Source organism: Plecotus auritus, assembly GCF_963455305.1.
Source record: "Plecotus auritus genome assembly, chromosome: 6".
NCBI classification, from domain to species: Eukaryota; Metazoa; Chordata; class Mammalia; order Chiroptera; family Vespertilionidae; genus Plecotus; species Plecotus auritus.
In genome coordinates this window covers 19969097-20041185 of record NC_137773.1, presented here as the reverse complement: position 1 = coordinate 20041185, position 72089 = coordinate 19969097, and positions in this window count along the sequence as shown.

The window sequence follows — 72089 nt, the reverse complement described above, 5'->3', positions numbered from 1 at the left end:
GTCAACACTCAACCATGGAGCCTTGCCAGTCAGGCTCAGTAAGCTTTAAATGTCTCTTTGGGCTTTCAAAACCTTCAAAATCAATGATTTCTTTAAGTGTTTTTTTGTTTTGTTTTGTTTTGTTTGTATGGTTTTTTTTTAAATTGGGATTAAACACTTTGTCTACCTCTGACTCTGCTGCTATCTCCACCCCTGGTTTTTGTTGTTATTGTTAATCTTCGCATGAGGATATTTTTTCCATTGATTTTCAGAGACAGTGGAAGGGAGGGCCAGAGAGAGAGAGAGAGAGAGAGAGAGATCAACATGAGAGAGACACATTGATTGGTTGCCACCTGAAGTCTCCCCAGTGGGGTTGGGGGGTGGTGGTGGTAGGGGCAAACCTGCAACCTTGGTATGTGCCCTTGACTGAGAATTGAACCCAGGACCCTTTGGTGTACAGGCCAGTGCTCTAACCACTTAGCTACACAAGCTAGGTCCCCATCCCTGGTTTTAAATGATCAGCAAGATGCTGATTAACTCTACACTTAGAATAAAAGAAAAAATAGAAAAAAATATTTTTTTCTAAAATGTCTTCATGCATATATTTAAAAAAATTTAATGCATACTTATCCTCAATTTCCTTATCTGTTTATTGACATCCATAAAGATATAGTTAAATTGACACCTCTCCACAGGATCTTTGATCCCTGTAACCACAAATGTTTCCAACCAGGGCGATTTTACTCCCCAGGGGACAGATGGTAACGTCTGGAAGCATTGTTGGTGTCACAACTATGGGAATGAGAGCTACTGGCATCTGATGGGTAGAGGTCAGGGATCCTGATAAATATCTTACAATGTGCAGAGCATCCCCCATTGACAAAGAATTGTCTTGCACAAAAAATATTAATAGTGCCAAGGTTAACAAACCCTGCTCTAAACTCATGTCATTCATTTGATACTTTATTAATGCCTACAGTCCATGTTGTGCTTGTTTCATAAGGTCTTCAGGTTGAGAAACTTTTCTGTCACTGTCCCCCACACCTCCTGTCCCCACACCTTATAGGAAGCTGGCTTTCGGTGATTGTCAACTGCCTGGCAAGTCTCACTAAGAAAATACCAAATGACAAGGGGATGCCTTGTGTCTTCCTGAATCCACTCCTTATGTTAGTCATCTCAACTTGGCTCCACCATATAATAATCCATGGAGCTTTCAAACCATATCTTAACCTGGGCTCATCCAGACCAATCAATTCAGAAACTAGGAATGGCCTTGGACATGAATACTTTTAAAATCGTCCCAGTGGCTGTAATGTGTACCTAGGGCTGCGAACCTCCATTTGGATTATCTATCAGGGTGTTCTCACCTCTGTTCTCATCTCTAAACATGCATTTAATTCCACCAGTGCTAACGTAATTCGCAGAAAGGTATAAAAGAGAGAAGAGCTACAAGCCTTACTTCTCTCAGATGGATTTGCTTGAAAAACAGGGATCAAAGTCTTAAGCTGCAGCCTCAGGCTTGGATGGAGGGTGGCTAAGGCCTCATTCAGCGAGTAAGGGAGGCATTGTGGGGCTGTTCCTACCATTTTAAAAACTGCATCACACTACCCCTGCTCATGCTCAGCCCTGTCCAACAACTTGATTAATTGTTCAGTTTTGAAGCATAAAGGGCTAAGTCCAAATCCCAGACAGAGTACGTTTCCATTTCTTTGCAGTGTGGTTGTGAAGGTTAAGTTACATCACAAGAGTGAAAATGAGAACATCCAGGACTATGCCTTCCTTGTCCATAATGTGATATTCCCCCACCTTCTCCTTCAACATTTTCTTCTTCTGTCCCTCACTTTCTTCCATTTTTCTATTGACCCAACACATATTCCCTGAGCACCTATGTGAGACATGCATTATTGCTGGGGAGATAAATAAGACAAAGTCCCTGGTGTCATATATCTTGCATTTTAGTGGGGGGAGAACAGGAGGCTGACAATATGCAGGGAGCAAAGGGAAAATATAATGTATGATAATGAGTCATGCTGTTAAGGAAAAAAACTAAAGTGAAGGGGTAGAGGGGGAGTTCTTTAGTTAGTGTGGTCAAGGGCAATCTCACTGATGACCTGAGAACTGAATAAGAATGAGCCTTGAATGCAAAGGTCTGGAGAGAGGACATTTCAGGCCATGCCAATGAGAAGATCAAAGTCCCTGGGGCAGGAACAAGTTTGGAGTTTTCAAGGACCAGAAGAAAGGTTTGTATGGCTGGAACACAGTGAATATGAGATGGGGATACAAATTGGGATTACAGAGGGCAAAAGATCTTATAGGCCACGTGGAAATTTACATTTCATTTTACACATAAGGTCATTGTAAGTAGGTGTGACACTGTCTCATTTATATTACAAAAGATCTCTGGCTGTGCGTGGATAAGGAAATGTTGAAGGAGAGCAGTGGTTCCAAGGTGGCCAGGAGACTGTTACAATCACCCAGGCAGGGAAAAATGGTGCCTTAGATGTCCATTTCCCTCTCTGAAAGGAAATGAAGGCTCCATGCCTGAATAAAGACAGGAAATTATCTGGACCCATGGAAAACAGACAATTGGATTCTGAGATCACTAAATTTGGCCACAAATCTGGTTGTACTGGTATATGAGAAGTGGCAGGTGGAGGTGGTAAGGATGCAAGGGGTGATCTTTGTGAAATTGTGCCCACCGTCCCACCATATGGTCAGGAAAACTGAGTCTCAGATAGAGATTGACTTGCCCAGGGTCATACAGTGAGCTGGTGCCAGATGCCAGTTCTCCAAAGGGCCACCTGAGGACTCCTTTTAGTGTGACCACCTTTCAGTATTACAATGACCTGTTTCAAAGCAAACCTATGATGAGCCAAAGGAAGACAGTTTCTCTGGCCTTTCCCTCATTCACCTTCTCTCTCCCCTTCTCCACAATTCTTAACCAAGCAGCTTTCGGCCTAGGACCTCATTATTGAGGGGATGGGGACACCCCTTCCTCCACTGGGCTTCTGCCTGTGTGCTCAGGTGTTCTTTTAGAAAACATAATCCCTGCCTAGTGCAGATGTAGATTGCATCCTTTCTCCACCCACCTGCTTTTCCTTTTCTGACTCACTGCTTCTGGCCTGTTCAGAGGGAAGAAGCGGTGGAGGGGGGAGGGGGGAAGGCTGCTTTTGCTGCTGCTCTGCCAGCTTCCTGCCTACTGGAGCTTCCAAACAGACCAGGGCCTCAGCCATGGTAGTTAATCTTTCATCAGTGTCAGGCTAACGGGCAGCCACAGGATGGTGAGGCACACAGAAAGCAATCACAGAATGAGATGAAATAGTCAAGATTACTGATCAAAATAATTCCTCTCCATTACCCACAGCTGTGCCTCCCAGGGACAAAGGAATTGTTGAGTGTCCTGTGAGATAAAGAGACTCCCTTTCTGTATGTAACATTTGACAGTTTTCAGCACTCTTCCACATGATCTGTGACTTTCTGACATCTCCACCCTCACCCACTATCCCCAGATAAATCATGCCTTCTCTGTTCTGTGGCATCGTTTTATCTGTATGAAACTTCAGTTTTGTTATTTATCATACTACTGGTATTTTGAAGTGATGTATCTGTCTGGCTTCCCTATTGGGACATGAGTATTTCTAGTGGGAGTAGAAATTGTGTGTTCTTTATCTCGATGTCAACAGAGGTTCCAAATAAATGTGTGTTGATTGCTAAGAGTTGGCCTTAGAAATCCGCTAAGTGTTGGCACTCAAAGTATAGCCCAAGGGTCCAGTGTCAGCATCATTCAAAAGCTTGTTGCAATAAAGACGATCAGTCACTACTCCATATCTATTGATTCAGCATCTGCATTTTTAAAAAAATCCCCAAGGCACTTATATGTACAGTAAAGTTTTAGAAGTACTCCATTTCAAACAGCTGGCAGAAGGGAAAACTGAGGCCCAGAAAGAGGAATGGACATATCCACGTTCATACAGCCTATTGTTGGGAAAGCTGTGGGCAGAACCTAGTTCTTGCATTGATGTCTAATGCTCTTGTCACTTCCCAGTCTGCCCCTCTGTTTTACAATCCCCAGAGTCTGACTCATCTTCATCAGGAAGGGATACAGACTTAAAATGAGAGCTCAATGGCCACAGAATAATTCTTTGTCACTTTAAAGCCTAGTATCCATTATCTCCCATAAATAGAGTCCTACATTGTACAATGTGCGGAGCCCCTGAACACCCTTAGCTTAAATCTTTCATCTCTACCTCATGCAGTGTCTGAAATTTTACCATTAGAAATCAAATATTTGGTCCTTAAAGGTAAATACCCTTGAGCATGACAATGATTGAAAGCCTTGTCAATTACTAGCTTAGTGGGAATTATCTCCTGCTAAGAGGCACCAAGTGCTGTGTCTAAGAGCACACAGCTAGAAACTGGATAGGCCCAGGCACCATCGGATGACTTTGGGAAATATGGTAGTCACCTGTCTGTACACTAAATATTTTAAGTTCTTCTTGGAGCATATTATGAAATGAGATTTTCCTGCCCCCTTTGAAGGAAATGTGGCCTGCGACCTTGTGTCCATTGAAAGGTGAGGAGGACTACATGCCATTTTTGGGTGAAACACAAAAGAACCAACACACAGTTGGCCACACTTTCTCTTTCCCTCTGTCTTATTGACTGCCCACGATTCAGAGTGTCCACTCTGTTGTTCAGGGTGTCAGGCTGAGGACACGTAAACTGGAGCCTCCAAACATCCCAGGATGGACAGGAGCATGTGCAAGAAACACACCTTCATTATTTTAAGTCACTGACATTCAGAGTTCTTTTTGTTTTCATGCCTTTTGTTCATGCCAGAATTCAAGGTATTTAACCTCTCTGAGCTTCAATTTCCTACTCTATAAATGAGAAAATACTATCTACCTGAAAGGCTCTGTGTGAGGATTGCATAATAGGGCATATAAAATGCTCAGGAGAGGGCTGGGTTCAAAGAAGGAGCTCAGTCACTCCTTTACCCCCATCCTTTCATTCGCTGAAATGAAGTCCTACATGAAAGATAAAGTCTAGAAATAGATGGGGAGGGAAGAAGAAGGAACACCAAAGAAGGCTGGGTGCATGGGTCAGGACATTTATGAAGAGCCAAGGATGCCATGTGAAGAGCTTTGCAGTATATTGATCTGGGTGAAATAATATTAAAACTGAATACCATTGACTGCTTTCAGGGAGAAACAGAGTCACAAAGAGGAAACAGGTGATTCATTAGGAGAGAAACAGGGTAAGATGAGTAGAAGGTAGCTGAAGGGTGTGGTATCTACATCACATGTACACCATATTTCATATACCATCACCCTATTCCTTCGGTCCAAAATCTTCCCATCCATCAAGATTCAGATTCAATATCATCTGTTTCATGATATACAGATTTCCAACTTCCCAGGTGAAGTATATGCTTTTTCTGAATTTCCATAATGCTCAACCTGAATGGTATATGTCTCCCTGTAGACCATGGCCTAATCTCATTCAACTTCGTGTCCTCCAGAACATTAAGTAGAGCACATCCTGTAATAATTGCTTCTACTTATTCAAATAGGCCTGCATAGAGCACTTGAAACACCTTACTCACTTCATTTCTTAGTAACCCTATGAAGCGGATACTATTATTATTTCCACTTACACATGAGGGTGCAAAAGTTGGGAGAAGTTAAGAAAGTGGCCCAAGGTCACCCAAACAGTCTTACAGCAGAGCGGATACAGGAACCTGTCTGTCTCTACCCAAAGCACACTTTAAAAAATAATAACACCCTCAATCAGTGTTCGTTGAACGAAAAAAAGAGAAAGAATCATTATCAGCTATTTTTAAACACAGATCAGGCCCAACCTCTGCTTCCCTGCCTGCCTTGATGAGTGTGTGCCCATCCATGTTCAAAGTTGTAGGGGAAGCTCTGAGCACAATTGAGCAAAGAAAGGGTTGCTGAAATGCACTCAAGATAATCGCCTCTTCTTCCATTTTGCCAAATGGAAACCTGCTTTCTTGCCCCTAGTGTATTTTCCCACAAAGCATGAAGGTTTGTAAGGAGCAAAAGGGAAGGGGAGCAATGTTATAGGAAACAGATTTAAAGCAAAGTATGGCTTTAGATAAAGAGAAGACCTCATAAAAATGTTATAAAGACTGGTGGCTTATAAAACAAATAGGGAAATTTCACTGTAGTGGTTTCAAAGTTTCATCTCACCCCCATTTTGGTTTGAATGAACATTTATCAGGTTGTCACAGTACAGGTTCTCTCAAGCTGCTTCTCGGTTGACTGAGATGGCTTTATCGATTTTACCCATAGCAAGGTAGCCTGCAGGTGATTTCAAAGTCCTAACACTGGATTTATCATCTCCATCTTCTGAAAGACCCATTATCAATCTCAGACAGCTCCCTGGCAGCTGAGCCCTAGAGAGAAAGCAGATTGCCAGGCTCCCAACCCAGTGCTGTTTTCCTAAGTGACTTCTGGAGACCAAGATCTATTCTGAATCTGCCTGCTGATTATCCATGGGGATGAAAAACAAGAATAACTACAGAGAACAGCTGTTAGCAAATTCTTTCATCAGAGGCCTGATGATAGTTCCACTATGAATGATCATAATGTATTAGCTAGAATTATATCCCAAGCCTTCCCTAGAACTGTCATTCCCCTCAAATATTGATTGAGGCTGGGTTCCTGCTAAGAAATGTAAGTGAAATTCAGGCACATCATTGCTTCCTGGCAGGCAGTGAAAGTCGTAATAAATTAAGATGAGCTCAGTCCCAGCAGATGATTTTAGACACCAATATAAATGTAAATAAGTTCATCATGTCTAAATGTGCTAAACGTTATCCCTGGTAATGGACATTGGCTGGAGTTTGGTAGACACCCTGGCATAGCTCTAGATATGCATTCAGGCATAGACAACACAGTATATGACACCGATCTGCGTTCCATCTGTGGTTTATTCATTCAATGTTTAACACTGATTACAACAAAACACAGGGCTCAGTGCTGTGCAATTAGAAAACAATGAATCAAAGGTCAACCATACCCTCAAAAAGTACCAAGGTCAGCCCTGGCCAGGTGGCTCAGTTGATTGGAGTATTATCTCATACACCAAAAGGATGTAGGTTCCATTCTTGGTCAGGGTACATACCTAGTTTGGGGGTTCAATCCCTGGTGTAGGTGCATACAGGAGACAACTGATCAATGTTTCTCTCTCACATCAACGTCTCTCTCTCTCCCCCTCCCCATTCCTCTCTCTCTAAAATCAATAAATACATCCATGGATGAGGATTTTTTAAAAAAGCTCCAAGTCTATTTAGAAGTCAGATAAAAATAGATACAGATAACAAAGGACTGTGGTGAAAAGCTTTTTGTTCTTCTGAATTGGGCATGAGTGTGTTCATTTGGGCTAAAAACTGGTGCAATGAAATTGCTCTGAGAGATAAAAGAAGAGTACTTTAGGGTTCCTAGGGATGATTCAATTTCAAGAGCAAATGCCAATAAAATTTGAGTTATTGTTTCTATGTCCCCATCTCCAGCCACAGCATCTCAAATATGAGACTTACATACATAAATATATCTTGAGCTCATTTATCATTCTGTACAAAATTCCTTCAAGACTAGTGTAAAGGCTCATCCAATGAAATATCACTAGACTTCCCTTCTAATCCTCTGATCAGATCACTCAACCTCTGTCAAGGCTTTAAAATGCATTCCTTTGGCTGCCAACACAATAAAACCCACAGGCTTAAACCTGGCATTCTAGGGTTTCCACACCAAATGCCAGCCCCCTTTATCTTCCACCATATCCTGGCTTTGGCCCCTTAGTGCTTCTTCCTCATGCATGACCTGCCCTGTCTTACTGCAGTGCTTTTGCTCAGACTGTGCTCCGGCCTGGAATGCCTTTCCTCCAGTCTCTGCACACTGAGGCCTTAACCCTTCTTCCAGAACTCACACTCTGCCTTCTCCTAAAGGCCTTCCCAATGCTTCCAACATTTTCTAGCAACAGGACCTCACAATTGGTTTACCCTCTTCATTTCTCTGTTTCTCATATACAAAAATGTATAACATTAGTACCTATTTCATATTGATGTGGTGATGATTGAACACAAAAAGATATGTAAAGCACTCAATGCACTACATGGTATCTAAGGAGAATTTAAAAGGGTTAGTTTTAAGAGTAGCAAAAATAAAAGGGTTACTATTAACCCTTGTTATTTTTATTATACTACTACTTTCCTGTTCTCTTATTAAATTTTATACCTCTCATATAGCCTTTGCCTACCCAGTGGGCCTTGGTTCCAACCACAATCTTTCCCTAAGTTGTGAGTGAGCCTATGATGGGCAAAGGCTATGTCATATTTCTTTTCTTCTCCAGCCCTGCCTGGTGCCAAGCACAGCCTTATACGTAGCATAGACTTGATGACTGATCATTAAATCTCACTGAACATGCATATAGGTGTCATTTAAGCTATAACCTATATACAAGAAGAGGCTAATGACAGCATTATTCTGAAGAATTAGATAATGTCCATAGTCTAAATTGCGTCAGACAGAAGAAAATATATTTTCATTGATGGTGAAGAGTTTAATTTGCAAGGTTAACTAAGAAAAATACAACCATATGATGTGTGTGTGTATTTATTTCTTTTTCTTGTATTAGTAGTTTGCCTTCTCTAGAATCCCCATTTTGTGCCAAAGGCTCAGTCAGGACAAAGGTGTAATTTTGCTTAAGAGGAGAAAGAATGCTAATTCATAGGATGTGTAGACTCAAAAACTCCTATACTTTTCTACTGAAAATATAATTTAGTGCCCCTTACAATCAGTGGCATATATTAGAAGTCTTAAATAAGCACAATCTTTGACCCAGCCATTTTGCCACTAGGAATTTATTCTAAGAAAATCCTGAGAAATGTGAACAAGGAAGATGTACAAGAATATTAATTAAATAGGAAATAAACTAAATCTTCAAAATTAAAGAATGTGTTATATATATTATGGTACATCCATGTATTAGAATATTGCACAGCCATTAACATCATGATGTGGTAGGATAACTAACATGGGGAAATATTTTACATAATTGAGAAATTAATGAAGTGGGCTACAAAGCTTTGTATTCCTTAGAGTTAGATAGATAGAAGCCCCAGTAATCAGCAGACACCATGGTGATAATATTGAAACATTACAGGAAAGGACAAATAATTAGGTCCCTAAAACTTTATCCAAATCTACCAAAGGAAGATGCAGAAGTGCTAGCTAACATAATTATTGACTTAAAAATCATACCTCCAAAGGGTACAATTGTGTATGTTGATATGTAAAATGTTTATTCATAGTTATATCAACACATTTTCCATTTATTTCCATGAAAAAAAGTTGGATATTCATTAATTTGAAGGGTGTGACTTAAAAACATTGACTGTGTGGGGCTCTGGTGTCACCCCAGGGAGAAAAATGAAAGCAAGCCTCTTCAAGAGAGGCTAAGGGGGATTCAGTGAGAAGTCAAGTGATTCTTGCTCCCAGGTGGTACATCAAGGTACCATGGACAGAAAAACAAACCTAGGTTTTAAAAAAGGAATCCGAAGTCTAGTCAGAAGAACAGCGGTCCACGTTTGCAGGTTTTATTTGCTGTTGACTTGCTTGTCACAAGATGTGTGGCAGGAATTATTTTATTTAATAATGGTTAATCTCCCAGGCAACAGTGTGTAGTGTGGCTGGTACAATAAATGGGGAGAACATGTGAGTCCTGACTGTCTGATCTCTTTATCTCCATAATAGAGGCAAAGTCAGCATGAAGACCTAGAGATAAATTTGGTTTGTTTTGGGATTTCTGTACCACTAACCCGAAGAAATATGAAAAATGTAGCTGGGTAGCAATATACTCAATGTAAGGAAAAGGCATGCTTTGGTCCAACTTAGGAAGGCCACATTTAGGTCAGAATTCTTGGGAAAACTCTGGTTTTCTTTTTCTTTTCCAATTGTTCCCTATTGGAATGGGCTGCCTCATAGCTCATGTGATTGGATCTCCTAGTAGGCCTTTGCCTACCATCTGTTCTAGAAATAATCATTCTTACATGGGAACTTAGACTGGGCAACACTGGGAGAGCTCTCTTTACTCAATCTTCTTATCCCTACTTCTTCAGAGTTATCAATGAGTATTTTTATCAATTTGTGTCAATGAGTATTTGTACCTATTTGTATCAATGAGTATTTTTTCTAAGTAGTCTTTAACAGAAGTGTCCCAGGGTTCTTATTAAAGGAACATTGTGCACATAATTAAACTCAACAGATGAGACATACAAGACCACAACTAAGAGTATTGGCCTGATGCCCAGGTTCCTTAAGAAACAGTTGCATTGAAAAGAGTTTATTAGGGAAGACTAGGAGTCTTCTAGAAACAGCTATTTGTAATAAGACCTGGTATTTTATCTTTTGAGCAAATCTCAATGGTCATGACTAAGGTACTGTCTAAGCCTTGACTTCCTCCCCCAATACTCACATTGATTAAGTGGAAGTTTCCAACTGAACACTAAAATTTTGATTCTTTCAGACATGTACACCACATGATGTTAAAATACATTATACTGAGAGGTCACAATGAACACCTAAGGATTCAGATAGTGGGTAGGGCATGGATTTTTAGAGTCAGGAATATGTAGGTTCAAATGCCACTTATTTTTTATATGATCTCAGGAAAATTTCTTCATATCTTGATCTCTTCAACTATAAAATTAGGATCATGTTATTTATTCTTTAGGATTATTGCAAATATTACTAAGCACATTTAAGTTTCTCATGACAGTTCCTAAAACATAATAGTCGCAGACTTTTCTCCCTCTTGCTCTGCTTCTCTCAAAGAAACCAGCACCTATGTGGGGAGACAAACCTTAGTCACTTGGAAATTTCAACCAAAAGGGAAGACCATGAGGGAGCTGCAAGAGTGTTGCTGACTTCAAGTCCCACACAACAGAATACTTATGCAGTAACAATCATGATTAGTTTAGCAACTGCTACCCCTTAGGCCTTATTATTTCAATGAATACAAGCCTACTTTCCTACCATGAGTCTGCATCTCTCTGGAAGCAGCTTTGGCTAGCCTCTAGAACCCACCCTCCTCAGGGGGACTAATGCCTCTAGAAGCAATCCTCAACCAATCCTTAATGAGACTTGGTAGATACCAGTGGTTCTCAAATTTTAGTAGGCATCAGAATCACCCAGAAAGGCCTTTGCTAAATCACTGCCAGGCCCACCCCCCAGAGTTTCTAATTCAGTGGGTATGAACCAGACCTGAGAATTTGCATTTCTAACAAGCTCTCAAACAATGCTGATGCTGTAGGTTCTGCGGCTACACTTTAAGAACCACTGGGGTTCACATACCCTATAATTCCTCAGTTCTCAGGTGGCATAACTCTGAGGCACATGTTCCACACTGTCTGTATTAGTCTGCTTGGGCTGCTAGAACAAGTGCCACATACTGGGTTGGCTTAAACAACAGAAATTTATTTTCTCACAGTATTGGAACCTAGAAGTCCAAGATCAAGGTGTCAGCAGTGTGGTTTTCTCCTGAGGCATCTCTCCTTTCCCTTCAGTTGACGCCTACTGTGTCCTCACATGGCCTCTGCTTTGCGCACACTTTTCTGGGATCTCTTCCTCTCCTTATAAGGACAGCAGTCATACTGGATTAGAGTTCCATCCTCATAACCTTATTTAATCTTAATTACCCTGTTAGAGGTCCTATCTCTGAACACAGTCACATGGAGGTGAGCATTTCCACATATAAATTGGGGAGGAGGTAAGGGGTCACAAGTTAGTTCACAACACTGGCTTTCAGAATCCTCCAGGCAATTAAGTTCTAAATATTGAGAGCACACTCTTTGTCTGCCCCTTTCTGTCTCAGCTACTCACTCCCCTACTGGTGTTTCCTAAAATTATGTTCCGAATAAACTAGTTGTCCTTATCTCAGAGCCAGCTTCTTAGACAGCCCAAACTAACACAATCAGTGTTCTTCTACCAGGGGCTTACTTTAAAAAACAAACAATGCTTATATCTACATTGTTAATGTACAGAATTAACAGTCAAGAAACAAATTATAGTTCTAGTTTTCTTAGCTCCTTGTGTAATCTTAGAATGCTGGGTGATTAAATCTCTCTAGGCTTCAATTTTATCTCATATTAAATGTATGCATAAATCTCAGCCTTGACTAACGTCTACAGATCATATGAGGATGTGTATCACTTACAATTCTTTGTCTGTAAGTAGCAGAAAGCTATTCTATCCAGCTAAGCAATGAAAGGGACTTTAATAGAAGGTTATCAGATAACTGATAGAATTAGAAACTGATAGGAACAAGAATTTTTCATGTAAGTAGACATTACTTGACCTTCCTGCTGACATGGCAGGGGGTGGGGGTGTTATATGAACACAAACCCAGGACCATGAACCCCGTTAGAAAAACCACCCAAAGATGTAAATAAACTGAATGTGTTTCAGATGCAGTCTGTTGAATGGATGGACTGTGGAGTTAGATGCTGTCTAATTTGGTAAGTACCCTCATCAATCAGGCCTGGAGGACTCTCACTCTGAAGTATTTGCCTCAGATTTCATAGAGCTCCAATTCAAGAAAGTTGCTGACATTTGAGACCACTTAATGGAGAAAACTAGGGAAACTGGAAATGTGCCATGCACAAGATAGTTGTTGACTATTATTCACTACCTAGGTTCATTTCTGGACCCATATTCTCAAAGACAAGTAAGATGTTAGTTAGCTTTTAATGATAACATGTGTAACATCTGATCATGCTGGTGCAATCTGTCAAAACATCAATTTTATATCTATTATGATACTAATGAATGACCTCTAAATTTTTCCTCATTCTTAAGCCACCATGTTCCAGATTTATAGTTCTTGGAGAGTCTAATTGGAAAAGCTTGAGTCACATGACTTCCCTTTGGCTGTATGAGGCCAGCAAAAGGAAGGAAGAACTATCCTGGTAACATTGTGGTTGCTGTAAGTAGAAAAGCAGGTAACTTGGTTTTAAATCTCACAGAGACATCACCCGATAGAGGAGAAGAAACTTCTCACACCTACCACAAACACATACCATGCTATCAGAAAGAGGAAATGGGTGATTGAGTGATGGATGTTGCAAGATGACCAGTCTCCATTACAGAACCAAATGAAAAAATAAACAAAAGGACTAGTGCTTTTAAAGGCATTATATATATCTTATACTAAGATAAATTATAATTGTCCTCCTGCTATTATATATCATTATTAATTATAGGGTCTGGGAGTCTAGGCAAAGAAGTCTGAGCAGGAAGACTGAAAACAATATTGAACTGGGGGTCTGATAAACCTCCCCTGTAATGAGGTCACCCAAAGAAAGACTTTCATATGTGGTAATCCTATGAAGTGCAGACAATGCTCATTCTCTTCGATATTTTCTAGAGAACTTGACTTGGTGACTATGGTATATAACTTTCTAAGAATGGGATGTGCTGCATCCTCTCTGACTTAGTCGTAACCTTGTTGTGTGACCTGGGCATCTCCCTTCCTCCTCGTAAACCTCCACTTCCTCATTTCTAAAAAGAAGGTTGGGTAAGATCCTTGCATCTTGAATCTCATGATTCACAATTCAAAGTTACTGAACAATAAGCAGTTCTATTGCAGGGTCGGGGAGTCAATATGCTGTAACAGGATCCCATGGAGCTGAGGCTTGAACTGAGGAGCCTAGAAGACTGGAGAGGGAGAGGGAGAGGGAGAGGGAGAGGGAGAGGGAAGGGAGAGGGAGAGGGAGAGGGAGAGGGAGAGGGAGAGGGAGAGAACAACAGGTAGCCACCACTGTTAAAAAACACCATGAACTACTTTGGCTCTGAGAATCAAATTCTGCCTCCACCATAGAAGCCCATTCCACATTTTCATCAAGCTGTAATTTTCCAAGTGGAGGCCTGTACTATAGGTCTGTCCTGAGCCTGTTAGATTAGGAAATGGAATGAAAAATGAACCATAAGGGGAGGTAAATCTCCAGTTCTATATTCACCACCTTCTTAGCCACAATAATCTTGACAGTGCCTTCATTTGTCAGGAAACTGCAGAAACAATTTTGTCTCCATAAAAATGTGTGTGGGTGAGGGAAGTGGGGAATTATTTATCAGATGTTAGCCTTTTTAAACACTCTATTGGTGATTTGTCTGAGATGTGTGTTTCTATGACACTGGATCAGATAAAGGTAATGATGACAATGCCAGCTTGTGAAGACTTACAGCCTGAAAGGAGAGTGACATCATTGAAAAATCCTCTCTCAAGAGCTCAGTGTGGATACGGCCTGATAAGATTCAAGCAGGACAAATGATGGATCCCGAGAGGAAACCCAAATCACTAAAAATTTTCCCTGGGAACAAACAGCTTCCAGGCAGCAGAAAACAGGACACAGGGGTAGAGGGAGACAGATGTGAGCAGGTCATTTCATCTATTCATCTGCATCAGGGAAGGATCACTCAGGAACCATTCCATGAATATGACTTTAAAAGAATAAAATCCAGCCTGGCCAGAGTGGCTCAGTTGGTTGGGCTTCATCCTGTTCACCAAAAGCTTGCCAGTCAGGGCACATACCTGGGTTGTGGGTTCCATCCCCATTTGGATGTATGAAAGGCAACCAATCAATGTTTCTTTCTCATGTCTCTCTCTCTCTCTCTCTCTCTCTCTCTCTCTCTCTCTCTCTCTCTCTCTCTCTCTCTCCCCTCTCCTCTCCTCTTCTCTCCTCTCCTCTCCTCTCCTCTCCTCTCCTCTCCTCTCCTCTCCTCTCCTCTCCTCTCCTCTCCTCTCTTTTCCTCCCTTTCTAAGCATGTCCTAATGAAGAAATAAGACTTCTCTATCTAGATGGAGTAATAGCGACCAAAATTTGTCCTTCATGAAACTACCGAATAGAAATAAACAAAATATATGAAACAATGGTTTGAAGACCCTGGACATCAATGAGATAATATATAAACAAAGTGAGCACTATGATTGTCCCAGGTTACTGTATTGAGAGACATTTCAGGCCCTGGCACGGGGAAGGGGACCTGAGGTGGAGCCTGGAAGACTCCTTGAGTTGAGGAGACAGAACTGAGAATTCAGAAAAAACAAAGCGACTTGAATTCATAGGACTGAGTACCAGAGAGGAGAGAGCTGCATAGAAAGGTCCCTGTATAGGAGAGAGGGGCCCCCTCAGATATTCAGCATAAAGTGAATGTGTGTGTGTATGTGTGTGTGTACAAAGTACCCAAGCCAGAGAAGAAGCCTCTAAAGGGATTAGAGAGGAATAGTTAACTTGGCTGGGAATACGGCTGGTTCTCACAAGTCAGAAAGGAAAACTTCATGGGGTACTGGATTGACTATTAAGGATGGTCGTACCTCCTTACACTGTGGCCTTGAAGTCCCTCCTTCAAGAGGTGGAGTATATTCCCTCCCCTTGAATCTGTGTGGGCTTGTGACTTCAGGGGAAGTGATAAAGCTGGGCTATGAGTTATTAAAGCTTCCAGCTTGTTACCCTCTTGGTATACATACCTTGATAATACTAAGGAGTCTGGCTGCCCTGAAGCTGCCAGGCTGGAGAGATCACATGGTGAGATGACATGTGATAGAGGAGCCCCTAGAATCCTCAGATGCTTACCTCGCCCCAGCCCAGGTACCAGACAGGAGAGGAAGCATACCTTCAGTTCCTTCTCCCTGCCCAGCTATTTCCAAGTGGGAAGATGTGTGATCTTCACTGAGCCCTGCCCACATAGCTTATTTGTGAAAAGATCAATGTTGTTTCAAGCTATTACATTTTGTGGGGGGTTAGGTAACTGGAACACTATACCAACTGCCTCTTGTTTGGTAAGGCAGCTGTGGACAAGCTCATTGATCTCTTGGGCATAAGCATCATGATCAGGATGATGAGATGGCCACTCTGGCATCTTCTATTCACCATTGAAACTAAGAAGTTAACCATGTTGAAAGGTCAGAGTAGCAAAAAGATATGTTATCTGAAATTTTATTAATTAAAAACTTCTGGAAACCAAGACTTCTTGTAGTCCCCAATTCAAAATTTTAAGCTAGTAACTGGCACCAATTTTCACAGCTAATGTAAATAATCAGATGAGTCTCTTAGAATTAGAAATAACCCTGATAAGGTGGTGTTGTGTATTGTTCCTATCATATTTAGGGGCAAAATAAATTAACCTCAGCCTCACAGGCCTTTTGCTATAAATCTCAACTTTTTCACACACTTGGGATAACTTAAAATGGAAATAACATGGCTCAGCATTGAGTAGAAGATGAACTAAAATTCTACAGTTAGAGAATTATGTTTGTGGGTGTGTTTTTTTTACCTTGGAGATGAGCAATGGACCATAACAACTTTCACTATCTGAAAGCTACCTGTGAAAAAGAGAACAGATGTAATCTGTGATGCCATGAGTATAACAACAGATCAAAAAGAGGGACACTACAAGGAATTTTATTTAAGATTAATAATAATAATTAATAATAATAATAAATTTTCTAATGACCACATTTATTCAGCCAAGAAAGGTGTTCCCATTCCTAGGGTATTTGAGCAAAAGCTAAGCAATGGCATGTCAGAATCAAGAAGAAATGAAATGGAAGCTGAATTTCCAAAAAGAATTTAAGTGTCATGAGCCAGGAATCATGTCTTATCCAAAGTCTTAACTCCACTGCCTGGCACAGTGCCAGGTCTATAGTAGGTGCTCAGTAAATACTTTTTTGTATCAGTGAATGAACACATGTTGCAGATTTGTGCTAAATGACCCATCCTAAAGACCAAATACTATTATCACTCTGTCCCTCCCTTTATGAAATCTTGACAGACTCTTTGAGCAAATTATTCAACTTGCTCAACCACATGCAAACAGTTAATGTGACACACACAAGCTGATGAAGCAGAAGTTATTCTTTGGATTAAAACATTTTTGCATGAATTTTAAATCACCAATCTAGCTGTCCAAAATGCCTTTGTACCAATAGAATAATAATAAAAGTTTAGTTCAACAGCTGTGTGCAATGCATATTTTAAAAGAACATTTTTTAAATTACTCCCATTTCTATTTTTCCATGCAGCTCAGTTTTTCAGTGTTGAGGACATTAAAACCAGAGTTGAGAAGAGTGGGAAAGAAGAAGAAAGTAACAAAGTGAATACCCACTAATCTCTCAGGATATGCTGATTAGAAATGATTTTCCTTCATGCTATTAAAAGGATTGTCCTAATTCTAGACGAAGGGTCAGCCAACTTTTACTGGAAAGGTCCAGACAGTAAATCTTTAGGTTTCATAGACCATATAGTTTCTGTTGAAATTCCTCATTTTAGCTACAAAAACAGCCACAGACCACACTTAAATGATTTAACATGGATGTATTCCAATAATATTTTATTTACAAAAACAGGTGGTAGACAGAATTTGGCCTGTGGGCTATAGTTTGACAACCCATTTTAGATCATGTGTTTTGTTTGTATTGTGCTGTATTTTTACATAGGGCTATTCTGTCTCATTTGAGCCTGACTGGCAGTTTGACACAGCAGGTGTTATTCACCCAATTTTAGGAATGAAAGTACTGAGGTTCAGGAAGCTGAAGCTACTTGAACAGGGTCTCAGAGCAAGTTCTTTGTAGGGTCAGAGCTAGAATTCTGGTCCCTGAACATCTATCCTACCAGCTGGAAAATCACAATATCTTATTTTCTTCATATCTATTCATGGACAAGTATTTGGTCACATTGCTATTGGCATTTTAAAAATTGAAATATACTTCCCACACTGACATGAGCCTGTGTGCAGATTTTTAGCAATAGAAATTTCTTTCTCTGCGTAAGAACACAGTGTATCTAAATTTCTATATAATATATGACCTAAATTTCCCTTAGATAGTGTATTATTTAGGGCATTGTCAGTAAAAGGACACAGAAACTCAACTGAAGCTGCCTTAAGCAAAAAGAAAATAATGGGGATTTATTGACTAATGTAAGTGGGAAGTTTAGGGATATATTGGCAAAAATCATGGCTGGATCCAAGGTGTATTTTCTTTTCACATCTGTTTGTTCTGTCATCTTCCATGTTAGGATCGCCTTCAAGAGGGCCATTGCCATGTAGTATCCCCTAATAGTTCCAAGTTTATATTTTCATATTTTCACAGATCCCAGCTCATGAATAAGGAAGCTTCTCTTCCTCAACAGTATCAACAAAGGCTTAGGCTCACCTCCCACTGGCCCAGACTGGCTTACATGCTCACCCCTTTAAAAAATCAATCAACCCAACTAATCCAGGTGAAAGCCTGGATTGGCTTATGTGTAACTCATTGGTCCATGCAGAGATAGGGTCAGCCCCACTCCAACAATATAAATTGTGTGTGTGGTTTGGCTCCTCAAATGAAAATTGGATTTTTTACTGCCAGAGGAAGGGGGTATGGATTCCAGTACCAAAAAGGACACTTGTTCACTCTGGAGAGGTAAACCCTATTATTCTATATTAACCAGTATCTACCTAGTGTAAAATAACCCCACAGAAATCACTCACTCCATTACTTTGCAGACCTTGAGATGAGCTGCATTTAAGTGGCGAGTTGGCAGAATCAATCTAGGAATTAGGCATTGAAAAAATATTATCATCCTTAAATTCACATGCCTCAGTGGTTCTGTACATTAAAAAAATGTGCTATTTTGGTTTTTAAATTGAGATTCCTATGGGGTGCATTGTGAATTGGCTATGCCATAATTTATTTACAACCCACTTCTCTCCTGCTTTTCTATATGTACTACAAAAGATGGAAAGCTAAAATTATTTATTTCCTGCCCTTACTGGCACATATAAATGGCCCCGTTACATAGAGATAGACAATGAGACTTAGAAAATGTTCCCAGGAAGGGCTTTACTTTCTACATAATAAGATAAAGACTTGTGCTCAGCCAGCATTGCTCAGTGGTTGAGTGTCAACCTATGAACCAGGAGGTCATGATTCAATTCCCTGTCAGAGCACATGCCCAGCTTTCGGGGTCAATCCTCAGTGAGGGGAGTGTAGGAGGCAACAGATCAATGATTCTAATCATTGATGTTTCTCTCTCTCTCTCCCTCTCCCTTCCTCTCTGAAATCAATAAAAAATATATTTTTTAAAAAGATAAGACTTGTAAGAAATAGACCTTTTATTCCTTCCTCCTACCTAGAAGGTAGAAACGAGGCCTGGATGAGCAGCAGTCATTTTATAACCACGAAGCAGTATTTGGGAGGACAAAGGATCACAGAACTACTATAGCAGCCCTGGATTGCCTACTCCTGACTTTCTTGTAGCATGAGATAATGAAACTCCTATTTCTTAAAGCCACTGAAGTAGCTGTTTTCTTGCAGCTAAATATATTCCTGCCTAATACAATTCCCAAAAGAATATAATGTTGCTTAGGGATGCTAGAAAACTGGGACCATAGCAGCATCCCCTGCATTCTAGACATGAACAAATTACTCATACTCTTGGACATTTTGGCTTATTGCATTGGAAGAATTTACTGGCAGGTTTTGACTATTTCCCTCTCCACTGTGGAGAGAGACCCCTGGGAACTCTTAGAGCCATATGGACCCAGACCTGAAAAGAGATAAATCAGTTCTCTGTTTATATTTTACTGAGCCATGGTATTTACTCAGCCACTTTCCTTGGCAAGTGATGCTGTAAAATTATAAAACCCTTTCCAAAAGCAATCTGTTGACTTTTCTCCCCACCCCCCTCCCGACAGGACTTTTCCTAAGTGATACTTGAGAGATGCTGAGAGGCATAGGAGATAAACATTTTAATCTTTATTAGATTTACTAAAATATGCAAGGATTTTAGTCCAGAAGACAAAAAGATATACATTTTCAAGACAATGTAGGTAAGGATTTGCAGGGAGAAATTTTCTATAATTTCTTGAATAGGTCTAGAGGACAACAGAAAATATCCCTCTAAATGAAAAGTTAACAAAAGAAGGGATAAGAAGTTCTGACTCTGATTATAACCTACCCTTCATCAAGAAGCAAGAAAAAGATCAAAAGATCTTGCATTTTAACTCTTTTCTGTTGGTATAAATTCTTCCCTTCCTTGGCCTAACCCTTCTCCATAAACTATTCTCTGTTAAAGATCTTGGTTAAAACTTGGTCTAAAATATAACTGATTATTTAAAATAAAATAATCACAAAAGGAAGTTTTGTGTTGAGCTTATTATTTCACGACTTCACACAACAGTAAAGCATTGTCTGTTACATGGTTCAAGTTTTTTTAATCATGTTTTTTTCTTTATTGTTAAGTTATATTTTACATGCATGTCTCCATTCCCGTTCAATACAGAGGAAAGGCTGAACTCTCTGCAGGTCTTTGGGTGCAGTAATTTTCTACCCAAGCCTCAAATGTCTCCTCTGTTAACAAAGGAATTTGAATTGTCAGTAAGTAGATTTTAAATAACTATTTTTAGCTGAGAAAGCTTTGCTTAAAAATATTTCTAGAAAGTCTTATATTCAAAAGAAACAATGCATTGCTGGCCTGATTGAACTTGGTACAACACCTAGGGATCCCTCCCTAACTATCTGAAGTGTTCCTAGGGCACCTCTGCCAACCTCTCCAGTTCTGTAGAAACTGTTTAAAAACCACTGCTTTATGCTATCTGGGAGCCCGTCCAGCTCCATCACTTTTTATTCTATTTTATTGCTTTGACATTCTTACGCTTCTTAATTTTGACAAGTTGCATCACCAACCAATTCATCTCTCAGTTGTGCTTACCTCCCCATTTATTTGGGAAACATTTCCAAGCAGGGATAGTACCTAATTTCTTTATCTCCTACATTCACTTTACAAACGTCTTTTGACACCTCCCCTGTCTGTCCCAAACAATGTACAAGGAATAAATAAGTAAGCTAGGAATGCGGGAGGTGACAAAACCTGGACTGTTTCTGGAGGCCATCATTGGGCGCGCCTCTCATCTCCCATCTCCTAGAACAGGACTCATCAATCTGCTTAAAATGTGCTGCACTAGTTACTTTATCCTGGGTATCTTCTAATAGGAGCACATGAGACAAAGACTTACAAATAAGTTGTTTATTGAGGGACAGGGGAATGAATAGGAAAAGAAGGGGGGAAAAAACAATAAGAGAAGTGTTGTCAAGCAGACTGCCAGTGCCAACCACTGGTTATTGGATCAAATCTTATGAGCAGCTCTCAGAATCATCTACCCTAGAGATAAAAGGGAATTTATATCCATCTATTGCTCCTATTCCCCCCATCAGTCACAGGTGACCCCATATACTTATCAGCATTGCACTCATGGATTGCCCATGGATGAGTGCCAAGCAGGTTCCTGGGGAATAGACAGTGTCAGAGAATCCCCAGGACAGGGAACAAAAGACACAGTGCAACCTTGAGGTCAGGTGCTATCAACAGGAAGTGAGTCAAAGTCTGGGCAGAACTGTGTGTGGTAGCCATGGTTGGAATCAGAAGTAAGTCCAAGAAGAAGGGAGGTTTCCACTGAAAGCACTCAATTCAACAGTCAAACAGCTCTTTCATAGGGCAGCAGCGAGCCAGGGTGCTCAGGGCACTCTCAAGACCATATCATGAGAGATGGAGAAGATAGTATTATAGGAACAGGAACAGCCGGTGTGTATTGAACACTCATTATATGCCACTCACCCATTTAGGTTCCCTGCATTCACCTTCTCTAGAATGCTCCCATCAGCAGAGAGCCTGAGCTTTCAGGGCCTAGCGTTATTAAGGAGATGCTGGAAGTAGATCGTGTCCATAAAGTAGGGATGAAATTTGGGGTTGTAAAACTTGTTGGTTCTCTGGGGCTATTGACTTCTCTGTTATACTTGAGCTGTTTAACATGGAGAAGATTCAGCTCAGACAGTATTGCTCAGTGGTTGAGTGTTGACCTATGAACCAGGAGGTCATGGTTCGATTCCCAGTTAGGTCACACACCTGGGATGTGGGCTAAATCCCCAGTATGTGATGTGCAGGAGGCAGCTGATCAAGGATTCTCTCTCATTATTGATGTTTCTGTCTCTCTCTCTCCCTCTCCCTCCCTCTCTGAAATAATGAAGAACATTCAGAGGCAAATGATCACTCCCTTCCAATGTTTGAAGCATTGTCATATGTTATGAGTATATTTTAATTCATACTTAACAGATGCCCTTGTCTTTGATTAGTTCCATTTTCCAACAAGCCACAGTTTTAAGTCTTATGTATTGATAGCTCTAAGGCAGCTTTTGAGTGCAAAATCTAAACTTTATTCATCAGATGGTAACATTTCAAGAAAATGAAGTCGTCAGTAAAGCCTGTTTTAAGCACATGCTATACATGTGTGAGACACACACACACACACACACACACACACACACACACATCTGCCATTGGCCATTTGGAAAGCCATCTTGCCCTTTATCATAGTTGATTAAGATTCAGGACTATTAAAATTAATCTTTACAAATATTGAGAATATGTTTATTGTATTATATTACCTATACAATTAAACTAAGATTAAAGTTTCATCCAATTTAGTTCTGGAGAATGAAATCATGCTCATATCACACACATGCATTGTTTAATTTTTATGTGTACACATTTTAAGTAACACATTGGCTATAAAAGTAGGAGTCTACTTAAACGTACCAAATATGTATAAAATATTTTGAAGTAGATTACAATAAAAGGTACTGGTGTGAAAGATGTTTATAAAATGGAAAATAAGTTAGCAAACATTGCACATACAAAGCAGAAATTACATTCCAAAAATCTAAATTAATAAAGTAAATTTTCCTTTAACTTCTTCATTTTACAAACCTTATTCTATTTTGGCTCAATCTGGCCCTAGACTAGAAATTATGGGCAAAACAATGAGTTTTGATACTGTTGCACAAGATTGAAAGGGATGTCAATTTGTTATAAAATGAGAAGCATAAAAGGCCGGTATGACCAAACATATCTCTCCTGTAATTGAACTGCAATTACAGTTCAAAATTTCCATAAGTAGGAAGGACTAAGAATGGTATATTTAGGTGGGATTTAAACCAAGTAAACCACCCTATTTGGAGTGTGAATTAGTGCACTAATGTCAAATAGGAGAGCAGTCTCTAGCCTTGCCACACAGCCTTGTCCTCAATCAAGTCCTAGCAAATATTTTTACGTTGGAGTTGGATAAGGACATTGATTGCATTTGATTTGGATTTGCAGATGCTGCAAAGCTAGGAAGAGAAATGAACATTTTATATGATGATTTAGAATCTTAAAGTTTCTCAATGTGTTGCAATAATAAAAAAGAATTTTAAAAATTGAAATTTGTTAAGGATAAATATGGATTCCTTGGGACTTGGCTAGATATTACTTAGGTATCTTTCAAACCCTGAAATACTATTGTTTGACTCTAAAGGGAGATAGGCCTCCATATACAATGAGTTAGATTCCAGGAAGTTTCATTCACAGAGTGGATACTATTCCTCTTTATCCCAAATGTGTAGCACAGCAGCCCTTCAGCATGCCAAGTTCATCCACATGTTTCTGTCTCCTCTGTTACCACCTGGTCCAGGTCACCATCACTTCTCCCTGGGAACATTGCATTAGCCCATAAAGATCTCCCATCTCCAGTACCACCACCCTAAGGTTTATCCTCCACAGATAAACAAGAATAAATTTTTAAAATATAAAATGAACTTTTACAATGTAAATGTAAAAATATTTGTATCATGTTTCTTCTTTAAGCTCTCCCAATGTCAGATTTTTTTTAAAAAAAATCTTGATAATGTCTCTCAAAGCCAGATTATCAGGCGTTGTCTTTGCCTCCATGTCCATCTCAATCATCTCCCTCACACACCCAACGGTCACTGTGCTCCAGCCACACTGGCCTCTGTCCTTTCCTCAAATATGCCAAGCTGGCTTCCAGCTTTGACTTCCTGTCCCACTCACTGCCCAGGGTCTTTGACTTTGCTGATATTTGCCTAGAACAGGGGTGGGCAAACTTTTTGACTCGAGGGCCACAATGGGTTCTTAAACTGGACCTGAGGGCTGGAACAAAAGCATGGATGGAGTGTTTGTGTGAACTAATATAAATTCAAAGTAAACATCATTACATAAAAGGATATGGTCTTTTTTTTTATTTCAATGGTTTTATTCATTTCAAACATTTTAACAAGAAGAATGTAAACACTAATTATTATAATCTGAAACGTCAAAAAATGGAGGAATCATAGCACAATAACATACCTTATATTGAAGATGGCAAAGGCAAAATAAAATTGCCTAACAAAGGAAAGGTACAAAAGCCTTTCAAATTAAACTTAAATATAATAAAATGATTTAAAACTAAAACAAATAGAAAAGAACAAAATGTGTAAACAGTAAATTAAACATTTTCTTCAGTGCAACTTCCAAATTATGCCTGGGACGTAGATGTAGATGGCAATGTAGACTGGGTTGAAAGGTTTTTGGTCTTTAAAACATCAACTTCAGTGGGAACAGTGTTGTGGGTCTCCTTTTTAGCTAATGCTCTGACACTGTGCTCTCCAGGGGCGTGTCTCCCTACATCACCACGATAACATGTCTACGCATTCCCAGGGTGATGTCGGGGGACGCGTCCACGGGCATTACAAGGAGCCTCTGGAAGATTGAGAGGTTGTTCCTTCTATTGAATGGGCGGATTTAGAAGAAGGAGCTGTGGCCATGTTTCCCGACGTTGCCATGTTAACACTGCTGCTGGTGAAGGAGCGGAGGGGAGAGCAAGAGAACCCTCTGCTCTTTCGGCTCCGCGGGCGGGATAGAACAGCCGAACGGGCCGGATACAGCCTGCGGGCCGTAGTTTGCCCACGGCTGGCCTAGAACATCCCTTTCTCAAATATTTACATGAGCAGCTTAACCTCATCATTTATTTATTTTGTATTATTTAGAGCAACTATGCTATTTTTATATTGTATTGTCTTTATTTTCTTCCTCTTTTTAGAATTTCAACTCTATGAGAGCTACTAATTTGTATGTAATGCCCTTCTCAATTTCTGTCTAGATAGAACAATGTATAGTCCAGAGTGAGAATTCAACATGTATTTGTAGAAAGGGGGGAAGGAAGAGAGAGAGAAAGGGAAGAAGGATGGACGGAAGGAAGGAAGAAAAGGAGGGAGGGATGAGGGGAGGGGAAGTGAAGGAAATGGAAGGGAAGGGAGAAGGAAGGAAAGGCAAATGAAAATTGCCTGTAAAAATGGTCTTTAGAACTGGCTACTTGCCTGATTCCGTAAGAACAATAACTATGATAGCAAATTTGTAATCATAAAGGTAAACCCACCCTTCAAAAACAAAGGAGAATAGAGAATTGAACTATTTATTATCCTATATAATAAAGAGCTAATATGCTAATTAGACTGAATGGCAGTATGACCTTTGGGAACTACTAGTGGGTGAGGCCAGAGGCAGCCAGGGCTGCGAGGGCCGAGCCCCTTGCACAAATTTCGTGCATTGGGCCTCTAGCCTTTTATAAAACAGAATATAAGTTGTCTTCAAACAAGGTGTTTTCCAGATGTAATTTGTCATTCAGAGCTAAAATCCAATTAATCAAGTTCCTAGTAATGAGACATAAATTTTCACTTCAAGAGTGAAATTAAATATCATTATAAAAAATTATGCAAAGAAAAAAATCAAACTGTAGTGGGCTATCTCTTGCCTCCCAATAAGTAAATAAACAAATACACAAGTAAATACATTTTCTCCATATCACTTAGGGAATCTGGTGTGTTGGATATCAGTAAATTTCAGATAAGGGTGTTGCTACTTTTGTTTTCTTAGGAGGTAGCAGCTTTAGTCTTGAAATAGGATCTTCCTTCAGAAAGAAGGCTAGGAATTAGTAGCAGCTTTAAAAAAAAAGAGGAGATGGAATTGACATTTTCATAAAGAAAATATGAGAAACACTTGTTCTTTCATTTAAAAAAATGATATTTTAGTGGCTTGTTGCTCTGAGGGAGAATGTTCTATGTCTTGCTGTGTCTTCCCAGGTTGAAAGGAAAGCTGTAATTTTAGCTTAAGGTATGAATAATTGCATGAATTTGTCTTCAGTCTACATGCCTGGAATATTCCTAGTTGGTAAAGAGCCCTTCATTTAACAACCGTTGGTGACCATGCTGAGGGGAAACAAATGGCTTTAATTTTTTGGGATATTATAGCTTTTATTGTCTCTGTGAAGATTTCTGCCATCAGTTATCAGATTCTGTGTGCACATGAATTCCTCATTTGCCTAGTATTCCTTTTTCCTGGATGAGAAACATCTGTGGTTTTGAAATGCAGGAGCACGCAATGACTGGGGATGCTTATCTTTCCTGTCCCATTCAGTGCCCAGGACTGTGCTCATTTATTTGTTAATGCAACAAATATGTATTGAGTTTCTACTAAGTGCTGATGATATGACACGATCCAGACAGAAACAGTCCCCACCACCTACATGAAGTTTATAGTGCAGTAGGGAAGATGGATATTAACCAATTCATCAACCATGTGAGAAACATTATGAAAAAGGAAATATAGGGTGGTATGTCATGATTTAATCCCCTCTTAAGAAGTGATATTTAAGCTGAAATATGAAGGATGAGGAAGTGTTACCCAGATGGAAAGAATAAGAATGAGGGGAGCATTGAGGGCTAAGCTTGCAGGCAAAGAGATAATTGATACAAGGCCCAGATGAAAAGAAGACGGGGATCTTTCAAGGAACTGAAAGAAGAGGGCAGGTCAGAAAGATTCAAGGTGAAAAGATCATGCCAGGCCCCCTAGTTTGAGCAGTGGAAAATCTTTGGTGAGCTTTATGCATTAAGATGCATTGATCAAAAAAAAAAAAAATGCCTTGATCAGATTTACTTTTTGTGAGAATGAATCCAGAGTAAGGCCGGACCAATCAGAATTTATAGCCATACTCTAGGGAGGAGAAGATGATGGTCCATGGAGTGCTGGAGGTGGATCTGGAGATGAATGGAAAGATGAGAGATTTAAACACTCAAAAATATCATTTTGTGGGGAATAATGAGTCCGCTTTGAACAACTAGGTGAAGGGTGATCACTGATGTGAGATGTCAAACGTAGAAGGCCATGTTGACTGTTTCAGTACTGTAGTCAAGAACCCAACATCTAAAGAAACAAGTCCATATTTCTCATTCTGTCTATGCCAACTTTTCTCAGCACTATTGATAATTCTTTGTTGTGGGGATATGTCCTATACATTATAGGGTGATTTGCAGCATCCCTGGCCTTTACCCACTAGAAGCCAGGAGCAATCTAATTCTTCCAGTTATGACAACCAAAGATGTCTCCAGATGTTCCCAAATGTCTCCTGGGGACAATTACCTGTGCTGACTCCACCTTACCTATGCAACTTCCTATTTCCCCAAAATTTTTACCCTGGACCATCACATTTTTCTCCTCACCATTTCCTACATGTGTCTAAAGACAGTAGGGAACTGTGCTAAATAATGTTTTGACATCATACAGATCTGGGTTATCCTAGTTTCATAATTTACTGACTGTATGATCTTAAGTTACTTAGCCACTTTTCGTTCTTCATTTGTAAAACAAGAATAATATAAGTTTCTCCTCATTAGGTCATTCTGAAGATTATCACAGTCAAGTGAGAAACATTTTAGGTTCTCAATTCATTTTAGTTACTATGACACTATGCTGATTCCAATCTTCATGTCTTTTCCCATGACCTGCAATGACACCTCTCTCCACTCATTCATCTGATTCAAATTTGACTTTTAAACCCTCATTGACATTTCCTCCCACAGAAAATTTCTACCAATTATTCCAGTATATAATTATTAGTGCTATTTTCAAAGTCCAGTAGCAATTAGAGCTTATACTACATACTTCAGGACTTTATCACATATTTAAATATTTTCTATTAGTGGCCCAGTGCACAAAATTTGAGCACATTAAGAGGGGATTAATTAGAGGAAATATTTTAATATTGCTATTTGCCCTTTCTCTATAATAGAAGTGTCAAAGATGAAAGAAAATTAGTAAAATATATATGAAAATCTTCCTCCTGTAAAAGTCTGGGGTGTGCCACAGGACCCAGAGTCAAGTCCCCACCTACCCGCAGCACCTCAAAATCACACGAGACCCAGACCCAGCTGGCCCCACCCCCATTGGGCGAGATCCAGATCTGACCACCCCCACCTCTGTCAAGCCCTGCCAGGTGGGGGGTGCAGCCTCAGGGCCCCCGTCAAGCCCAGCCAGGTGGGGGTGTAGCCTGAGGTCACCCATCAAGCCCTGCTGGGCAGGGGTAGTGGCCTGAGGTCCCCTGCCCTGGCACCGGGGTGGGGGGCACAGCCTGCAGTCCCCTGGCTCGGCGCCAGGGCGGGGAGTGCGGCCTGAGGTCTCCCGTCAAGCCCTGCCAGGCAAAGGGCTCGCCTTGAGGTCCCCTGTCAAGCCCCGCCAGGTGGGGGGGCACGGCCTGAGGTCCCCCATCAAGCCCTGCTGGGTGAGGGCACGGCCTGAGGTTTCCTGGCCTGGTGCTGGGGCAGGGGGCGAAGCATCTGGTCCCTGCTGATTGCTTGTTAAGGCTTATTATGGGAACTGGGCCTCCGCTGTGGGTACAGCCATCTTGTGTTATGGAAACCCCACCTCCACTGTGGGTGCTGCCATCTTTTGACAGTGTGACAGTCAATTTGCATATTCCCTCTTTATTAGATAGGAGGATTTGCTTCTTCTGTGAAAGTTTTCAAACGTTCTAACAGCATATAAATTCCATGGTAATATGGAGGGAGATGATATTATCATGTGGGCAACAATAAATGTTGAGTGGATGCCAATGAACTGAAGTCACCCACATCTGTGAGGAAAGTCAATTTCCAATTATAGCTAAGTAGCCATAGGACCATCCTGTTCAGGAGTAGTTGGATAGATATGATCAACTTATTCCTTCTGATCTCTTTTATGCACATGGATGCCAAGCTGGATGAAATATAAATGAATTCCCAGCAAGAGTGAGGTTGTCTAAGAAGCTGACATTTTCTCCTGTATTAGATGAGAGTGAGAGAGTTCCAGGATTCAAGGTGAATAAATGGCAGTGCCACACACCTTCACAGGAGGCTCATACTGTGAGCTAGGCTCTCACCTGGCTTTGAACTCAGCATGAACTCAACTCTCAGATTCACTTTAGAACCTGAGACTTTAAAATTAACCACTTATTCTTTGACCTTGATTTTGCTAAGTTACAGAAATAGATTTAAATGAAATGGAAGTTTTGACCATTGTAATGAGACTGAGAATTAGAAAACGTGGCTTCTATTGCTACCTTTATCAAGAGGTTTGCTATATCTTTGTTATTAGCCTAACTCACTTATAGTAGATGCTCAGTAAGTATTTATTGAACTAGATTCTCTCTATCTGTGTGGCTTGGAACAAGGCACTTAGTCTCTCGAGCTTTAGTTTTTCTATCTGTGATTTAAAAAGTTGAGTCAACATTAAGCATCTAGCATTTCACAGAGGTATCCCAAGATTTGCTTTGGGGACCAGGGACTGTTCAGGAGAGATTAAGTAACCAAAACTCTGAACATGCCATTCTCACTTCAATCAGAACATCAGCTTGTTGTTGTTGTTCCTGTTTTATAGTTTTGTGCTCTGCTTAAGTTTCTGTGGGTCAGGAATCTGGGCATAGCTTTGAATAAAGAAGTCAGCTTCTTAAATAAAAAGTTTGAAATTACTGTCCTAGACAATCTTTAAGTTTCTTCCAACTGTGTTATGTGATCTATGATCTTCATTATGATTAAACAACAGAGGATGGGTGAGGGTGATACTTTAAGAGGAATCTGAAATGAGTTTAACTGGAAAAAATTGAGCTTATGATGGAATAAGAAAATTCGCTAACTCCTTTCCCTAAATAATTGATAGGTTGGCCAGAAACTTTGTAAACAGACATTCCAGGGGAGCAATATCAATTTCACTCAATCAAACATTAGCATTACACTGAGTATAGCCCTGTATTGGACACTTTATAGGAAATAATTGTGACTCCAACAAGGTTCTTGTCCTCCAGGATGTTCACAATCCAATATGGGAGCTAAGGCACCTAAAATAGTTAACTGTGACAAAATTAGGAAATTATAAATGTCATACAAGATAAATGATAAAAGCATAGAGGGGTGTTTTGATATATCTAGGAAGGGAAAAGTAATTTTGATGGAAAAAATCAGAAAATAGATTACTGACAAAGTAGCTTTTGAGATGGACCTTGAACTACAGAAGGAATTTGGAAACAGGAATGTGGAGAAAAGGTCATTCAGTTTGAGAAAATACAATGAACCAATTACATGAGGAGAGAAATCATCAACAATATCCGAACACACGAAGACATTTTGTTGGAGAAGTCAGTCCTCATTTGTGCTCCTCACCAAATATTTCCAGTTCTATGTCTGGGCACTGGGAAAAGGTATCCCTCCTTGACCCCTTAAAATTAGAGGTGGCCATGACACTTGCTTCAAACACAGAGATCTGAGTGAAAGCCAGATTTACAACTTTTCATTTTTCCTATGTTAGCAGTAGTGCAATGCAGAGTTGGAGCCTCCTTCAGCATGACTCCCTGCCAGTGATGCAGAGCTAAGTTTCCTCAGCCAAAAGCACTAAAATTTAGGGGCTGTTTGTTTTCACAGTGAGGTAGGCAGAATTCTAAGAAGGCCTCCTGATTCCTGCACCCTGGTATCCATACTTTTGTGTAATCTCTGCCCCTTGAGTAGTGACCTGTCTCTAATCAATATCGGAAAACTGGAAAAATCACTCCTGTGGTTACTTTATGTAATGTAAGACTTCATTTTTAATATATCTCCATCTGGCTTTGAAAAAGAAAGCTTCCATGGTGTGAGAAGTCCAGGTGTCAAGGAATTGTGGTGGACCTTTAGGGGACATGAGTGACCTCCAGCTGATTACCATAGGAAAGAACAAACTCCTTCACCTACCTACAACTGCAAAGATTTAAATTCTTCCAAGAACCATGTAAGCTTGGAAGATGCCCCCAAGTCTTCTAAAGGGTTAGCAGTCCAGCCTACACCTAAACTGCAGCCTGTGAGACCATGAGCAGAAGACTCAACTCAACTATTCCCAGATTCCTGACCCAAGAAACTGTGAGATAATAAATATACATTTCTTTCAGCTGTAAAGTTTGTGGTAATTTATTACACAACTAGAGGCCAGTGCACAGATTCGTGCACCAGTGGGGTCCCTCGGCCTGGCCTGCAGGGATCAGGCCGAAACCAGCCCAGTACATGGATTCATCCAGGGCATGTCTGGCCTATCTTGCCCAGTCCCAATTGGGGCTGGGTAGGGACTGCTGGAGGTTGGCTAGCCAGGAAGGGACCACGGGAGGGCTCCAGAGTGTGTCCAGCCCATCTCATCCAGTCCCGATTGGCCAGTCCCAAGCAGCAAGCTAACCTTGCTGGTCAGAGTGTCTGCCCTCTGATGGTCAGTGTGTGTCATAGCGACTGGTGGAAAGGTCGGACATTTAGCATATTAGGCTTTTATTTAAGGACAATAGAAAACCAAGGTATACAACATAAACTAGTCTTTCCTGATTAATACAAAAATGATGACAATTAAGTTAAGAAGACTTGAGACTTCCCTTTCAGAAGGCCTTAAATGCCCAGCTTTTGAGGCAGAGCTGTTCTGTGGACAATAAGAACCTTCAAGGGTGTTTGAGCAGAGGGACTGTGTGGTTAGAATGATGCATTTAGAGGAATGATTTGCAGGCATAAGGATGGAAAGATATATTTGAAAAGAGATGGCCATTTATATATATTTTTATATATCTAGGAATCAAGAAAATAAAGACGATTGCATACTCTTATCATATTATTCACATACAGAAAGTAACCTGTTGAAAGAAATAATGCTGGCTTTCTTTCCCATATAAAGAAGGATGCTGTTTCTACCTGGAATTCTACTTTAGCATGATTAAAATGCCTCTAGTCAGCCCCTGGAGTTAAAATGACAAATGTACCCAGTTGCACGCCTCCATATTGTCACCAGGGGCCTGTTCCATTTGTTAACAGGCATTGCTTTTTGCCAGGAATTTCGTTTCAGCCCAAAGTAAATTGCCTTTCATCTACACCAAAATTTGAAGTATGTACAAAGTGGTTTATGTTTTATTTACCACTTATTCTAGAAGGGAGATGGGGTTAGGAGAGCTTCAATTCATTTTCAGGAGTCACGTGGGCTTCAATAAGAAACTGTACCGCTGCCTTTTATTTGCCACACTCTAATGCTCATGGGGACCAAACTATTTGGCTTGTGTGAATTTCAATACAGCAAGTGCTTCAGAGACATAGCCAAACCAGCACAGGAGAATTTTTCTTTTTCTGGTGAAATTCTCTTTCAAAGAAGCATAACTCAGATGATCTTGAGTTTCTCAGTCTGAGTTTCTCAGACTTTAGCTGTCACTTTTCCCTTTAAAAGGTTACAGTGTTGCCAGACTGGTTGGCCAATTCCTGGTCAGGGTCAGGGCACATGCCCAGGTTGCAGGCTTGATCCCCAGTAGGGGGCGTTCTCATCATTGATGTTTCTAGCTCTCTCGCCCTCTCTGAAATAAATAAAAATATATTTAAAGATAAAAAAGGTTAGAGTGGACATACATTCTTCTAAAGCTCACTGTTCGTTCTTTCTAATCCATATTTTTTTCTGGCGAGCCATCCTCAACCCCACCTCTACTCTGTATGGATCATCTTCACTAACTTGAGGGTGACTTGGGTCTAAGCTGGAAAGCATCCCCTTCTCTAGGCCTGCTTAAACTGTCTAAGCCCAGGAAATCTAAGGCCCTAAAAAAAGAAGCACTTCCTCTTCACCTATATGAACATAAAAGGATGTGAACCCAGAGGCACTGCCATGATATTGCCACTGTAAAAATATGCAAAATTTGTTAATGGGAGGAGGTCCCAGTGACAGTGTTTGAGCCTTTACTCCAGCAAAGCCTGAAGTCAGGCATACCCCTTTGTTTTGCTTTATTTATCTGAGCCAACAAGCACTCCTGTTGATCTCTGCCAATCTGAGGAACGCACACTGGGCACTCGCCCCTTCTGCCAATGAACTTTGTTTTTACCCACAGTTGTTTCAGAACTGTGTGTATCAGCTCTTGCCCTCCCTTAATTAAATGTCTACTCACACTTGCTCCCTCTCTCTTCATAACACCATAACCAAAGAGGGTAATCCAGACAATAGGTAATCACAGTGGTTCATGGTGTATTTGTCAGGGTCAGCCTTGGAATGGTTAATTCACAGACTATATATAGATGAGGGCTAGGGGGAGACAGACTGAAGACTTGCATTTTGTACTCTGTTTCACTGAATGGAATTACGATATTATTACCAGATCACTTTGTGCTCTATGAGAAGAACCTTCAGGTAAAAGAAAGCAACAACAATCTGCCTCATTAATTGGAACTTCACTAACAGGGAACTAACCAGTTATAGGGTAGACCTTGTCAGACAAGGGTCATGCTTCAGAGAAGGGAACAGCTGTGAGCTCTTCTCAGCCAATACTCTCAGCTACTAGAGGATGGGTGCATAGGCCAGGATCTGGGAGGAGTACCAGATCCTGACCTATGCACACATTATCTCTAACACATATGATGATGAGAAGAATATGGTGATGACAACAACTTTTCCTCCTCATCATCTCTTACATTTATTTGAATTCACAGTTTACAAAGAGTTTTCACTTATATTTTTCATTTGGTCTTTACACACACACACTATCACCACCACTGCCACCAACAATAATACCAACAACATCAACAAAACAATAGGAGGTAAGGTTGCTGCTATTCTCTCTGTTTTACAAATTAAATACAGTAGGGCCTCGAATACCCTCATTTCATTCGATGTTTTAACACTGATAAGATGCCTTAACTTTTGTTTATATCAATTGACCTATGATAAAATTGATTTTGTTACACGTTGTTTTGCTTAAAGTCGCAGAACCTACAGATGACTTTGAATGAGGACTTACTATAGGTGATTCTAAAGTGGTTATGTGGCTTCTTCAATACCCAAAATAACTGGAAAAAATAAGACTTAATTCCAGATGATCTCATTCCAAATCTAGTTTGTCTATGAATATCCTTGGTTTCTTTCTTCATAGTACTGTGCATTAAATCCTTTTGCCATATGTGTATGTTTCGTCCATAGTTGGCCTAACTTTGTAGATGAACTTTTTTTTTTTCTAAACATAATTTTTTTATTTTGTATTTCAGATTGTTCTCTCAGTCTCCCTGGTAGTTCTGTTCATTTCATCATATCAGCCAGGGCACTTTGAAACCACAGAGAACAAGATATCTAAACATGCTAAACAATAGAGATATTTACTACTTCACATTCAATGTCTAGAGCCACAGTAGTGTCATACCAATCCTGTCCAATCATCAATGCCATGACTAGGCTTCCTCCTTCTCCCTTTGCGTCTTCTGGCTGGTGGCTTTCCCCTTTATGTCAGGCAGGCCAGGATTGCTCAGGAAGCTGCTGCAGTTCCAGGCTTCACATTCTCACTGTGGATCCCAAATGCAGAAAAGGGGCAGTTTCTCTTCAGCTGTCTTCTTTCTTTGAGAGGAGGATGGAAACATGTCTCCGAGCCCCCAATTCTCCTGGGCCCTAGTGACCAGGATTAGCTATATAAGCTGTGCTTTCAGCAAAGGAAGCTGGAAAATAAGGACCTGGCATTTTCAGCTGTGTGTATGTGTACATGTATGTGTCTGTGCATGTATGTGTGTGAGGGGTTCTCTGTCAGCAAGAAAGGATTGAAATGGGAAGGAGAAGCATGCAGGTGGCCTATAGCCAATGACTGACTAATAGGGACATCCAAAGGGTGGCCTTACTCTGTGGCATGATTCACACTCCAGAGCTCCCCATGGGAACAAGCTGAAGCTAGACCCCAACTGAAAACCATATCCTCCCTGACTTCTTTCCCTTCCCCGCACTGCTTCCCTCACTCCTCTGCAGGATTCCTCTGGAAGCACACCCTCCATAAGTCACATGCACAAGATTCCCCATCGTAGGTTCTAGTTTTAGGAACTTTTTCCTAAAACATCTTTTCAATACTTAGAGACAGATTTCAGAAGTTAGGGAGGCATATCCAGAGTTTCTAAAATTAATATAACAGGAAATATATGTGTAATGGTATTATTTAAAACTTATGAAGATAAGCAATGAAAGAAATAAAAATATTAATATGATCATCAAACACTGGGAGAAGAAAATAAGAGAGAAAAATAGTGGAACAAATAAATCTTCAATTCTTCATAATGTAGTAAAAAAATATTGCCTAAAGTTGATAAATCAAGAAATAGTGTGCAGGCATATTATTTAGATACATGGGGTACCTTTAACAAAAAAAGGGTAGAAATGAGAGTCAGAGCTGAAAATCCACACACTTAACTGCTTAGCAATACTGCCTCCCAGATCATTCACAATGTCCTACCCTTCCCTGAGGGAAGTCCTACCCTGAAACTAACATTTGAACTTTTCTGACCATGCCCGATGATTTTATCAGCTACAAAGGTGTTCATTTCTTGAGATGTAACAATAAAAAGAGATTGAGTTTTAAAACAGTTTAAGTACATGCAAGTGTCAGTATACAACTATTTTCCCATGTTTAAAGTTTTTTTAAATTTTTATTGAATTTATTGGGGTGACATTGGCTAATAAAATTATATAGGTTTCAATTGTACAATTCTACAATGCATCATCTGTATATTGTATTATGTGTTCACCATCCAAAGTCAAGTCTCCTTCCATCACCAGGTATCCTCCCTTTACCTTCTTCTACCTCCCCTCTCTCTCCCTAAGCATCATACTGTTGTCTGTGTCTATGAGGTTTTATTTTTATTTTTATTTTTTTCTTATTTTTTGCTTAGACCCTTCAGTGAATTTATAAAATAAAAATGAGTATTCTAGTTGATGAATTGAATGCTTTGCTATTTTCTACTCACAGATTTCCTGGCTTTTCAGATCTATTTCAAAGCCTTGGTAAGCTTGCATATAACCAACTGTTTTCATGTAAGTATCAAGCAATGCTCTTAAAATGTTTTAATCATCATCTGCTGATAATACTGGTTGTAAATGATGTGAATTGTCCAATTAGTGCCTGTGGATACATTTACAAAGAAAATAGTGTGCCTAACTAGATCCTATTAAAAGGTTTTGTTGTGGTGGTGGTTGTTTTTGCTTTGGGAAGAGCTGCAAGGAGTACCCACAAGAAATAAATCTTGTCTTTCATTTTGTACATTCATTTTCATTTTTCTCTAGCTGAGATGCCATAAAAACCATCCAGCTCAACATTAGAAATTGAAAATGAATCTTGGAATGTGTTAATGGCAAAGAATAAGAGCAGAATATCCTGGAATCATAGGCATTTCTTGAAAATGAGCCAAAAGAAAAAAAAAAAAAAAAGATAATTTATTGCCCTGTGAAACTCCACGGCTGGCTTAGTTGATGTATTTCTTACCTTGCTCAGGGAAAAGTGAATAACTGAATGTCTAAGTATCTCCCAGCCCCTCTCCAAGGAAAATCTGGACATGGTCTTCACCACTCATGGAAGAATGGCTCCAACTGTGAGGAGCCCTGAGGTAACCAAGGAGAACACATTTTGCATATGAAACAGCACAACAACCCAGCCCACTCAGGCTTTCTGAGAGCACTCCAAAGGTGATCTGGCCCTGCCTCACTTCTCTTGCTCATTGGGCTGCAGTCACACACTCTTTCTTGTCCTCAAACTCCAAGCTGCCTTCTTTTTCAATAGCTCTCCTTCCACTCAGAGAGCACCCGAGTTCTCCGCATATTCTGGTCACAGCTCAGATGTCTCAGGCATCCAGGCTCCTTTCACATACATTTTCTCTACCTCATCCCAATCTTTTATTGTCTTCCTCAAATCTTCAAAAAATTATTTAAGTCCAGAGACTGGTTGTATTTTGGGGGGCTCAGTTAATATAATCTTTGGTTGTAACATGGGCAGTGGGTGGGGAATTTGGGACCTGGCTCCCACTACATCTTATGAAGTGGGTGTGGCTTAGAGAAGGGTTTCATTTGTAAATTAGTGGTTTGTATTCCAAGATTGAAAATAATCTATGCCTACAAAGCTCACGGAAGTTTCATCACTCTTTAATAGAAAACATCGCCTGACTTTTTATACCCCAACACTCTTTCAGCAGCTTGCTTCAAAATCCCTGCCTTGCTGTGTCCACCGGTTGCAAACTATTATGTCATGATCCTCATCCAATTCTAACAAGACTCCCCCATTCTTTTGAAGGACTCTCCTTAAACCAAACTTCCAAGTCTCAACAAATACCGAGTGTTCTTCCCCCTCTGAAATGCAATCATGACTGTCGAGGTAGGCAGTGTTTTCTCTCACCACAGTAAGTGATACACTCAGCTTTGACTTACCAACAGGTTGTTCTGATGATATTTGGGGGAGCCTGGGCGATATGGTTTAGACTAAGTCCTTCTTATCTCCAGGGTTTTATTTATAAATTAAGGAGGTTGGACTCAGTAATCAGTAAGAGACCTTCCAGCCTTGATATTCTTTAAGACTCTTTTGGAAGGCAATTCCCTTTCCACTTGGTGGTCTCCTTCCAAGCTGTCAGCTTCTTAAAGAAAAGGACAATAGCCTCCTGTGGTTGGCAGAAAGTGGATTCAGGTCAGGTTCTTGGGGTGGCAGGGAGTTCAATGGCTGAGTTTTCAAAAGCTAGCTTTATACTTTTCCTCTGCTTGTCACCTCCAGGAGACAGAAGGTGGCCATTGTCTGTCTTTGTCTTGCTACACAAAAGAAGATGCCAGTTGGAGGGTAGAAAGAGGTGCTGCCTCCTTGGCCAAGAGCCACAGGATGCCTGAATGGAGCTACCTCCAGGGCGTGCTTCTTCTCATCCCTGTGGGGGGGAATCTTTGGCTGCAGCCACAGCAGCAAGTAGCTAATTGTCTCCAGTGCTCTCTTGACTACAGGAACAGAAGCAAGAAGCCTTGTGAAGGTGAGAGCTGAATTGACCCCATGTCTCTTTGAACAACGCTAAGATGGATGATGAATGGGTATTTTGGAAACATAACAAACACAATGATTTATATTCATGATGGACTAATCCCAGAGGGACTTCTGGAATGGGCATATAGCAGAGTTCTTTGATCTTTCAGAGTGTGAACTGAGTGAAAAATGATTTGAAAAGCCATTCCCTGTGAAGTCCAGGGACAAGAGGGTTGGGTTCTTTATAATTTGCTTTTTAACCAAACCTCAGATTTGGAAGGTTGAAAGAAGGGCAAAATAACTATTAAAATGCGATTAAACCAAACTGGGGGGGGGGGGGGGGCGGTCTTTTTAAAAAACTTTGAACTTGAAAAATGCAAACTTTTATCATCATTACTATTATTATTGTAAATTTGAATTAGGTAAGAAAATACTTTTTAAACTGTATAAGCATTTGTTTGACTATCTAATTCAATCATTATCAAATCTGGTTTGAGAATAGAGGATTTTTTATACTAACAGAACATAATCCCATCTCCAAGCTCCACCGCTATCCCCATTCCTTTTTTCTACTTTTTCACATGTCTCTTAATATGTCCCCTTGTTAGAAATGACAGGTGCGTGTTTTTAACTATACTCTCAGCCCCTGTCATAAGAGGAATCAAATCAAGACTTCTTTCATCTATAAAATGGGGTCATAAATGCCACACCCAGTAGCTTTCTAAATATTCAGTTAAATACTGTAATGGGTATGAGAGATCCTGACACAGTGCATTACACAGAATTACTCATTGAATAACTTCTTCCTTTCTTTTTAACTTAAATAGAAGAGAATCCAGGAACCCACCACATAGAGAAAAACTTGACAGAGTTCCCTTTGCCACATCGGTGATAATCAGCCTTCCTACCCTCAACAAATGATCACACACCTTCACCTATTTATAAAGACTATGTGTGTTTGAAAAGGGGGTGGGGGAGAAGCAGTACATCAAAATAAAATTGGGCACTGTGATTACCTTTTCTCCAGCTCTGAATAGTTTTTATTTAGCCTGTTTTTATTCAGCCAGCTTCTTGAGCATCGTTGCAAATTAACACGGTTAACAATAGGAAAGAATGCACAGTCAAGGCTCTGAATAATCTCATTACATATCTCACAACAAGTAAGTACATTAATAAAGTCCCTGCATCAGAAATGATACTGGTAAAGTGGCTCACATTCAGTCACATTTTTCTGTGTTTCCTGTTCTCACAAGGTTTTCGAGAATTCTGTACTGTACCTGAAAGGGTTTGGAATTATTACTAACAACATGATCCTGGATTATTCTGCATGAGTGGCTTCCAAAGTCCCAGAGGTTTTTCTTTTGCTTCTCTTTGTAGCAAGTGGGACCATGGCACAGTAGTTTGTAGTTTGGTTTCAGGGATCAGAAAACCCTTGGACTCATATCTTGGCTTACCCATTTCTTAGTTCTCTAACATTTATATGTCTTTGTTTCCCTATCTGTCATAAGAGAGCAATAAAAGTATCAAGCCTATAGGATTGTCATGAAGTTTACTGATCTAATTAAGGAAAGGCACATAGCTCAGAGCCTGGAATGTAGTAAATGCTCAATAAATCATAGCTAGTAGTAGTAGTAATAGTAGCAATAGCAGCAGTATAAGTTTAACAATGGAGGTCTTATAATATATCAATAGAGCAAGGGGCCGATAAACAGAAATTTTGAGCTCTGATACTCACTGTTTTACTGTTAGCTATCAACTGTTTTGACATCTCTGTCTCAATCGACTTTTGCTGAGCAAGACTATTCTGAGAAATAACTGTGATAATGTATATAAATGCACATTGTAGACTCTAAAAACTGTACAAGATTAATGTCATTACGAAGTTGTCCTTGAAGGTTGCTTCTTCCAAGTCTATCAATAGGTTAATTGCAAAATCACCTATAAAGTAAAAATTTGTGTTCAGTACTGTAATTGTCATAGTCAAAGCTCTTTCATTATAAGAAACCAAAACCAAATTAAGCTGCTCATTTAAAATGAGGGTTGTGGAAAGAATGAAATAAAGCATATCATGGGTAGCCACTCATGCATTAAACATATTTTTATTTAACACTCTGTTCTAGAAACTGTACTGGGTGTTTGACTCAGCTTAGGTCTTGGCAGGAGACACAAATCCAGTTCATTCATTCATTCATTCATTCATCCATTCATTTAGCATAAATGTATTTATGTCAGGCACTGCTGTAAACCAGACAGTTGAAGTCTGCCCAAGAAGATTGACCCCACATTTTAATAAGGAACAAGATAATTTTTAAAAAATGAGTATATACATAAAAACTTAAGATATGTTCTTAACTAGTATTAAATAGAGATCATGTAAAGTGTATGCCTTAGTCCATTCAGGCTGCGATAACAGAATACCATTGATCGGGTTGCTCATAAACAACAGACATTTATGTTACAGTTCTAGAAGCTGGGAAGATCAAGAGCAAAGCACTGGTATATTCAGTGCCTGGAGAGAGCTTGCATCCTGGTATATAAACAGCTATCTTCTCACTATAGCCTCACATGGTAAAAGGTTCGGAGCTCTCTGAAGTTTCTTTTATAAAGCTACTAATCCCACATATGAGGCCTCCACCCTCATTATCTAATCACCTCCCAAGGACTCTTCCTACAAATACCATCATACTGGGGATTAAACTGCAACATATGAACTTGAGGGAGGGGGTAACAACACAGTCAGTCCATAGAGGGTTAAATGTGTATAGAGAAGGGACCTTATAATGGAGTTCAGGAGACTGTACATTTTGAGGTCAAGTGTAGGAGAAGAAGCCAACAAAGGAGACAGAGAGAAGGATTTTGAGAGGCAGGAGAACAGCAGAGAATAGTGTCATATAAATAAAAAAAAGATCAAGGAATGAGTGATTGAAGATGGCAAAGACAACCAGTCTGCCCAGCTCCAGGGACTGGAAGGTCAGAAATGGATACCCTTTGTCTTTCTGGGAGGTGCCATGGTTATTTCCACTGCTCATTTCTGCATGTCTCCTCTGTTTTCCAATTCTCTTAGCAGATTGACTTGCTCTGGTGACTCCCGGCTAACCTCTCCTTCTCCGGGACTTTGTTTTGCATGGCCTCGAACGCTGTCTTCTCAACCTCTATCCAGCCCCAATTCTGCATGAGTTTCCAGGTCCAGTGTTGCCATCACCTGACACCCATGCAGCTTCTCTCTACCACACTTCAGAACTTCCTGGAGTGAGAATACAATTGGTTTGTTTGGGATCAGGTATTGGCTTCTGCTCCATCCACCTGTGACCAAGCTAAAGAAGTTTTCACAAGGTATCTGGTGCTATCTAGCTAATGCCTCTCCCTTCGGCAGGGCCATGTGTGGAAAGAGAAAATAATTTTAAAGAATAGAATATGACCTGGGCAGTTACCCTCCAAATGAGCTACTGTAATAATGGTCCCTGTTACAGGACACTCTCTCAAATTATGAGTGGATGTGTCTGTGTCTAACAACATGATCATGATTGATGTTGCCAGTGAAACCACACTAGAGCATGATATTATATTCTAGGCACCATAGGAATGGCAGATGCAAATACTAACTCAAACACAGAAGGTAATGCACAGGAAATAAAGTAGTGCAACAGTAATATAGCAGGGAATGTTAGAGACTGCAGCAAACGAGAGGTGAGGAGGTGGGTTTGCTGTTTGCCAGATGTGATATTTCAAAAAGTTTTTAAAAATGTAGATTATGATGCAAAACTATAAAATCCCCCAATTTAAAAATATTGGCAAATAAAAACCAAAAAAAAAAAATCACCTTGACCGCTGCTATAGAGTACACACACAATAAGTCTGCAGGTAAAATCCAGGACAAAGGCTATCTGTGGGTACCTCTCCTCTAAATCCTACACTGGGGGAGTTAGTGAAGTACCCACAAATCCACTCATTAGGAAAATTTTCAAATGCTGTTGCTGTTATTATTACTAAGACATTGTCCCAGATACCATCCCAAGTATTTTAAATGTAGAATCTCATTTTATCTTTACAAGAACCCTGGAACAAAGGTAGTTACTCTTTTTACATTAGAGGGAAAAGAGGATTAGAAAGGTGGAGTGACTTGTCCATTTAGTTACCCATTTAGTTAAGCAAGTTCGGTTTATGATGAAGCAGGGATCTGAGCCAAAATTATCCCACTCAAAATCCTATCTTGTTATCAAATTACTTAGGTTTCATGAAGTAATGTTTGTGATGCCTTCCCTCTCTAAGAATCCAGGGTTTTCTTAATCATCACATTGAAGCTCACATGATCCTCATGTTCTCTTCTGGTTCAGAGTGGTTGTCTCACCCTCTCTACAATGAACTGACCTCCCAATGCCAGCCCCACATGGACCTTAAGGATCTCTTAGAACCCCTCCATGGAGAAACCTCCCCCAGTCATTCTGAGCACTTGCAGTTTTGGGGAAAAAAAGATTTTACTATGATAATCACCATAAAAATCTCCAATTCTTTCATTATTCTTTCCAAATGGTGGCGGTGGTGAGGATGTCTGTGAAAGAGTGGGGACCATGGCGTGAAATGGGGAGGAAGTGATTCATACACACATTTATGTATGATTCAGACTGAAGCTGACAGATGCTTAGAAAATCCTGCAGAAAATGGACAAAGTCATAGAGCCCCAAGCACATTTGTTTAAAAATCTAAAGCTCTGAACATCAGAGACTCAAAAAATATCTGAACAGGAAAGGTAGTGGGGAGGTTCAGAAGACCCATCCTCTCCCCAGAGCTGGGTAATCTGCTCTTTGCCCTGACCCAGGGATGCTGGCTCCTGTTTTCCCTCTGATGTAGCCCATCAGTAATTAAATCACTGCCCTGACTCTCTGATGCTAAAAATGACTGGGTTTTAAAATAGATCCCCTGCTTGGCAGATTCTTTTGAGTCTGGGCTTTTCATCCAATTCTGATAAGCTTTCTGCCACCTACTGCTTCTCTCCCTTCACAGTTTATTAAATGGGGAGCTGATTCCTTGGAGCTTGTTGGTGTAGCTCAAGGCACTGAGTCATCCAGGGGAGCTAAAACACATCCCTAGGATGTTTGGACCAGGCAGGAACGGGTTCAACCTTTTCATTGGTCAAGCGTGTAAACGGAGGCCCAGTAAAGGATTTGACTGCCACCTCTGCAACAGTGATAGGAAGAACCTACATTCAGAATCAGCCCAGTTTTCGCTTTTTACACTGCTTCGCTCATAAATAAAGAGGCAAGAACTCATACTGCAATATGATCCTTCATAAATGCTCTCTGGTTTTTCTTTATGCCATTAATTAATATTTACTTACTACTTACTGTGTGCTTGGCTAAGAACATAACAAGTGATATTGAAATCTCATTCAATCGTCTCAAAAATGCCCATGTTTTCTATTCTGCAGATGGAAAATGCGAAGCTCAGTGTGGCTCAGTAACACACGTAAGGACAGAGCCAGAATTTGAAGCTAAGTCTCTTTGACACTCAAGCTGTCCTCTTAACCATATGCCACATCAAGGTTGACAAGTGACATTTTCCAATCTCTGCTCATTCAGATTGGCCAAGAGCCTTGCTATAAAAGTGTGATCCCCCCTGACCAGTAGAATTAGCATCTCCTGGGAACTTGTTGCAAATGCAAAAACTCAAGGCCCCACCCTAGGCCTGCTGAATCAGAGCCTGCACTGTCATAAGGTGCCCAGGAAAGGCACAGCTGATACAATGAAGTCTGAGAAGCAATGGCCTAGGGGCTTGGGCTCTTCCACATAGTGTTCCAGTTAGAAATGCTCTTTGAGAGCAGTTGGTCAAATACCCTGATTTCCTGGGAAAGAAACTGGGGCTTAAAGAGTGACTTGCTGGGCCCACCTCTGGATCCTTGAACACTGGATTCCTTTTCCTTGGACAATAAGACCGAGAGAATCATAAAGATTAGGAGCTTTTCCCTGTATACCTTCTTGGCCTCACCACCTCCTCTCCCACTTCAGGTACTAGGTAAGGGGCAGGGTATATAATCCTTCATCTCTAAACCACTCTCTCCTAAGAGATCAATGGCACTTGTATGCAATCTGAGGTCTTTGTCTCACTCCGTTTCTTATATTCTTATTAAATTCAGACCCAGCTAAGAAAAAAAAAAAACAACAACAACAAACTATATTCAGAGAATTGATATTTTTCCTCTTGTTAAATTGAGCTGTGGGAGGTATCATATGCTGAACTAGTACATTTCAAAAGACAAAAACCCTAATGTTTTAAGGAGTGTTTTTCCCCATTAACATGTTGCTAAGCAACATTTTTACAATATCAGCAGCTCTGTAACTACAAGCTGAATGAATATGTAGAAAAGGAGAAAGAATCAGAGGAGCAAAGAACGATAATATCACCCTTGTTAGTGTACATAGACTTCCTTTGTTGTTGGAGTTGGAATGGTCTCAGATATGTTGAAGTAGTGATAACAGAGCACTTTCTCCCAATTTAGTTAATAATAATCATACAATATTCACAAAGGTTATGCCCTAATTGCAGGAATTTTTATTAGTTTTTATATTATGAAAAATTTCAAATATATACAAAAACAGACAGAATAGTATAATGTTCTCCCATATATCTAACAACCGGCTTTAATAATTTTCAACTCATGGCCATTCTTGTTTTATCTCTTTCTCCTATCTCTCCATTATTGAAGCAATCCAAGGTATCATTTCATCTGTAAATAGTTCAGTATTTATATTGGATAGAAAAGGTCTCTTTAAAAAGAAAAAAAAAGCACAATATTATTGTTACGCCTCAATCATAAGTTAATAATCATTCTTTAATGTTAACAAATATTCAGTAAATGTTCAAATTTCCAATTATTTAATGATTTCTCTTTGTACCATTTCAACGAGGATCTAAATAAGGTCCATATATTGATTGGTTAATGTGTGCCTTAACTTTATTTTAATCTATAAATTTATGTCCATCTCTCTCTCTTTTTTACTTCTACTTCGTTTAATACAGAAAACAGATTGCTTATACTACAGAGGTTCCTGCAGACTGGATTTTGCTGCTTGTTTCCCTGGGCTTCTTACAAATTGCTTGGATTTAAAGCTTGATCAGATCGAAGACAGATTTTTTTTTTTTTTTTTTGGCAAGACTAATTTATAAATGACATTATATTCTTATAGCAAGAGGCATATGAGGTCTGGTTGCCTCTCATTCTGTGATGTTAGCAGACTTATAGATACCATGATCCACTAATTCATTACAAATTGCATATTGAGGATGTTCATTTCTTAGCTGTCATACTTCAATAAAGTGAAATCGGCCTTTACCATCTATTTGTGTACCAAGTGATAGGGTTCATATAAGAAAAACAGGATAAAGGCTTGATTCTTCTCTGCTATTTACCAGTTTTCAAAATAAAGGGTTGGTTTATTAGGATCCTCCAATAGTAACCCGTTGGAGTTTGTTTGATTTGGTATTTTCACAGATGAGACACTTCAATGTTTCAGTCCTTCTCAGTTATTATCTTTGTTGAAGTTCAAATGGTCCTTCATTTGGCCAGTGAGAGCCTCTTCAAGTTGGTTTCAGTCCATTTTAAGTGTTACCCTGGGCATACTGCTTTGGAGGGCGAGTTCTTAAGCATTTTTTTTTCTATTTCTTCTATTGATTTGTAATCTTTATAGACTCTCTGCCTGAGATCAATTTTGATAAATTATATTCTTCTTTAAAAGTACCCATTTCATTTAGGTTTTCAAATTTAATTGCGTAGAGTTGTGCAAAATAGTATCTGGTGACTTTAAATTTCCTGTCTTGGAGATTATTTCCTCCTTGTCATTTTTAATTCCATATGTGTTTGTGTTCTCTTTTTTTCTATTTATATTAGCAACTAGCTTGTCTATATATTTTTTAAAGAATCACCTTTTGGAATCATTTATTTATTATATTCATTCTGTTTTCTAACTGAATTCTGCTTTTATGAATTTCTTTTGCTTTATTCTTCCCCTCCCCCATAGGTTTTGAACTGAGCTTTTAATTCACTCCTTTCAGAATTTAATTATTTATTTATATTTTTCCATTTGCTATTCATATTTTATTAATTTGGGTGATGTTGAATTACATTTCATAATTATAGTAACACGCACAACAGGCATTAACAGGTTTGGGAACAAGCAATTGACTTCTTAGGTACACAATTCCACTGGCCCACAGATGTCCCGAAAATGCCTTGAAACCAGGTTTGTGGGCAATGGTCAGTATGGTTTACAAAAAGAATAGAGAATATGCAGTGATTGAGAGGGTCCAATAGACAAATGTTGGTAAGAGCTTCTGCTGTATTTTTAAGCCAATATTATCTATTGAGTGATTTTAGCATGATTTTCCTAGGTACTAGGAGCTAGCTGGCTTGTTCGTGTTTTTTTGTTTTGTTTTGTTTGTTTGTTTTTGTTGTTAGTGTTTTTAACATGCCTTTCTTTCTACTCAAATACCAAATCTGTCAAGAGCAAAGATTGTTTTATTCATTGCTGTTTCTCCATGTTCATTTAAATGATTGGCACACTGCAGGTGTTCCACAGATATTTGTTGCAAGGATAAGGGTTTTGTCACATAAAATGTATTTTATTAAGGTCTCTATACATTACAAATGTATAGATTTCAAGATATGCAAAAGTATATTTATTTATGTATTACTAACTATGATAAACTATGCAGCAAATGACATTTATTGTTGCTCTTTAATAACAGTAATAGTTTTAGCACAGATTTCAAAGAATAACAGCATTCAGAGCTTGAAGTCACTTTAGAAGTAATTTCATTGCTGTAGGCACAGAGACACACACAAAACAATTTAAAGAGCGGTTTGAATGTTATTTCATTACTTTTTTTCCTTTAGCTATTTTCCTTTGATGTTATAAAATATTTTCTTCCCTCTGATGAAAACTACTTCCTTCTTGTCAGATTTTTGAAGTTTAGGAAAGCTTGGAGTACCACATTGTTTCAGTGAAATTCATTATTTCCCTGAGGCTTAGAAGGTAACAGTGGTCTTGTGTTTCCAATTTCGCCTTGCACCATTGGGTAAATGAGCACCTATTGCAAAGCAGTGCAACTAGCGTGTGTCAATCTCTAAAGCCTTTGAATTCCTGTTTCAAGCCCATCACCATGAAGGCTCTCAGAGGAATATAAAATAGCTGCCCACTCATCAAGCATTCAAAATTTAATTTTTAATGTTATGGGTTGATGTGTGGCCTTTATACTTGAAAGTCAGTTTGGCTGGATATAAAATCTATAATTTTCTTTCTTTGCGAATCTTGCAAATGTCACTCCATTGTCTTCTAGTAAAAGTTTCACTACCAGAAAATCTGATAACACATTTGATTTTCCTTTTTTTATATAAGTACCCAAGTAGTCAAAAGAATTTCTTTCCCTTTTTCTGTAAAGGTCAGTAGATCAACAAAAATAGACTGTATCTTCTTATTACTCTGTTAATTTTCCCAGATACACAGTGTGTCTCAATATGTTGTTTCAAGTTTTGCTTTCATTTTAATAACAATTTTCCTGAAATATTGTTTTTAGTTTTTATTGTTTCATTGCTTCAACAATCTTGTACCTTTGTTTTATATTCTTTGCCTATCTCCTGTCTCTCCCATTTTGTCTTGATTTCTTTTTTCACTTTACTCCTTTTTAAAATTGTCATAATTTGCTTCCTTCAAACATTTAATTTCCATTAGGCTGTCTGTGATGTATTTATTTGCTCTCAGGTTTAGTCCTCATTTCTTAAATGAAATGTATTTTACTTAGAATTCTTTCCTAGATAACACCTCATTTCTTATTTTTAAAATTTTATTTCTAAGTTATGTGATTATTATATTATGTCATTTATTTCTTTTAGCTCATTGTGTGTTGGGATGTTTTTCTGTTCCTTCTTTTCCTTTATTCCTATCATAATTTTGTATGGGATTTTGAATGCTATTCTTTCTTATTGCTCATTTCTACATAAGATTAATTTTACTAAACTTTTAGGAAGAAAAAGTGGGTCAGGATTTCTTACCTACTGGACTTTCTTTTTCTTTTCTTTCTATTATACCTACTCTACTCAGTTTGGATTCTATTCTCAGTAATTTTTCTTAGACCTGGACAGTAGGCTCAGTGGTCAGTTTTGAGAATTCTTAAGGTCATCTTGTTTTGGGCCCCTCAAACCTTGCCATCAATCCTTTGTGTTCACTCCTAAATTGGGGTATGCAAAGAATCCTTTTATATTTCCTGTTCCTAAATTAATCTTCCATGTTTCCCAGTAATTTCCTACTTGTGATATTGAAATTCTCCTGTTTCATGCAACATGCAATTACTTTCCTCTGATTCCTGCATAAACAGGATTTGTAGCTGTTAGTGGTTTGCCTCCAGCCTTCCATATTTTGTGTTTATTATAGGTATTATTGATGAATGTTCAGTTTTGCTACTCCAGTTCTCTATTTCTACAGGGCAATTTGGAGAAATTCTTAAAAGTACACCGTCATCATAATTTTCTCGTAAAAATTTAAATTGTCTAGCAATACAAAAGCCTGATCATTCTTTTCTATGTTGGCAGTACATCTTGATGTAAAATTTTAAGACTGTAGGAGTCTTAACAATCATGTTATCCCTCCACATTTTATCTTCCTACAAATGCTTTTATATCTAATGATTTGCCAGCTTCTGGGAAACTCATTCTATTGGCAATAGTCTGTATTGACTAAAACACAGTTTTTTGGTTGAAATTAAATTTAGGTCGTTATTCCACATTCTGGGATAACTAACTCTAGGCATATTTTCCTGGCTGGTTCACTTGAGGGAAAATAGGCATAACAAAACAACAATAAAGAAATGTAATTCTCATGTGTCCTAATTAGTATTACAATTTTCTGTAATACAGTATTACAAATATCTGTATGCTAACTCTAGTTAGATTCATCTTAAATATAGAATAATATTAATATGAGCCAAAAATTATTTAGCGTGTACATATTCATTGTCCTAAGTGTTTTACATGTTTTAACTCAATATGTTTTTACATGTTTTAATTCCACACAATATTCTTTGAGACATTCCATTATTATTCCCATCTTAATAATGTGGAAACTGAGGCACACTTAAACTTTCCCAAGATCATACAGTTAGTAAGTAGTAAAGCTGGAATTCAAACTCTAGTAATGTTATTCCAAAGCTGATTAGCTTAACTATTTGATAAATACTTTTGCTGGGAAGGTATCTTTCTAAACAGGCAGGATAAATATCTTCTGTTCATCCCAACAAGTTAATTATAAACAAACCATGCTTCCATTTTTAATTATAATATAAACTAGAGGCCTGGTGCATGAAATTCGTGCATGGGGGGTGGGTCCCTCAGCCCAACCTGCATCCTCTCCAATCCAGGAGCCGTGACGGCTTAGGCCCACTCCCCGTGGCTCTCTGCTCTCTGCAGGGCCTGGCCTCACCACGCTCACTGCCCAGAGGCTCTCCACAGCCCAGAGGCCTCCGCAGCCAGGGCGGTACACTTGCCTCATCGCTGAGGCGACGAAGCAAGCATTCTGCCGGGCTGCTCACACTGCCCACTCTCAGTGGCCACCCACCCAGGACTGGGGGACTCAGGCGGGGCTGAGGGAACTGGGTGCCGCCATCTTGTGGCTATAGGCGCCACCACCTTTGTGATGAGGTGACAGTTAATTTGCATATTACCCTTTTATTAGATAGGATACTATCCTATTAATTCCCCTAAGTCAGAGATCAGAGGAAATGGTGTATGGGTATAGAATATGCACTCTAATGAGTATTGCATTTACTTCAGAAGCATTGCTTTAACAACATGGATGGCTTCTTGGGACTTCTTATCCTTCAAAACTTATTATTTCTCTATAACTTCTTCAGCAACTAATCCTTTTATATTACTTCAACTGCTAGTAACAAATATCATTTGAAAGTTTACTATATTTCTTAGCACATACATTCTTTAGATGAATTCTCATTTAATCATTATAATAACATATTGAGGTAGGTAATATTATTTGCCTAATTTTACAAAGAGAAAACTGAGTTCAGAGAAATTTTAAAAATTGCCCAGATTATGCTCCTAGTAAGCAGTTTGAATCTCAGTCTGTTGGTTCCAGACTCTCTTAACACTTGCATTAAACTGACCTGAGTTGTAGTAAGTGCTAGTGGTGTGTTTGTGGAGGCAGAGTATTAGTTTACACAATGGGCTAATGGATGTCAACTAGCCTAATGCTACATTGGTCCCAGCTCAACCATGGAACAGACACTTTGGACACTGGCCCCCTTTTGGATCCACTGGAGTCCCAGCTGCAACTTTTTCAGGAGTGTGTTAAACCAAGAAATATAAGTCCATGCCAATAAAATCCATTCATTCTCCCGTGAGGGCTTGTGTAAGTGCTCATTCCAACAGTACCCCAAGGACCCCACTCCCACTAGTGTCGGGGAAATTGAACCCACTGATTTCTCTGGCAACAAATGGACCTTGAGTTCATTATGCTAAGTCAGACATAGAAAGACAAGTATTACATGATACCACTTATATGTAGAATCTAAAAAAGCCAAACTTATAAAAACAGAGAGTAAAATAGTGGTTACCAGGGGATGGGGAATAGGGGGATGGTGTTGTTAAAAGGTACAAACTTCCAACAAGTTGTAAATAAACCCTAGAAATCTAATGCACAGTATAGTGAATATAGACAATGATATTTTATTAAAATCACCAAATTTACTAAGAGACTAGAATTTAATGAGTCCAAACACTAAAAAATAGTAATAATAATTATGTAATATGCTAGAGGTGTTAATTATCACGACAATGGCTATTACAATATATAAATGTATTAACTTAACATGTTGTATACCCTAAATTACACAGTGCTATATGTCACATATATTTTAACAAAAAAAATACCCTTCTTGATTATGGGATTTTATTTAATAAATTTTTGACTCCCTTCCCTTCATATCCAATGTCAGTTTGCTTATTCAACTTAACCAAAGGACAGATTGTTTAAGAGCAATCCTCCCTTAGTTCTAATCCCAGGTCTTACATTTATTATTGGTATAACACTATGGGAAAAGTGCTGAACCTCTCTGAGCTTTAGTGTCCTCATCGAGAAAATAGGAATAATAACAGTATCTGGTAAGATTGTCATGGGAAAGAAATGAGGATGTAACCCATGTAGAACATATAGGACAGTGACTGGCAAGTGGTAAATGCTTAATAAATATTAATCTTGGTATTATGATCATTATAAAAATGCTTGGATTTTGGAGTCAGACACACTTAAATCTAATTTGAATCTTGGCGTGGCCACTTGCTAGCTGTGGAATCCTGAGCAAGTTACTTAAGTTCCCTAATCTATAGAACGCATATCATCATCAAACTTATCCATAGAATGTTATAAAAATTAAATGAGTGAGCAGCATGTCTAGAAAGTAATTAGTATTATTAACACTTCATAATTCCGTACTTAATAATTCTACTTATTCTTTTAAGTCTCAGCTATGCTGCTACTTTTTCCAGAAAACAAAAATATCTGCAAGTGGGATCACTGGGTCAAATGGGAGTTCCATTTTTAGTTTTTTGAGGAAACTCCATACTGTTCTTCACAGTGGTTGCACCAGCATGGATGGAACTGGAGAGCATTATGCTAAGTGAAATAAGCCAGTCAGAGAAAGATAAATATCACATGATCTCACTCATTTATGGAATATAATAAACAACATAAACTGATGAACAAAAACAGATCCAGAGACAGAGAAGCATCAATCAGACCATCAAACCTCAGAGGGAAGATAGGCGAGGGTCGGGGACAGGGAAACAGATAGTGGGCAGAATGAGGGTGGTGAATGTTCGAGGTAGAAGAAACCCCAGATGTGTAGACTTGGAAGTAGACAATATGGCCCTCAAAAGGGATTACAAAAAAATTAGTATGGATGAACCTGACAAGAGAGAGTTATGAAACATCTTTTGATATTCAACTTGTGTACAAAAATGAGACTGTATAAGGGCATGGTATCCTTTTTTTCTAGTAAGTGCTTGGAGAGCTTCACCGTTCAGATGGGAACAGCTGAAGGGACACCAGTTCCAGCTTAATTCCATCTGCTGATGTGCCTAGGAAAATTATCTTTCTGTTCCAGATGGGCAGAAGTGTGGAATCCCAAAATACTTGTAAATTGGAGCCTGGTTTTAAGAGTCCAGGTTAGCAAAGGCATCATTTCCTAACAAAGAGGCTCTTGATTTTTGATTAATGCCATTTGGCCAGTGCCTCCACCTTATCACCCCATCTCTTTCTCCAGAGAACATTTAATCCCCCAAATTGAAAGTACCATTGTAGAAGGCAGGGTTCTCAGCCAGGAGATCTTGAGATCTTGAAACCTAATGCCCCACGGCCATTTCACAGCACCAGGATGTTGTCAGCATGTGGTCCACTTGGGGAACTTTTTTTCTTCTTTATGCAGCATTTAAAAAATGTAAGAGAGAGGATCCCAATGGGAGAGGGGGGAGAAAGATGAAAGCCTTTTCCTCCTTGCATAGTAAGGACAAGACTCAAGAAGACTTGTTAAAAGAAGGTACAGAAGATTTTCCTCTCTATGTGTGGTTTCGATTTTTCCAGCAATGCCTGTGAAATTTCAATTAAGATGAGGAAACAGAAAGGTGGTTGTCAACCAGAGATCAGGTAACCAGGTGTCCAGTCCTGCCCGTGCTACTGACCTTCTGGGTAATGTTTAGAATATCAGTTCACCTCATGTAGCCACTGGTTTCTTATGTTGTATCCTATGTGGTTGTGCCTTTTGCGGGATTGGATTTATTTCTGATGTGTCATGTTGCTCTCCAGCCCTAGAGCATAACATTGCTGAACCAGAGTATTTCTAACATCAACCTCAAACATTCAGTGGCTCCAACACTTCAACAGAGAAAATGAATAGTCTCTGGCTGTTTTTGGGGGAAAAGTTTGGTTTTTTTAATCAATAGAGAAAAAATTTTATAAAGCATTGAATTTCTGGACATAGTACACACTGAACATTCAATAAATTATCTGGCTGCTTGGCATAGAACCTTTATTTATAAACCAATTTCTCCTGAAAGTAGAATGAATCAAAGGTTCAATTTTAATCATGAAAAACCTGAATATTCCTGGTTATAAATATTCAGTGGAACTCCAAGGCAGGCAGTGCATCTCCCTACGTAATGTGGAGCCAGGTCGAGGAAGCAGGAGGTGACAAAGCTAGGCTGGCTCTGGCTAAACCATGCTGATTGAATATGAGTAAGTAACTTACCTTTCTAATTGCTGTATTTTGTCTGAGGAAACATGAATGTGTGTCTGATTATCCAGTTTCTATGATGTCATGGAGAAAGTATCGATACGCCAATGAACTAATAATAACTAACGTGTACCAAGGGCGCACGATGTACCTTGCACTGCGCTCAGCCCTTTTATTAACTCATTTAATCTGTATAATAACCCTACGAAGAAGATACTATTGTTTTTTCACACTGTGTGGATAAGAACACTGAATTCTGAACAGTTAAATAACTTTCTCCAGCTGAGTAAGTCATGGTCAAGCCAATCATTCTGTTCCCTAAGTATTTACTGAGTGCTTACTATGTGCTCAGAATCCCTTTTTGGTAGTTGGGATATACCAGTGAATAAAATAAACAAGGGTCCCTGTTCTCCAAGAGTTCACATTAGAGTGGAGATAGATAAACCATAAACATAATTTAAAAAGTAAATGAAATGCTATATTTGAAGGTCATACAATACATGTTATTTAAAAAAGAAAACAGGAAAAAGTAGCCAGGCATAGAGAAGCCTGAAGCTGGCGCAATTGCTGTCACTGTAGAATGACCCTGAGGGGACTACAGGAAAACAAAACAATAAATGGGCACCTTTTCAAATCCTCCTGCTGGGTTAGTCTGAGTTACTCTGAAAGCAGAGTACAAAGATGTGGGTACAGGTAATTTACTTAGGAGGTGATCCCAGTAAGCAGGAGGGAGGAAGTAGGGAAAATGAGATGAGAAAGGGGAAAAAAAGCAAATATGAATGCATTGATTTTAGGCAGTATGAAATAGATTCTTCCTATGAGGAGTATCCAGAATTCCTTCTAGAATTGTTCACATGAAGGCCAGGAGGCTGGGGTATCTAGCCATCAAGCCCTGCTGAGGGTTTTCTGCAGGAGTATTAACACACCTGAAATTCTGTGCTGCATCTGTATACAGGCTAAGTGGATCCTCTGGTTTGGGAGAGAGCCCTGAGGTATGAGATGAAATACAATTAGCAAGCCCTTGAGGTAGAACACTGTCAGCATGAAGGGCACTATTCTCCACATTGCAGCTGAAATAAAAGGTGGGTCAAGGGCATGAGGCAAGGAGCCTACCTTCTATTCATTCTCAAGTCTCTATTTAGGAGACTCTAGGAAGTCAGTAGAAAGGGAATTTGGGAAATGTAGTTTTTAGAGTCCCATGACCAGTATTAATGAGTAAAGTTTCAAATAGCAGGTTTTGTGCTGAGAGTCCTTAGGTAAATAACCAGCACAATATCCAAGTAGAGATGGTGAGTAGACCATTGGATGTGCAAATCAGGAAAGAGGTCTCAAATGGAGATATGCACCAGAATGTATTTGAAGGCAATATGGGATGAGATAAACAAAATGGTATTTAAAGGCAATATGGAATGAAATAAACAAAAAAATACATGGATATAGGAAGAGCAGTATACATAGAATGAGCAACTCATCATCAAGAGGATGGGAGGAAGAACCAACACAAAATATTAAGAAGTGGTCTGGGAAGTAAAAAAAAAAAAGAGAGAGAGAGAGAGAGAGAGAGAGAGAGAGAGAGAGAGAGAGAGGAAAGTTGGATTTAACCAGGTTGTGTTTTGCCATACCATAGAGAGGGAGAAGAGAATCAAGGAACTGGTTACAGCAATTGAAATAGGATAAGAAAGATAGTGAAGGCATAGGGGTAGGAGGGGTCCTGTGAATTCAGAAGGATCATGGAGTGGAGGACCTGTAGGGTCAAGGACCATTAGAAGAGACGGTGAGTTAGAAAGAGAGAAGGATTTGTCAGGGAATGGATAAATAATGGAGAGTCTGAAGATACTGGTCATAAATAGAACTTAGGAAATCTGATTCCAGAATTCAGTTTATTACATTTTAATGATTCTTTGGCTTTGGATTTCTTAATAATTGCCTCAGTTCTGGCTTGTGTCCACTCTGCACATTTAAACACAATATAAATCAGCTAAGCTACTAACACATCTATGTGAAGCAACAGTGGTTTGGAAGATACAAGACGGAATCTCATTTATTTTGTCATGCATAAAGACTGAAGGGATTTCATGCTGATTTTTACCTAAGTCCTTCTTATTGTGTCAAATGACCTTGGAAAATTGCCAGGGGAATTCTGTGGTTCCCAGTTAACATATTATTTTACAATGGGTTCAAAACGCTTCCTTTGAAGAGGAAGCTAGTTCCAAGGCTCCAAAAGAATGAACATGTTGCTGCTTTTGAAAATTCAGGAACTCGTGGTTCTATTGCAAACTGGTGTTAAGCTAAAGATGATTTGGCTGTTTCCCTTTCAGCTTTTATTGCAACAGCCTCCTAACTGGTTTCTCCTTCTGAAGGTTCTTTCTCATTGTAATCCATCTAGCTTGCAAACTTCTTATGGTGCTGATTTATCATTTTTTCTCCTTTTTTTTTTTTTAAGCTTTCAATTGCTCTCAGTGATTTAAGGGTAAAATTCAAATCTCTTAGCTTGGCATTTGAGGAGCTTCATGACTTAATTCCCGTCTTTTTAAAATCATTACCTTTATTGTTGAAAGTATTACAGGTGTCCCCCTATTCTCCCCATTGACCCCCTCCAACCTCACACTATTGTCTACACCAGTCTTTTTTTAAAAATCATTAACTTAATACTATTTAGATTTCATCCAAACCAAGTACATGCCTCACATTCTGAATTTATGACCAACATTTCCTAATTTGATGACTATTCATATTTTATCTGTCAGAAAGGCCCCTCTTTCTCTGCCTCTTCAAATATCTAATTTCAGTATAACTTTTGGGACCCTGTGGAAGTCCTTTCTCCTCTCTCTCTCTCTCTCTCTCCCTCCCTCCCTCTCTCTCTCTCTTTCTCTCTCTCTCTCTCTCTCTCTCTCTCTCTCTCTCTCTCTCTCTCTCTCCATATATATATACTAGAGGCCTGGTGCATGAAAATTCATGCACTGGAGGGGGGATTCTTCAGGCCAGCCTGCCCCCTCTCATAGTCCAGGAGCCCTCAGGGGTGGGAGGCAACCCGGCAATCAGAGGAAGGTGATGCCCCATCACATCTCTGCTGCTGCCACTGCTGGCAGCGCAAGCCTCAGCCGGCCCTGGTTACCTGAGCCTTGGGCGGCCCTGAGTGGCTGGACAGCCACCATCCAAGGCTTGCCTGTGCTTTGGGCCAGCCCTGGATGGCTAGGGGGCTGAGAGGACTGGGGGACTCCAGAGGCAGGCGCACGGAGCAGCCGGGCCCACCTGTGGGTGGGGCCAGCCTTGCTGTGCGCCTGCTTCCCTGGCAGGGCTGAGAGGGCTGGGTGCTGCCATCTTGTGGCTGTGGGCACAGCCATCTTTGAGGGCAGGGCAGTCAATTTGCATATTCCCTCCATATTGGCTGTGGGCGCCACCATATTTAAGGGCGGGGCAGTCAATTAGCATATTCCCTCCTTATTGGCTGTGGGTGCAGCAACCTTTGAGGATGGGGCAGTCAATTTGCATATTCCCTCCATATTGGCTGTGGGAGCCGCCATATTTGAGGGCAGGGCAGTCAATTAGCATATTTCCTCCTTATTGGCTGTGGGTGCCACCATCTTTGTGATGGCATGAGTGTTGATTAGCATATTCCCTCTTTATTAGATAGAATAAAAGGCTAATATGCTAAGTGTCCATCCGACCCATAGCTATGATGCGCACTGACCACCAGGAAACAGATGCTCAACGCAGGAGCTGCTGTGATTTACAGAGAAACAGCACCACACACCTGGCACCCACAAAGCAACACTCAGCTGCCCCCAAGTGGGACATAGGCCCTATCACCAACTCAGAGAGACACCCCACCAAATTGCAGCCGACACTGCCGAGACCCCATGGTGCAAAATGCAGCACGCAGCCAAGCCCAGTCCAGAAACGGTCACTGTGGGCACTGGGTTATGACATCACAGAGCAACGCACGGCTTCCACTTCCTAGCAACTAGCCTCCTTGGAGTTTCTTCAGCCCAGGAATACAACTTGCTTTATAGCCAGGTACAAACATTTTACACTTTAACCAAATGTCTGTGAAGCGTTTTCCCGTGCCTCATCTCATTTGATCCTCACAGAAATCCTGGAGTCACTAGATAGGAGACTTGATGGAATCCTATTTTATTTTCATTAGCCAGAAAATGGAGATTTAGAAAGCTTAGAAACTTGACCTGACTGAAAAGAAGAAATGGTGGACCTTGAAAATTACTTCAGGTTTTCTCACTGCACAGAATATAGTCAAACACTGCTGCAGTTAAATATTTTACCCTTTGTTCTCCCTGCACAATCTACAATAATGATCTGTGTCATGTTGATATTTACTGCTGTGTTGCTGACAATTACCTGAAAGTGAAGTTGGGGTGCTTCACTGGAAAAAGTTTAGCTAAATCAGAAAGCAGGTCTAAGTAAGCAAGTTTATTCTATATATATAAAAGGCTAAGTTGACTCGCACATGCATGATACATATAAAGCTCATGCTGGCACCAATTGCATGCATGTGTTTCGATCTGTCATTGTTGATTGTAAATTTGGTTGACACTTCTATTATAGAGAAAGGGTGAACAGCGATATTAAAATATTTCCTCTAATTAATTTCCTTTCAATGTGCACAAATTCGTGCACCAGGCCACTAGTGTTTTTATAATAATCTCAACTGGAAGTGACCTCTCTCTTCTCTGTATTTTGTCATGCACTCCATAGTTCTCCTTTGATACATGGTTTAAGGGGGAAATTCCATTATTTGTAGGTCACAGACTTTATATAAAAGAAAGGATATTTTACACTTATCCCAAACCTTTATGGGTTGGTGCTGACAAAGGTTTAAAACCCATAAATCAGGAAGTGAGGAATCCAAAGCACAGCAAGGAAGGATGGGGCAAACATAGCACCATGATGATAATGAGCAGCTTGAAGGCTCACCAGGTAAAAATATCTTTTCTAATTTTGGAAACAGTTTATTTAATCAACAAATATTATTGAGTAAATACCACATTCCAGATTAAAGGGCAATCAAAAATACCAAACAAACAAAAGTGATCCCTGACTTCATGGAGATTAAATCATGAGCAAGTGGAGAGTTGGGTAAGTGTGCCCAGGATCCTCAATACCACCTTCAATGCTGATTCACTAGAAGGCTCACAGAACTCAGAAAAACTATCACATACATGATTACAGATTATTACAGCAGAAGAATGCAGAGTAAAGTTAGTAAAGGTAAAAGGTGCATGAGACAGAGTCCAGGAGAAACCAGGAGCAAGCTTCCAGCTATTTTCTCCCAGTGGAGGCAAATAGCAGCACATACGTTTTCCAGCAACAATGTGTGACGACATGTACACAGCAACACCAACCAGGGAAGCTCACCAAACCTTAGTGTCCAGAGTGGAGATCAGTCAAATAGGCATGGGGTACCTGCATGACTAACCTTAGTGATTCACTCTTCACTACCACTCCCCAGAGGTCAAACTGACATGTAATGGTCCAGGGCCCCAAAGGAATAAAAACCAGTAGTTATCATAAATTATTACATTGTTAGCATAAACTATCTGGCATGGCCCAAGTCACTACTTATACAAAGATACAGTAGGTCCTTGGGTTACATCAGAGATGCAGAGATCCGTTCCTACGGTGCGATGTAACACGATTTTCACCCTAAGTCGGAACCCACCTACATAAGCACCCAGGTCACATACGCAGCAGTAATGAAGTGAAACAGTAAAAAAAAATAAAAAATAAAAAAATAAAGAAAGATAACAATTCCTGATCTTTACTTGTGGTAAATAATAAAAAATATAAAATATAAAGCACATATGTACATTTTTTTTATATATATAAATAAATGGGAGATGGCAAAGTAACCACGAAACGATGTACGTCGAGTCCGATGTAACCCAAGGACTGCCTGTACTCTTATCAAGCAAGATATTCCAAGGCCTTAGAAGTTATCTTTCAGGAGCTAGTCTGGGACCAGGCTGTATGGGGTTTGAAAAGTCCAGGCTTACAGAGTTAACCCTTTACTGTACGGATGGGATTACATTTCCTAGTCATAAATGAAGATATTGGATGGAGTCATTAGATCTTAAGGTTTGTGGGCATAGGTGCAGGAAGAGTGTAAGTTTGTAATATCAGAGTCCCCAGTGCGGTCTAAGTCACCAGGTCTACAATGCAACTTGAGCCTCTGTAATTTTTAAGATCTCCTTCCCTTGATTCTGATATCTACTCTTTGGTTCAGGACCACAGCACATAGTTTAGAAGCCCAACTTCTGGAATCAGATTACCTCATTTTGAATTTTAGTCTACTATTTACTAGCAATTTAACTTTGGGCAAATCATTTCCATTCTCTATGACTTAGTTTTCTCATTTGTAAAATGAGAATAATAAATTAAAGGGGTAATATATATTTAGAACAGTGTCTGGCCTATAGTAAGGGCTGTTTGTTGTTATTACAAAGAAGATTTCCTATTCTAATATTCTAGTACTCTGGGAAACAGAAATATAGCAGAAGTGGACTTTGGAGGTCACTTCATTCCCTTAGAATTAACAAGCCCACCATGTGTCCCTTTTAGCTGTTTGCTGCCAATTATGCTAGGAGTTGAATAGTTAGATAACTGGAGGTGATGGCCAGCATCCTTATGGTTATGCAGTTCCTTAGCAACCATTGATCATGACTAGCACTTAAAAGGACTGCTCATCCTTTGTCATTGATGCCCTATTATATTTTAACAGGTAGTAATAATTCTTACAGGATCACTGGTTTCATGAGTTGAAAGCCAACTAATAGATCTGATTTAAAGAAATCCCCTCTTCACCAAAAATCAGCCTAATATTTTAGGATTTAGTTTGTATTCACATGCACACTTACCTATTGACAACATACGGAGATGGTTTCGCATTAACTAATGGATTCTAGGGCTGACATGTTGCCTGATACACTTTAGTTCAAGCATGTCAAACTCACGGCCTGCAGGCCACATGTGACCCACAGTGAACATTTTTGTGGTCCAGCCAATATAATGGTATGTAAGAAATGTTTTAATAAAAATTTTGTAACATAATTTTTACAATATCCTGTTATATATAATTAGTAATAAAGAACTACAACGTTTGCTAATGACTGATTACTATAACCGTGTTGCATTCATTTCCCTTACATGCCTTACATGCAGGTGAAGCATTTCTCTCCACTAATACTAGCAGTGAATATTTTAGCCGCTGTTTGCCACATCATTAGTCTTGGACTGACTTATTTGGTGTGCACAACAGGAAATATTTCGCTTTCGGAGAACAAGAAAAATAGGTTTATTTCAGTTACGCTTATTCATTTGTGCAGTTATTCAGTATCCAGTAAGTTAATGTTCAAGAAAAAATATTAGTTTTTATTAAAATGTTCTATTATTTTATGTTAATGATTACTCATTTATTTCAGCCCTTTGTATTCAGCATGTCACTATCGAAATAAACCGACCTTACTATGAAAATTAAAGCTTTTGTTTTTTTACCTACCCACATAAACTTATAAAACCTTGTTTATTTGGCCCGTGTTAGCCTTTGAGTTTAACATGCTTGCTTTTGATGGATTGGTCTATACACACAAGAGAGTGCCAATCTCAAATAGGTTCCCCAATAAATTTTTACTTCTTAAAGAAGTGGTTTTCAGACATTTTTATTGAATACCATATCGGTAAAAATTATATTTACAAATAAATATGCTTATAGTCTGGCATATGCATACTTATTTATCCATAAATTACATATAAGTACTACTATTTTCATATATCATGTCTCATCAAATATATTTAAATGTTTTAAATGATAAATAAACATTAAATTAAATATTACAAAATAATAACTGAAATATTTTATTTTATATATTATTGGCATAAAATTCAATAGAATATTATTTCTATAAAATATTGATATAACATTCTGTGATAATCAAATTTGAAGCTTTGATTCTAAATTTCATGTGCTTTTTCTTTTTAGGTCAATCCTTAAATTTGTAGCTGAAAAAGGTTCTTGCAAAGACAAAATTTTCCTTGATTGAGATGGCATCTATACATATAAAAGCCTAAGCGACCATTATGACTGGACAACCAGATGACCAGATGACTGGCTGGTAGCTATGACTCACATTGACCACCAGGGGGCAGATGCTCAATGTAGGAGCTGCCCCATGATGATCAGTGCACTCCACAGCCAACCTCCTGTGGCCGGGCAACCTCCTGCAGTCCCTCCCCCCAGCCAGCTCGCCTCAATCAGCCCCTATTGGGACTGGGTGCAACGGCCCCGATTGGCCCTGATCACTGGCCAGGCCAAGGGACCCCACCCGTGCATGAATTCGTGCACTGGGCCTCTAGTCCATATATATAAAACTCTAATATGCAAATAGACCGAACGGCGGAATAACCGAACAACCAAACAACTGAACAACTGGTCGCTATGACATGCACTGACCACCAGGGGGCAAGCATGGAACATGGTGGGTGCCTGCCACAGCAGGATGGTGGAAGCTGGTGAGCAGGGGCACCAGACCAAGGCAGGTCACCAGTCGCTGTCATCGGTGAGCCTCTAGTGGTTACTAAAAATTCTTGGCTCCTATGTGCCGCAGTCCTGCCCGGCGCTCGCACCTGCTGACGACGCCAGCCCTGCTTGCTCGGTACCATCAGCAGGTGCAAGTGGTGGCTGCCGGCCCTGATCACCGCTCAGAGCTTCTCCACTTCCCCCTATTCCTGAGGGGTGATCAGAGCTGGCAGCCACCTTTCACACCTACTGTGAGTGCCAGAGCTGCTATTCATACCCACTGCAGGCGCCAGTCCCACTCGCACCTGCAGCCGGAGTCACCACTGGCACCTGCTGCTGGCACCTGGCACCGGTCCCTATCACTCAGCACTGTCAGTGGGTGCCAGAGGCGGCTGCTGGCCCTGATCGCCCTGAGGGCTTCTCCATCTCCCCCTGCTCCTGAGGGGTGATCAGGGCAGCAGCCACCACTGGCACCCATGGATGGCGCTGGCCCCACTTGCACCTGCAGCTATCAGCACATGGGAGTGGCAGTGGCGGAAATGGGGCTGCTGGCAGACAGGGAACTGGGGGCTGCGGCAGGAGGGGCTGGGCGGGGGCGTGGCATATGGGCCAAGACCCACCCCTGTGCCCACCGCAGCCTCATGGCCCACAGTTCCTTTCAAGGTACACAAATTCATGCACTGGGTCCCTAGTTTCAAAAAACATCATATATAACTTAATTTTGGGTTATCTGCACAGAGGCAGGGGCTATCTTAATCTGTGTTTTTAAAATAAGAATTTTTATTTCTTTCTTTCAAAAAACAGTCTCTGAAAGTAAATATAGAAAAATTCCCCTTGACATAAATTCCTGATGTCAAATATCTATGAGCCACATTTTATATATTCTTTATTGCCCCAATCTGAATGACCAAATACATATTTCTTGTAAATCACAGCATTGCAGCCACATGAATAATTTTCTCTGTTCTATAATTCAGATGAGAAACCATGCTTGACATATTCTGCCATGGTTAAGGACTTCTGTGAGGTTACTTGTACAAGATCAATTCTCCTATCACTTAGGTAAAGCTTGGTGGTAGACATATGCCCTAAATTCAGGCATTTGGTTCCTCTCTCCCAGAAATTTGCATCTTGGGGGGAGTGGGGGGGTGGAGGCAGAACATGAATTGGTTCCTACATATATCTATGACTGGTCCTCAAACCTTCCCATTGGTTTTGTGTGCTGCCAATTTCCTTTAAGCAAATATATTAAACTAAAGGCCCGATGCACGAAGATTCGTGTGAGAATGGGCCTTCCACCCTAACTGGTTTGGCTCAGTGGATAGAGCGTCGGCCTGAGGACTCAAGGGTCCCAGGTTCTATTCCGGTCAAGGGCATGTACCTTGGTTGCAGGCACATACTCGTGGCGAGTGTGCAGGAGGCAGCTGATGGATGTTTCTCTCTCATCGATGTTTCTAACTCTCTATCCCTCTCCCTTCCTCTCTGTAAAAAAATCAATAAAATATATTTAAAAAAAATAAAAGAATGGGCCTTCCTTCCCCTGGCACCGCCTTCGCTCCAGCCGGAGTCACCTTTTTGCTCCAGCCCAGAATCGCCTTTCCACCTTCCTACGCTGCCTAGAGGCCTGGAGTGGCTGGGGTAGTGCGGAATGCCTGCGTCATCACCATGGTGACGACGCAAGTGTCCCACCTCGCCCCCAGCTGTGTATGCAAATTAACCCGCCATCTTTGTTGGGTTAATTTGCATACTCACTCCTGCTTGGCTGGTGGTCATCACAAAGGTATGGTCAATTTGCATCTTACTCTTTTATTAGTGTAGATTAGCAAGATCAGGTTTTTATTACTTATAACTCTTATTTTTAAAATGTTTTTTATTGATTTCAGAGAGGAAGGGAGAGGGAGAGCAAGATAGAATATCAATGATGAGAGAGAATCATTGATCGGTTGCCTCCTGCACACCCCCTACTGGGGTTTGAGCCCTCAACCAGGGCTTGTGCCCTGACTGAGAATGGAAGTGTGACCTCCTGGTTCATGAGCTGATGTCAACCATTGAACCATACCAGCTGGGCTACTTATAACTCTTGATAGCACTCTAATAATAGTAGCTTCCCATACAACCAACAATTTTGTGATTTTATAGAGAGCAGTACAGAAAAAATAGACCTAGATACACTAAGCAGAAAAATCAACTTTGAGACATAGTTTGAATTTGGCACCACACTTATATCTAACTTAATATCTGGAATTCTAAGCTCCATCCTCTTCTCTCACAACCAAACCTCCTCTCTCTGCTGATTAAAACAGGCAAACACATTGAGTTACTAAGTTCATAATTGGGTTGTTGAATGAAATAGCTCTATTAATAAAAAAAAAAAACAGAACCCAAAATACTTCAGATGTAGATTGCCTTAGGGAAGGGACAAGATCAATCTTCAACAAGTGGAAAAAGAAAGGAGAAATGAAGGTGAATTAATTTATAGGAAACAGCTGTCAGAGTATTCATTACTCTGACAGCTGTTTCTTAATGAGTGGCTACTTGATCCAGGCAAGATTCTTAATGAGTGGCCACTTGATCCAGGCAAGAATGAAAAAGGCTTATGGCAAAGGATAACTAAAAATATCTAGAACATTTATTTGAAATTTTTAACAGAATTTCCTGCCATTTTATTATAAGTAATTATTGGTGCTTTAGAAATGAAAAGTAGTTATATTGCCAGCATGGAAGTTTCAATTATACCCCCATCTTGGTATTGAATGTGAGGGTCTCCTTGGAAGCCAATTCAAGAAAAAAAAAAGAAAAATAATTACAAATGTTCCAAACACATGCTCTGTTTAAAACCTAATGGAGATCTCCCAATTGTCCTTCTTTCATTAATGAGGCTTAGAGTGTTAGCATGTGGTTTCACTAGCAGGAGTCCATGCAGGAGGCACCCTAGTGCCAGAAACATTTCCACAATGAGTACAATGTTGGAACCACATGGGGAGGTTGATGGTGGAGATGGACCCTTAGACACATCCATAATTTCCTTGGATTTTATCACCCTGCCAGTCCAGGAGTTTCTACCCTGGACCAGCTAAATTAGAAATGAGCCCCAAATCGCTCGTGATCAGCTTTGACATTGCCTATACCATGAAGAGAAATATATTGACCATATTTCTTAAAACCAGAGTGTTTTCCTTTCAAGAAGCAGTCTCTGAAGATGAATGTGGAAAAATTCCCTTTGCAGATCCTGATTATACATACACAAAGCAACACCTCATATTGCTGAAGGGAAAGGAGCGACACATTTAAAATTAACATTATTGGAATCGGTTTTCATTAAGATTTCAAAAGACGGTTTTCTCAGTTAATTACCACTTGATTTTTTAAAAAAGCATATTAGCTGAGAAATAACAACCAGGTAATCTATCTAGATCTTGTACATGATGCTTAATCTTCAGTATTTTTCAGTCATCACTTATGTTTGAAAATAACATAAATAAAAAGAAAATGGCATGTGGATTAGAAAATGATGCAACTACATTTGGAAATAATTTCCTCTGAAAACTGGATAAACAGGAGATTGGTGCGATGTGCTGAGAGAGTATCTGGGAAGTTTATCAGTACCTAAACTTTTGATAATATGCAATCTTTGCTTTACCCAAAGGTTTGTAAATGATAAAAAACTCATTTTTTGTCATTTGGACACCTTTTGTTTTGTTTTGCTTTTTCTTTTGGTGTATGTGTCTGTGTCTGTGTGTGAGAGAGAGCAAGAGTGAGAGATCTTGAGGAAGATGAAGGGGACACAATAACTAACTACTCAACATTAAAGTAACATGAATATGGCCCACTTATACAGAATGACATAAAATTTGGAGGGATAAAACACACATTGATTCTTAGATCTATATCCTGTTGGTCAGACTTGACCACCATTCAGTAGAGGAAAATGATGTCATGAAAGCTAAGCATTAGAAAGAACTTGGCAGTGCACGAGGTCAGGCGGATTCAGAATGGCAGTGTGAAATGATCCTGGATGAGGAAGGCCCTGGACATATTTTCTCCCATGGACACAACAAATATACAACTATGTATGGAATAATTTCCTTTGAAAATGGGATTAATAGAACCTCTGCAAGAAGGAATAAAAGGGCGGAATCCAGATGGGTAGGAGAGGCAGAGACATGGCCTCACCAAAGGTGGGGCCTGCCACAACCATGGAGATCTATACTTGTGAAATATTTCAAAGGCACAGAACTTTTCTCTGAGGAGGGAGGGGTTGTGCTCCCCACTAGGCACCCTGAACTCTACATTCTACACAGGAGAGATGAACCCCTAGAACACCTGGCTTTGAGAACCAAGTAAGATTATATCTAGGAAAACCACAGAACTATATAGAACCTGCTCTTAAAGGGCTCACAAACAAACTCACTCCCTCAGGACCCAGCCCAAAAGCACCAGTTCAAAAGATGCCTAGACCCTACGTGAAGAGGATCCACTTACTAACCTTACGCATTGCCTAGAGAGGGAGAAAACTGTTAGGACTCTCTCCAGGGAGGAAGGCATAGGCAGGCACTATTTTTGTGATCTCATCCTACTTAGCTAATGCCAGTGGGGACAGGGACCTTCAGATGCTATTTTGGAACTCTCCTTCTAATCTGGAGCCAGTGAGCATGTTCTATTGAGAGCCTCACCTATTGCCTGGTCACAGCAGCAACTGCATGCCTCACAGCTGGAAAAGGCAAGAGACCTCGAACATCACTGCAGTGCACCTGTTGTCCACCATAGCAGGTAGGTTCACAGGCCCACACAGGGGATTGCCATGAGCACCTAGCTTTGGTGGCCAGAGAAGATTGTGCTTCTGGGATCCATATGATACTGCCTACACAGGCTGTTCCTTTAAGACTGGGAAAGGTAGCTGATTTACCTTTCCCAGTCTTAAAGGAACATGGAGAAACAACATGGAGAGCCTGACAAAATAAGGGAAACAACATGGAGAGCCTGACAAAATGAGGGAACAAAATAAAATGTTCCAAACCAAAAAATAAGATAAAAACTCAGAAAAAAACAAATGAATAAAATGGAGATAATCAATCTCCCTGAGAAAAAGTTCAAAGTAATGGTCATAAAGATGTTCACTGAACTCAGGAGAAGAATGGGTGGACACAGTGAGATCTTCAACAAAGAGATAGAAAATGTAAAAAAGCTCCAAACGAAAGTTACAGAGCTGAAGAATATAATAAACTGTACTAAAAAAATACACTAGAGAAGTTCAATAGCATAATGGATGAAACAGAAGAATGGATCTGTGAGCTGGAGGACAAAGCAATAAACTCACCCAGACAAAGGAGCAAAAAGAAAAATAATTTTAAAATATAAATATACCTGAAGGGACCTTTGGGCCAGTATCAAGGAAAATGACCTTCAGTTATAGGAGTTCCAGAAGGACCACTACTAATATAGTAACCTAGATGTTCCCTGCCCCTGTGATCTTACACTACATAAAGTATTATGCCATGACCCCTCTCTTTTAGACCATTGGCCATGATAACTACAGAACAGTTATGCCCAGCCCAAGTCTTAGGAAATGAGAGTTCTGGAGATTGTACACACTCGACTACTTCTTTTGTAAGTCCCCCCACACCCTCAAATTCTGTTATGTTTGTACTGATTGGTGCTAGAGGCATGTAATGACAGAAACAAAGATCACTGTAGTTTCAAACACCAGTCTACTATACTTGGAGTTGGTAGAGATAAAGCATCTCAATCATAATAAATAGATGAACACCTACTTTACTTTTCCCAAGTAACGCATGAAGCCCTCAGGACAATGAGGTTCTGATCAGCTCCCCAGAGATAGAGAACTGTGGGGAGACTTTATAATCTAGAAGCTAGTAAGCATTTCTAGAGGAGAATCTGGTTTTCTGCAGTAAATCACCTAGGTGTCTTTGTTTTCCATAGTGAAAATTGCCTCTCATATGATCCCTAAGGACACTTCCAGCTCTGACATTCCTCAAGGCAATGCTCAGTCCTATTAAACCCTTTCTCCAAAGAATGATCTTATCTTAAACATAGAAAAAAATCATACAGGAACTGCAAAGGCGGAAACATAGAATGAGGCCTTTTTGTTGTTCTTATCACTGGTTAAGTGCATTTGGGAAGAATGGCCTATTGAGAAAAATTATTAGCTTTTTGTACAAACTTGAAATGCAGAGTAGTAAAAATCTGTCAAATGCAGAATTTTATTGTGCATATATCTATACTCTAGCCAATATTCATTAAATGGACCTCTCACTGTTAGCAATTATGTTCCGCCTTGGCACACACAACTTTTAATTCATTTTGTTGGCAGCATTGTGGGCTCTCGGTTCTTGACTTCGTGAAGAAAATATTTTACAACACTAGCCCAGGTAATTTTGAGATTGTGTTTATTAAAGCTGAGTACAGTGAAACAAAGGAAGGGCTTAAGATAGAAGAGGCAAGATCACAGTCACAGGAGTGAGCCTAGACAGAGCTGCCTTGGCCCTTTGGAAACCTGAGGAAGGGTCCAAGCCTAGGTGTGGCTGCCTTGCCCCTTTAGAAAATCACAGAGGGGAATGAGCCAGAGGGGATGTGTGGACTCAGGAAACAAGTTATAGAGGCTAAAGAGGGGCCCTTGGAGAACAAAAGCAAAGATACTCCACCTTAGGAAGGAAGGGGAGCTGAAAGGTGCAGTTGTGCTCAAGAGAGAGACAGAGACAAAGAGAGAGAGAGAACACTGGGTTCTTTGCCCTAAGAGTTTTTATCTGTTTTCTAAATACAGGAATTTTAGAGGAGGTCCCGGGAGAGGATTTCAATAGAATATGCATCAGCTTTCTAGCTGTGTCCTTTCAGGTTCTTGGTCTCTACTGATTGGCCAACACTGGGGCAGGTATTCATTGCTCATTGCATCTGGTCCTGATGTCAGCCATGCTGTCACTTTGCCTGGTTTTGCTGTTTTTCTGGGCCTGGAGCTGAAACACAACTGAGGCCTGGATATTATCTTTAGGTTAATCAAAACTGTCTCTGTGGTTAACAGACCTGAGACTTTGTTCCTAAGATTATTTGATACTGATCAGAACCTCATTGTCCTGAGGGCTTCATGCTTAAGAGAGTAGTTGTTTAAGGGAGAAGGGGGCAGGTGAGTCAGGGAGCTGGATGAGGCAAGTTTGAAACAGCCATCTGTCTTAGTTTCCCCATTTCACTTGCCAAGGAATTTTCCTGGCTTCTTATTATTCTGTCTCTATTTAAACTCAATGCTTTCTTTTGGTGCAAGTGTTTGCCTTTGGCAATGGGCTTATTTGCAAAGGGCTCAGGGTCATGTTTCTCCCTGATTTTAAGTCTAAATTTATTCCAAGTTCTCTTTCTAACAGGTTAATTTTTCTCTCATCTCTCTTTGGATTCTCATGTCTCTAGGTCCATTTCCTTCTGTTGTGTTCTCAGATGCCCCCAGGGGATGAAGAGGATGGAGAAGTATGGGGAGCATGGTACAGAGATCTGGGCTCTAAAGAGAACATAATTAATCAGAGCATCAGAAACTCTTCTGGGAAACTCTTAAAGTACAACAATTCCCTAGGTCCAACAATAAAAAACAAAAGCAAAAAACTAAATAGATTAAATGTAATAAGTGCTGGGCATTATCTATAGACTAGAGGCCTGTTGCATGACATTTGTGCACTGGGGGCGGGTGGGGGGTCAGTGCGTGTCACAGCGACATTCCACCATTCAGTCAATTTGCATATTAGCCTTTTATTATATAGGATGTGTCATCTCATTTAGTCCTCATTACAGCCTACACAAACTAATATTATTAATTTACTGTGAGGGCACTAAGGCTAAGAGGGTTACATACTCGTCCAAATTTTTGCAGTTTACAAGTACCAGACTTACACATTGCACCCTGGTCTAAAACTGAAGTCTCCACTTTTAATCACTCTATTAACCACTCTATACAAAGCCTCCATTCAACACCCCCAAAGTTAAGAAAATTTGATCAACATTAGCAAGTCAAATGCTGTTTTCCACAGTTTGAATAGGTTATATTGCTATTTTAATTACCGTCTTTGACTCTCCATAAGCAACAAATTTAGTTTTAAGTTTCTTCAATACCCTTCTCTTTCCTGTAATCCTATATAATAAAAGCCTAATATGCAAATTGTCCCCTGGACCAGGAGTTCGGCTGGGAGTTTGACCACTCGACTAGTCACTACGATGCACACTGATCACCAGGGGACAGACGCTCCAACCCATAAGTTAGCTTGCTGCGGGCACTGGTGGGCTGGACTAGAAAGTGAGGTGTGAGGTGAGAGCCATCAGTAAGCTCCCAGGGTTTGGCCCTAGCCCCGGGAGGAGGTGGGCAGGGGTGGGAGCCAGGAGGGACCAGGTGGCACGGGAGGCTGTGCAACTTATAATCTTCAGAGCTGCTTATTTTTATCTGTTACGTTTCACTAACTACTCCAGGAGAATGGGTAGCACCATTATGGGGGGACAGATCAGGCATGCCTGCCCAAGGCCAAGGGGTGGCCTCGGGCTCCCAGGGACACAGCAGAGAGGGGGGCAGGGCTGAGTCAGAGAAACTGAGTCCAAAACTTGAAAGGAAGTGGGAGGCAGTAAGGGGTGGAGGGCGACAGCTGCACAGGGGCCTAGAAAAGCTGCTGGGTGGGGGCAGCCGAGGAGTCTGATGCCTCTCTCATGGGACAGGCTTCACGTCCCCCCTCCTCCTCCCCGTGACCCATCAACCCAGCTCTCCTCTGAGACCCTGCCTGGGCTCACCCTGAACAGCCCAGCCCACACTGCCTCGCCCCTCCGCACAGCCCCATCTGCACAGCCTTTGGGGAGCTCCGCCCCCAGAGGAGAAAGGGGGAGGCAGCAGACAGGAGGTTGCAGGAGGAAGGGGCAGAGCAGGGCCCACCAAGTTAGATGGAGGGAAGGGAGAGACCCCCACAGGACTGGGGACAGAGATGGGCAGAGAAGGAGAGTCATGCAGAAGCATTACCCTTGGTTGAAGCAGACATCCTGACCCCATTTTACAGACCCAAGCAGAATGTGGGGGGTGTGGGAGACGAAGACAAAAGAAGGTGAAAGGGGACTGGATGGATGGAGAGCAGTAACGTTTGATTCATGGCCTATTTATTTTTATTAATATATTTTATTGATTTCAGAGAGGAAGGCAGAGGGAGAGAGAGATAGAAACATCAATGATGAGAGAAAATCGATCTGCTGCCTCCTACACGCCCCCTACTGGAGATTGAGCCTGGAACCGAGGAATGTGCCCTTGACCAGAATCAAACCCAGGACCCTTCAGTCCACAGGGTAACACGTGGCGTGTTTAAAACCGCTACGGTAGGCTGAGCAGGGGTCTTACCACAATGCTGTTACCTGATAATGAGGGTGTCTCTCCAGAACTGCAGCGAAGTAAAGACACACCCATGGAGCCTGCAAAGGGTTTCCATGCACATGATGCAATTTACTTCGTGTGGCAGCTGAAGAGGGTGAGAAAAGCCTTGGAAGAACATGAGGTCTCCAAGACCAGGGGCTGGAGGGAAAGTGCATGCTGAGCATTTTGCGGTGTGAGTTACAATTCTTATATATAAAAGCCTTTTAATATGCTAAGTGTTCAACCTAGTGGTAGACTAACTGGTTGCTATGACATGCACTGACCACCAGGGGGCAGATGCTTTGACTGAGAGGTTAGTTTGCTGCTGGGGTCTGATCAGGACTGGACAAGACAATGCCAGACACCCCCTTGAGCCTTCCCGCAGTCCCTCCTGCGGTCCCTCCCTGGTCACCAGCCCCAATCAGCCCCAATCGGGACGGGGCAAGACGGCCCTGATTGGCCCTGATCGCAGGCCAGGCGGTGGAGGGACCCCACCCGTGCACAAATTCGTGCACCAGGCCTCTAGTTAAAAATAATGTATACTAAGGAAGATTTAGCTATTTTCAAGGTACATATGCAGAAGAGTTAAAAAATGGAAGCATATTGTAGTGTGAATAATTGATTCTATTTTTTGTGCTGTTAGTTGATTTTTTGTATATTGTGCATATTGCTTTATGTTCCCTCTGAATAATAGACTAGAATAGTGCTGAGGATGTCACATTTTCTGGATATTTGAATGATTATAACATTGGACCTTCACTTCTAATGACAATAGTGAATGTTTACTGGATGCATTGCCATATATACCTCATTTGACCTTCACCACAAGCCTGTGGGCTAGTTGCTATTATCCTATCCACAAATTCATGCAAAGCTGTCATACAGACCAAGCTAATGATCCAGCAAGGGTTGGAATCTTGGTTCT